Here is a 68,600-nt window from a genome sequence, read left to right as displayed (position 1 = left end):
CAGCCTGTCCACTGGCTGTAATGTGTGGCGACCCTCAGTGTGAGGGCCGAGGTTCCTGGTGGAGTCCCGCGCCACCCTGACGCACACCCCAGCATTCAGAGCAGACGTCTCTCGCCCAGAACACAGCCAACCCAGGTTATCACAGACGTCAGCGCCTCGGCTCCACATACTTGACACTCGCGGGGGCACGCGAGCTCTTCAAGTCCTTATTCAATCCCATCATTCCTCTTGGACAACACAGACTGACTGCTTAGCCATGGTTGGGAAAGTGCGTGGCCCGTCTGCGGCTCCCCCACTCCTGGAGTCTCTGTCTGCCTGGGACCCTCCCACCCCTGCTGCCGGCTGGGCACCCTCTCCCTGCCCCAGCACTGGTGGGCACTTGTAGCCCAGACCCCGAGCCAGCGGCTGCCTGGAGGACAGCTGTGGGGTTTCCAGCACTGTGACAGTGGGAGCCGGGGCAGAGGACGGGTCTGACCACCTCCAAGGGCGGCCCGGAGCCAGGCCTGCTGGAGGCCCCTCTGGGAGCCCCGCCCCCCCTTAGACGACAGCCATGCCCCCAGTCAAAGGATACGCTGTAGGCAATGTGTCTCCACTCGGGTGGCAGGAGGGGAATGAAGATGCCAAAGGTGGTGAAGACCACAGTGAGGAACACGATCCACGCCACGATCTGCAAGTAGTGGACGGGCTGCGACCAGCCACTCACCCTGGACCGCCGGGGGGGCACAGTCTTTGTGCTCCTCCTGGACGTGGTTCCTGGCAGGAGGAGCCTAGAGATCCTGGCCCAGAACGCCATCTGCAAGACAGGACGGGGCATGGCAGGCCATGGGCTCCCGCCCTCGTGGCCCGGGGACTCTGGGGGCGGGACCCACGGCCCAGCATCGCCCGGGGCCCCGGTGACATCACAGCTGTGGAAAACAGCTCTTGGGGGGGTGTGGCCCCCAGGATGAGGAACGAAGGGCACCCCCCTACCCCCCACCATGACCGCAGGGCGGGCAGCTACCAGCCCCTCATGGCCTGGGGGCCACTTGCAGCGATGAGTCCGGGGGCTGGTTTACGGATGCACACGCCCCATCAGAAGACTCATGGGATACAGGGGACCCGGTGAGGAGAAGGCCCCCGCCCCCGGGGAAACCGAGGGCTCATGGGATACGGGGGACCCGGTGAGGAGAAGGCCCCCGCCCCCGGGGAAACCGAGAGGGGAGCAGGAAAAGCCAGCTTTAGCTGGTGTGATCATGTGACACTTTCATCCACCAGAAATCCTGCAGGTTTCCTCTGTGGCAGGAGAGGCCACATTTCCAGAGTCCTGTGTTTTTCCTTCCACAGGGACAGTCCCTCCGGGGGTGGGAGGGAACCATGGCCCTTCCGGCCAGTCAGGTGGGCAGGGCCACAGGGAAAGGGAGGGGCGTGGCCAGGGTGGCTGTTGGGTGTTTGGGGGTGTTGGAAGGGGGAAGGATGTTAACAGCTGTTACAGGTGGAACTTTGAGGTCAGAAGGCCCTGTGCACAGCCTTCATTGTCTTCAGAAAGAAGTGCACAGAAATATAGCTGATATTAATGTGTGACTTTAGGAAGAGACAGAAATGTTGAAAAATATTCTAAGACCGTCTTTTCTGTGAGCTGTGACTTCCCCTTGGGGATTGTCCTAAGAGCAGGTTTCAGCTGCTGGCCACAGCTTTTGGTCATCTGCTCTGGTCTTCTGGATGTGACGCCGTGTGGACATCGGGACGCAGCAGCCCTGAGTTTGCATGGGTTTCACGAGCATCTAATAGCACATTTGTACAACACGACAAAGGCACCAGGGGTTCAGAACCCAGAAAGGCAGGCTTGGTATTGAAACATTCCCAGATGAAAGCATTCAGACGGAAGGGCCAACTAACAGAAAAGATGTTGCCAAAAATCAAACTCCAGTCACGTGGAAGGCCACATCAAGGGATTACTGCAGATCTTGAAACAGAGACGTGTGGAAGGGATAATTGTGAGAGCAAATTTAAGTGACACAGACACAATGTCTGTCTGTCAGGGTTTCCAGAAGAGGAAAAGGAAGAGGGCGTAAGAGAAGAAACAAAGAAAAAAAGTGAAGCAATGTCCGTAGTGCAAGGAGATTTAAGACTTTAGCCCTAAATTATACTCCAAGAACCAGACAGTGGAAAAAAGAATGTATCTATGGTGGTGAAAGTGAGAACTTCGAGGACACAGAGTCCTACAGGTCTCCCGGAAGAAGAAACAATGAGATTACCTACGACACGATGTAACTGGCATTTATAAAGTTCAAGTGTTGAGTCTTCTGTCCTGAGATGGACCAGCCAGCCTGTCACTGAAGGTGACACAGGGCAAGCCCCCGGGAGGCGTGGAGACTCAAGCGCACCCACTCACCTCCTCCCAGAGATCTTCTGAAAAGATTTACTCCATCAGATCTGAGAGTCACCCTGACACCCTGGGCACCTCAAGTTCAGAATGCAGGGCCGAGTGGGTGGGTCTTCAGTGAAAGCCGGGGCCACGGCGCTGGCCGCGCGGACACCCGCCAGCCCGTCAGCAGGCCTGCCATGTGGTGGTGCGAGGTGGCGCCCGGGACCCCCGACCCCGACCCAGGGCCTCCTGCATGCAGACCTGGCAACCGTGGCCAAAGTCCTTCCTCTCCGGGCCCCGCGCTGGGACGTCGGGGTCAGCTGGGTTGTTCCGACCAAGAGGACCTGGGGGAGGAGAGAGCAGACGGGGTGGAGGGGCCGCGGCCCATGCTCGTCCCGCGCCTCTCCTCGTGAGCCGCACCCTGCGGCCGAGGGGACACGCGGGGTGACGAGAGCCACGCAGGGCCGCGAGCGCTCGTCATCCGTAGAATGTTCACGTGGGGCCGAGCCCTCTGCCCCAAGACGGGACTGTCCCCGCCTTCCTGTCCAGCTCCACCTCTCACCGCGGCCGTGGCTCGTCCTGCAGGCTCCTCTCCACTCAGCACCCCGCCAGGCGCCAGGTCCCCCGCCGCCATGGCCACCGCTGCACGGCGCAACTGGAACCCCTCAGGCCCAGCAACCGGCGCGGCGACAGGCTCTCCTGCCCCGCCCGTCCTGAGACACGGCTCCACGCTGCTGCTGCACGCGGACACACACCACACGCCACACACACGCACACGCACGCACACAACACACGCGCGCACAGCACACAGCACACACGCCACACAGGCACACCGACACAGCACACAGCACTCAGCACAGCTGCACACCCTCAGGTTTCTGGGCTCGCTCCTCACTGCTCGGTGTTCTCCGGGCTATTTCCGGGCCGGGGCCCTGGGGCCATCTTCTGCCCCTGCCCACCCTGGTAACAGCCGCCGCCTCCCTCCGTGCCCTGTCCTGGCGCCACCTCCCCTGGGTCATTCTGGCTTCACTACAGGGCAGACCGCTGGTGTTGGGCTCAGGAAATTAGCCCTGTTTGGGGCATAATGGTGCCTGGGTCCACTTTTTGCCCCACTTTGGTTCCTGCGTCTTGTTTTCCATCTTCCCTGGGGCTCCAGTCTGTGTTTGGTGCTGGGATGACCCGTAAGGTCATTGTCACCTCCGGGCCCCCGACACGACCATGGCCAAGATTCACAGGCCATGGTTGCCATGGGAGCAGGGGGGTCCCAGGTCTCCTGACTCACCTGTCCGCAGTGCAGACAGAGCCCCTCCCACCCTGTCCCCAGTCTGTTCCCACCCCATCCACACTGTCCCCACCCCGTCCGCACCCCGTCCCCACCCTCCCCGGAACAGGGCATCGGGCTGGCTGCACGCTGCGTCCTGAGCCAACCACGACCTCTGTGAGCACGTTTTCTGACCGTCCCCCAGCACAGATCCTGGCAGCTTCTGGACCCGTGTCTCACCCGCGTCCCACGTGGTCCTGGACTCCCTGCAGACGGAGGGGCAGAGCAGACGGAGGGGCGAAGCACCCGCCTTCCCCGCAGCCGGACGCGCAGCCAGAACACACTCTCCTCACTCCTCTCACGGTTCGCAGGTCCTGGATGAGCGGGAACGCAAGGTGCCTCTCACTCAGCCCAAGCCCATGTGAGGGGAGCCGGGTCTCCTGGCAACACTAAATGGACACCCAAGATGTGTCGCAAAGCCGGGGCCCCGCCCCCGGTACGCATCACCAGCTCTAGGGGAGGGGCAGGGCGGCACACGGGCAGGCCCAAGAGACCCTCAGGAGGGACCCTCACCACCCGTGCCTGAGCCTGGAGAACTTCAGCCCTCGGTGAAAAGGCGGTGGGCTCGTGCCCCCGACCCACTGCTTCAGCAGCTCACGCCGGGGGAGGCCAGGGCATCCATTACAACCTCGTCCTCACACTTGACCCAGGAGCCGAGACTCCAGGCTCTGTCCAGGGTGTGGGCGCCTCTGTCTGGGCTGCGCTCCCCCAGCCTGACACCCCGGGTGCCCCCTTGAAGGCCACGGAAGGGCCACAGCAGGGGCAAGTACGGGAGCACGGGGCATGTGGACACAGTGCCGAGTGGGCAGCTCAGGCCACAAGGATGGCCAGCCCACTGGCTCAGGGCCTCTCCTCTCCCACCGCCCCTCGCCACATCATTTCGATTCCTAAGCTCCAGAAAGTCCTGGTTCCTGAGTGTGGTGTCCAAAGACTCCTATCCGAAGGCCCTGAGTGCGGCCAATCACCAATCGCGATCCTTCCTTGGTGGGGACAGGGAGGGTGGACAGGGACATGTCCCCTCTCCGTCCACAGAGGCGGCCTCTCGCAGGCTCCAGCCGCCCGCGCCCCACGCACCTTCCTGGGGAGTCATGGCGCCGGGCAGGCCGGGCGCTGGAAAGCTGACTTCCTCCAAGCAGTGTGGCGGCCCTACTGCCGGGGCCTGTGGGGACGGCTGGGTCTGGTGCAGATGGACGGAGGCACGAGTGGGGGAGCCGGCAGGTTACGAGGCCCCCTGGGTGGGGCTGGGGCCGGTTAGGAGAGGGGGGCTCCTCCGCGGGTCAGGGACCCTCTGCTGGGCCAGCAGCAGAGACGGAGGCTGACTCTGCTGTTGGTCAGCCCTGTGCCCCAGTCTGACCGGCCCCTCCCCGCTCACCTGGTGTCCATTCCCTCAAACTGCAGTGCTGCCTTTGACCCGACGGCACTGTCCTGGGAGCACCGCACCACCGGGATGAGGATGCCCATCCTGGAAATCCCGGCTGACCACAGCCGGCAGGGGCGTGGGGGGCCACAGGCCTCCCGGGATCGCCCACCTGGGGCCCCAGGGAATGAGGGGCTGCAGGCTGCTTCCAGGGCCTCTGCGCGCGGTGCCCGCCGTGAGCGGGCCCAGGCTGGCACCTCCACCCAGAACGCACTTCCCAGGGAGGCGGGCGCCAGGACGGGACCAGGCAGCCCCAGGGCAGACCATCAGGCCGCCCGAGCAGGGTGTGATCGCGAGAATCCAGCCCGCCGTGCAGTAGAGGCCGCGGGCTGTGGCGAGCGTCCGAGCCGTGAGCTCTGGTGACTGAAGGCACAGCTCGGCCCCGCAGACAGCGTGGCGCTTACTCCGTGCCCTCCCTCTCCCAAGGTCCGGGCCCTGGGAGCCCCGCGGCAGCCACAGCTCCTGCCTGCAGCAGGCATCGCCCGGGCTGCTGGTCAGCGTGTCCTCACGGCTCTTCAGAGTGCTTTCTGGTTAAGAGGAACGTCCCCACAGCCTCCTGCACAGAACACGCTTCTCCAGAAACACACGTGAGGCCGGTGACCGGTGCAGGGGAGTCCGCACCCTCGGGGTTTGGGGGGCTGATGACCTCAACACCAAGTGCCCCCCAAGTCCAGCCGGCCCCAGAGCATCGCCCGTGACTCTGAAGGAGGCCACCTGGGACTGAGGGGCAGGCGCTCACCTCCCAGGGCACCCCAAGTCTGCAGTCGTGAGGGCCTCCCGACTGGCCCAGGGCCCAGTGAACTCAGCTGCTCACACTTTGGAGAAATGACCCTCCTTCAGGGGCATCGCTGCTCCATGGAACAACTGTAAAAGCTACAAACTCGGGGCCCGCTCGCCACGTGAACATGCACAGCCACGATCCTCGGCCGGGGCAGCCAGGCCTCTCCACACCTAAACCCACCTCGGCCCGCTCCTGTCCCCAAACTGCTGCGTCGTCCCCTCCCCGACCCAGACCCCCCACCTGGTCTTCACGGAGGGATGGATCAACAGGCCTGGAGTTCGGGGCACTCACGCTCTTGTGATAAGTAGCGCTCTGTAAGCCTGCCTGTGCGCACCCGGGACAGGAAAGCGGCCCTCACTGGGAGGGTCTCCAGCCCAGGTGGGGGCCGAGGTGGGCGCGGAGGGGGAGTGGCCACGCCTGAGACGGCGGCGGGCGGAGCACGGGGCAGGTGCGGGCGCTGGCACAGTGCCCACCGGCGCACGCACGCGCCCCTCACAGGCCTTGTTCTAAGGGAAGCTTCCAGTAGAAAAGCGCTGTAGATGACGGACGCTGGCCATGCCGCACTGCCGCCCAGGCGGCCTCCAGAAGCAGCCTTTTGTTTTCTCTCTCCGGGGAGTCAACAGTCCCCCATGAGGCCTGCAGCCAGCCCCCTCCGCCCCAGCCAGCTGGGCAGTTACCCTGACCAGGAGTGCCTGCGCGTCTCGGCTGGGATCCTGCCGGCTTCCTTAGGCAGAGGGCCTGGCACGGAGGCCCCAGGTCCCCTGGCTTCATGGCCGCAACACCCCCAGGAGGGTCTGTGGCGAGGGCAGGTCACCCACAGGGCCCCACTAACACCTACTACAACATGGATGACCCTTGAAAGCTGTGCTGAGAGAAGCCAGGCCCAAAAGGCCGCAGAGTGCGTGATTCCACTTGAACACAATGTCCAGGGCAGGGACGTCCGCGGAGACCGAAAGCAGAGTGGTTTCCAAGGGTGGGAGGAGGGGGACCTGGGGGTGGCGGCCAATTGGTGGTTTCCTTTCGGGGTGATGGAACGCTCTGAAATTTGAGAGATGGCGGTTTACGAAAACACGGGGGCCTTGGTCGGAGGGCCCTCCTTCCCAGCGGGCGTGCAGCTCCGAGCGGCAAGGCGTCCGTCCGGTGAGTGCGGGTCCCTGGGACACCCTGCCGCGTGCACCAAGGCACGGGTCCCACCTCCTGTGTTCACAGCTGACACGGCCATTGTGGTGGAGACCACGCCCTCAGGGGAGTCTGGGCTCCAGGGACTCATACTGTGTCTCGGTGGCCTTGCCCTCGTGTGCTATAACCCACGCCACGCTGGCGTCTACTGGAGAACTCCGGCTGCGGGCCAAGGAGAGGCCACGCCCGCGGGGCTGCACCGTGGGGACCCCGCCTGGGATGCGCAGGGGTCCCGGCCTCCTGAGCCCTGCTGGGGGCAGAGCCCACCGCCATCCCAAGGGTGGAAATCCAGATCCTGCCCCTCCCGGCCTCCCCACAGCTGGGGCGGTGGCTGAGGTGGGGGGCTGGGGGGCCCTGCAGGGCACTGGAGGGCCAGCCACAGGGTTCGGGCCCGGCTCTGCGGCCGGGCTGCGGCCCTGTGTAGGCAGGGAGGACGGCTGCCCTCCAGCCTGCCCCGGGCGTCTGCTCCGTACCAGCCCTGCTGATAAACTCACCTGCTCACAGCAGCCACAGCTGCTCCTGACGCTTCACCTGTGAGATGCCTCGTGCTCCCCTTTCCCCGGTGCTCACGGGGATCCTCGTCTGTCCAGACAGCGAGGCAGCCAGCCCTGCTCCCTGGCCTCTCGGCCACACGCCTCTCTCCCAGGACTGACCCTGCCCCGGGAGGTAACGGAGGCTCCGGTTTTACGTTTCACGGCAAAGGAACAGAACAGGAAACTGTGCGGGGATGGGCGTGACCCCGGACGTCACTGCGGTGCCGAGAACCGGGCCAGATGTGGAGGAGACCACAGCAGACGGGGCTAGGAAGAAGGAATGCCATCCAGCTCACATGACAAGCGTTTTTACTAAGTCACGCAAAAGGGGGCACCTAGCAGTGCTGTAAATAACTATGCGTAACGACACTCTTTGTGTATCTTTTTATTAAGACCTGTATTTACATTCTGCAAATACAAACAGGCTTCCAGTAAACACATCCAGAACAAAGAGCGTTTTCGGACACTTAACCCTTCACCATGGCCAGCAGGACAGGCCAGCTGTCAGCAAGGGGCGCCCCTCTCAGCACAAGGCTCAGAGAACGGGGACGCTGCCCTCACTCCCTGCCCCCACACGGCCCCCGCCATGACCCGCCTGGGAAAGGTGGGGACGTGGGGCACGGGCGGGGCGGGAACGTGTAGGATGCCGCAGGGAACAGAGACAGACGCACCCACGTCTGCCTCCCAAGGGCTTCTCCCAGAGGACGCGGGGCAGACAGGTGCGTCCACACAGGCACAGAGGAGGACTTCACTGCCACCGAGAAGCTCAGAGACAGACCACAGCAGCTTCCCGGCATCTGGTCACACACCCTTTACGAGTGATCTCCGACTCTTCAGGACGCACAGGGCCATTCACAGAAACGCTGCATCCCAGCGCAGCTAACACGATGACAGACAAGTCACCACCTCCCGGGGCTGCTTCCCGCATGCCAAAGGGGACAAAATGAAAGTCTTAATCTCATGACAAAAACTCTGTACATGCAAATAAAAGCTTACAAAATAAGAAACCACCAAAGGCCACCTACAGGGCTAGCTCTTTGTGGAGGCTGCGGGCTCTGGGGACTGAAGAAACTCGTACGGGTCGTGGGTCCCCTCGGGCTGCTCCCCAGCACTGAGGCGAGAAGGGCTTCCTGCAGTCACGGGAGAGAAGGGACGTGTCACCCCAGGGTCTGCCACATGCGCGCAGCTCACGACCCTCCTTCAGGGGCATCCCTGCTCCACGGGACAACTTTAAAAGCGACAGATGCACGTGTGCTGAACACGAATGTCCGCGTGGCTGCAGCCAGCTGAGCCCGGGCCTCAGCCCCGAGCCGTGGCTCCCAGGGATGGGCCACCCGATGGCCCCAGGAAGGGGGCCCCGAGCCTCCACGCAGCAGGGCTGCTGCTTCTGCAGGAAGGAAGGCTCCTCGGCCGGGGGCCTCCGACAACCCCAGGTTCCAGAGGAGCCCCAGTGTCACCCTGAGTCCACCAGGACTTTGGGGCCCTCATATCTGGAGCTGCCCGAGGGTCACCTGGAAGCTCCTTCATGTGCCTTTATCACAAGGTTAACGGGACCAAAATGCTGGTCCTTCAGACAATTTTAGCCAAACCTCTACAGGTGAACACTCATCGCCCCTCCCCCGAACGCCCAGATCTGTACATTGAAAGAGTAACTCGCTGTCTGTATCTGGGAACTGAAACAGCAGCGTGAGGACTCATCTAGCGCATTCAAGCAGCCAGGAGACGCACTGTCCGGGCGGGGTCCCGACACACCCGCCCACCCTCACTGGTTCAACAGGGGACTCCCAGGCCAGGCAAGGTCCTGTGCTCTCCCCACACGAGGGTCCTGCAGGAACACACCTGTCCACACGCTGCTTCAGGAACAGCAGAAAGAAAGCAACGTTCCCAACCCCTCACTCCGGAGGCTGGCAGGTCCACGGCTGGGGGCTCCTGACACAGGACCTGCGGCGCCTTCCAGCCAAGCCCCCAGATCCCTAGACCGAGTCCCACCCAAAGCCTTCACCTCGGTGCAGCCGCCTGGCCCGGGAACCCCAGGGGCCAGGGCCCTCCCGGCCGCGGCCCACGCCACTCTGCACGAGGCGGCCTCACCCAGGTGGCGCTGGTCCCTGTCAGAGGCGTTGGACAGGGAGCTGAGGTTGGAGGACGGCCGGGAGCCTCCACGCTCTGCCTGCGCCTCCTGCAGGTCCTGAAGGAGCTTCGTGGTCTCGTCCAGGCTCAGGTGGCCGTCGTCGTGGTCCAGCTCCTTCTTCACTTTCCCTGCACACACGGGACGGTGGGATGCGGAGGCCGGCCAGCCCGTCCACCCGCAGCCACGCTCGCCCGTCACCACGCGCACCAAGGACGACGAACGCCTGGCCGAGTCTGCCCTGTGCCAGTGTGAGGGTGGCCTCTTGGGGGGTCAAGAGCCGCACACATGCTGTGGTCACCTGCGGCCCAAGCCCCCGGAAGGGCGCGGCCTAATGGTGGGACCACGTCCACCCTGCACTGACCTGGCTCTGTACCCTAAGACGGCCTAAGAAAAACCCGGACAGGGCCCCCGACGCCCCAAGCTGCCTAACGACCATCGGAACGGCGCCCGGCACGTGCAAAGGCGCCGACTAAATCCAGCGCATCCCGCCAGCCACGCCCAGGCAGGCAGAGAAACAGGGACGCGCAGCCCCACCGGGGGAGAGCCCTGCGAATGAGACGCGGGGACAGAGATTAGGAACACGCACCGCGTGTTCCAAAGGCAAAGGACACGTGACCGGAGGCAAGAGGGGGACGACGCAGGAAGAGTGGGTGGAGCTTCTGGGGGTGAAGAGAACGGCAGCTACGGCAAGCCCAGGAGACTGACAGGTCAGCAGAAGGGCGCCCAGCGCCCCCAGGACTCCGCCCGCCACGGCCCGAAACCAAGCAGAGAGAAGACCAAAGGCAGATGGGCAGAGTCGGGCTCAGGGGGGTGCCAGACTCCCCACGTTCAGCTCCAAACCCCAGGCCCAACGACGAAACGCAACCCGTGAAGAATAAACCTAAAGGAGAACAAACCAGGGCTGCTGTAACCAAACTACCAAAACCAGGTAAAATGGAGAAAGCCTCAGACTCCGCGAGAGGAAAAAGAACGGTTGCTCAGAAGCCAGACCGGCCCTTGGCTGGCTCCCACCGCCTGAGTGACCGAGGGGTCGCCGTGCCAGACCGTCTGGGCCACAGTGTGCTTTGTCCTGGGCCCCTGCCTTCCTGCTGCGAGTCTGGGGCCGGGGCTGGGCCAAGCAGAGGGTGCCGGTCGTCACAGCTCCGGCCGGGGGCTCGTGGGGAGGGCGCTGGCAGCTGGGGCCGGGTCTCCCGCAGCAACACCCCCCCGGGCCCCTCCGAGTCCTGGGGTCCTAAGGAATCACACCTGGGGGTGGTCCCGGGGACCCCTGAACCGCTGGGAAACCAGCACACAGCCGGACGGCAGGCTGGAGCACAGTCCTATCCACGACCGCGCTGAACACCAAGGGTCTGACGCGCTTCAACCAGAAGCAGGGCCTGCCAGGCTGCGTGACAGAGCGAGGCTGCCTGACGCCCTTCACGACGGGGTGACGAGGTCCACTTCCAACAGCAGGCGGGGCCCGGCCGCAGGCCCCGGCCGCAGCCCAGGCCATTCTTGCTGGGGCTCTTCCGGGGCTCCAGGGCGGTCAGCAGCACCTCTGGCCTCCGTCTACTTGAGACCAGAAGCACCAGGTCCCAAGGGTGAGGCCAAAGACGCCTCCAAAGGCTGCCACAGGCCCCCTGGGGGACTGCCCTGGGCGAGACCACCGAGGGCGCGCACAGCACGTCCAGCAGGTCTGAAGGGGGAGGGGAGGAGACGCGCCACGGAAACCACTGGCCACGAGGGGCTGGGAGGGCCTCGTCGGCACACAAGCATCTTCCCCGAGGGGGCCAGCCCGGTGGGCACACGTGGACGACGGTGGTGAGCACACCGATGCACTAACGGGGGCGGGACCCCGGCAGACGATTCCCAAGGATGGGGCCTGAGGTCAGACAGGAGAGCCGGGCAGGCCCCATCTGGAGTCACCTGGGGGGTCCTGAGGATGCGGGTCTTCATTGTGTGGCCAATGGGCAGGGACGAGCCACCCTGCCCCCCAGGAAGTACCCGGCACAACCTACCCAGACAGCCGAGCACGGAGATGTCCAGAGAGACGTCCGAATAGGACTTCATGGCCATGAAGTCCAGGGTGGAGCCACCATCCCCGAGAGGGTCCCCCACCTGCAGGAGACAAGCGATGCGAGACAGGAAAGGAGAGGCAGCTGACACGGATGTAACGGCCTGCCAGCCACGGGGAGGCCAGGCCTGTCGCATCGTGTCCACCCCGAAGAGCCCACACCGCAGCCCAGGGGTGAGTTCCCAGTGGATGCCTGTACCTGGACCGGCAATGAAGGCTGCTGGTCTCTGGGGACCTACAGGCGCTGAGGGGACCTGAGAGAGACCCAAGACCTGAAGGGCCAGGCTACCTTCCAGGAACTTAAGAGATAACGCGGCAGATTCCAGAGCAGCGCACTGTCTTTCCTTCTCTGGGCTGACCCACGGAGGCCCTGCTGCGGGCCAGAGCGGCTGGGTCCCTGCCCAAGGCAGCCTGCGGCCCATCCCAGCTCCTCGCAGACTGTGTGAGGCTGGCCCCCAATGCCACACGTGTCTGTGTAGCCCAGACAGAGACCCGAGCAGAACCCTGGCCGCCCCGCGCACCCAGGGGAGATGCCCTTGGCACCTTCTCCAGTTCTGCCCGTCCAAGGGCCCCCACCTTACAGGCACCTGACGCTCTGCCCTGGGTGGGCCCCCCGGTCACCAAGGCCAGGTGACCCCTGGAGTCCAGGCCCCCACACCCTGCCCAGAGTCCTGGCATCTCTGCCCACGTGGCCGCGTGCAAAGCTGGGGGCCACAAGTGCTCCAAGTCACCCCAGGGCAGGATGAGGAAACCACGGCCGGACCGCAGCGGAGCATTTCCTCAGACAGTGCCCGCCCTGGCGCTGGCGAGGCCCCGGGACGCCCCAGCTGACAGCACGTGTCCGCCGGCGAGCCCGCCTTCTGGGAGGACCGGAAGACCCCTGCTCACCCTGCGGGCCGCCCCTCCAGCCCGTGAATCCCTCTGTCCAATTTGGAGGAATGTGCTGTGCCCACACCCTCAGTCCAGTCATCACAGTCGGGATGGGGGGACCACCACTTAAGATTCCCCATCAGCAACGCAGCCAGTTTCTAAATAAAGCATCTCAACCATTTCAAAGGCCAAACACAGCTGTCCTCATGGGAACCCAAACCATTAGGTTTCTACTAACTTGTCCACGAGACGCACCTTTACTTCATCCAGAGGCTTCGTCGGAACGCTTCTCCTCTGCAAAGCAAGAGACAAGAACCAGTGTTCCACAACAGTTTTACACAGAACCGCTCAGCCAGCCGCCCACGCGTGAGGCGGACGCGGCTCATCCGCTGCTCCGAGCTGGCCCTCGTGGGGTCGTGTTGCACTGTGAATCACACGGCCCGCAGGGGCCCGGCTCACGAGACCACCCTGGGGTGAGGTGGACACCAAGGAGAGCACCCCAACCTGCGTCTGCAGCCCTGGGGGCAGAACACCAGAGAGGAAAGTCAGACGTTGGAAAAACAGCCAATGGTTTAACCTGGAAGACGGTTTAACCCAGGAGGTAGAGAGATCCAGAGACCAACTGGATCCCGCCTGGGATGCCACCGCCCTCGCAGGGATGGGGCCACAGGCCAGGCACCCTTCTCTCCGGCCGGCTCAGCGCCAGGGGAGGGCGTACACTTGACCACCCCTGTGACCACCACTCTGACGAAGCACAAAGGTTGCGCTGAGCTGTGTCCTGTGATCTGGCAGGAGCACGGTGTGAAACCACCCTAGCTCTGTGGGTGAACCTGGAAAGTTACTCAGCCTGCGCGCTCTCCATCTGCGATTCTGCTCAAGATCATGTTTCTGAGACTCGCTTGTGTTAAAAGCTTCACAACTCTTAAGTACAAAAATAAATACTGCCATTATTTTAACGTCTATTTCCTCACATGAACTTCTGCTGACATATATATTTCATTATTGGATATTATTTGTGCTATGGCACATCTAAAATTATGCCACTCTGAACACAGTTCATTCAGAAAATTGATCAAACTATTCTTGCCTTCTTTGTCATAAATTGGCCATAAGTGGGGGGGTTTATTTCTGGGCTCTCTATTCTGTTCCACTGATCTGTGTGTCTGTTTTTGTGCCAATACCACACTGTTTTGATTACTCTAGCTTTGTAGTACAGTCTAAAGTCTGGGAGTGTGATACCTCCAGCTATTCTGTCTCAAGATTGCTTTGGCTATTTGGGGTCTTTCGTGTTTCCGTATCAATTTTAAAATTATCTGTTCCAGTTTTGTGAAAAATGCCACTGGTATTTTGATAGGGATTGCACTGAATCTGTGGACTGCCTTGGATAGCATGGCCGTTTTAACCATATTACTTCTTCCAATGCAAGAAAGGACAGTCTGTGCAACAAGTGGTGCTGGGACAACTGGACAGCTACATGTAAAAGAATGAAATCAGAACACTACCTAACACCATATACAAAAATAAACTCAAAATGGATTAAAGACCTAAGTGTAAGACCAGAAACCATAAAACTCCTAGAAAAAAACATAAGCCGAACATTGATATAAATCGTAGCAATATTTTTGTTTTTGGATCTGTCTCCTAAAGCAAAGAAAATAAAAATAAACAAATGAGACCTAATTAAACTTAAAAGCTTTTGCACAGCAAAGGAAACTATAAACAAAACAAAAAGACAACCTACTGAATGGGAGAAAATATTTGCAAATGATATGACCAATAGGGATTAATATCCCAAATACATAAATAGCTCATACAATTCAACATCAGAAAAACAGCCCACCCAATTAAAAAATGGGCAGAGGAATTAAACAGACATTTCTCCAAAGAAGACTTGCAGATGGCAACAGGCACATGAAAAGATGCTCAACGTCGCTAATCATCAGGGAAATGCAAATCAAAACCAAAATGAGATCACCTCACACCTGTCAGAGTGGCTGTCATCAAATAACAAATGCTGGAGAGGGCGTGGAGAAAAGGGAACCCTCCTACACTGTTGGTGGCAATGTACATCGGTGCAGCCACTATGGAAAAACAGTATGGAGATTTCTCAAAAAAACTAAAAACAGAACTACCACGTGATGCAGCAATTCCACTTCTGGGTATATATCCAAAATATATACAAATTCGAAAAGATACGTGCACTCCAACGTTCACAGAAGATTATTTATGTTTGCCAAGACATGGAAGCAACCTAAGTGTCCATCAACAGATGAATGGATAAAAAAGATGTGGTGTACGTGGGTGCGTGCATATGTGTGTATATGTGTATATATATATATATATATATACACATATACATATACACACACACACACACACATACACACATATACATACAACGAAGTACGATTTAGCCATAAAATAGAACAAAATTTTGCGACTGGCAATAACATGGATGGACTTGGAGGATTTTATGCTACGTGAGATAAGTCAAAGAAACACAAATACTGTGTGTTATCACTTATATTTGTAACCTAAAAACCACAACCAACCAGTGAATACAACAAAAAAGAAGCAGACTCACAGATACAGAGAACAAACTAGTGGTAACCAGTGGGGCGAGGGAAGGGGGGAGGGGCAAGATAGGGGAGTAAGAGGTACAAACTACCCTGCACAAATAGGCTGCAAGGATGTACTGTGCAACACGGGGAATAGAGCCAATATTTCATAATAACTAGAAATGGAATATAAACTTTAAAAACTGTGAATCGCTATATTGTATACCTGAAACTTACGTAACATTGCACATCAACTATGCTTCGATAAAAAAATGATAAAGAAATAAAAGCACAATCTAGACTTCACACACAAAAAAGAAAAAAGATACCTGAAGAAATAAAGGCTGAAAATATTCCAAGTTTGATGAAAACTATACACCGAGAAGCCCAAGAAGCTCACCAAATGTTAAGCAGAATAAAGACAAGAAAAGCACACGAAAAAACACCAAAAGTAAACGGATGTAAGTCAGTTATAGAAACTATAATTTTCAAGTGTCCAGAGCAACAGGCAGCACTTTTTCTCCAAATGGCTGGAGAGCAAATATCTGAAGCTTTGCGGTCACGCACGGTCTGTAGCACGTTCTTCTTTTAAATCTTCAAAACTGTAAAAAACATTTTTAGCTTATGGGCCAAAATTTGCCAATCCTTGATCTTGACCCAAAAAAGACACATTAAAAAACGGAAAACAAAGATAAAAATGACTGCAGACACTTCCTCAGAAACAAAGCGAGTAAGCGACCATTTTAAGTAGAGGCTAAAATGTCACCCTATAATTCCACACCGGGAAGGTGACTTTCAAAAACGAAGGAAAACGAAGACACTTTTCAGATAAAAAAAAAGCTGAGTAAATTCGCAGCCAGCAAATCTGTCCTTTAAGAAACTTCAAAGGAAAGTTTTCAGGACGAAGGAAAGTGACAGCAGATGAAAGAATGGTAGGTCTAGAGACTGATGGAGAATACGTGCCAGACAGAGAGGAACTCTGTAAATTTCTCTGAAAGATAACTGACTAAAGTAAAAACAAAGAATAAATAGTAGCAGTGAGGGAGAAACAGCCCCCGACCACCTGAAAACAGCACATCCCCTAGCGCCCAGTCTGGCGGGCACAGGAGTGGCCCAGCGCACCCACCTGCCTCAGCTGGAAGAGCATCCGCGAGTGGTCCCCGCCCGTGATCTGGTCCAGGAGGTCATCCACCAGCTTCTTGCTGTAGCTCCCGGCATCCTTCACAAACTCCTGCAGGCTGGGAGGGGCCGCGAGAGAACAGGCTGGAAGCCGCCCTCCGTGCCCACGCCCCCCCGACACCCCCCCCACAGGACAGGCTCTCGCTGAGCGCTACAGCCCTCCAGGTGCAGCGGTTTGGGGAGCGGAGAACAGGCTGCATCAGAGCGGCCCGGGACCCAGAAGAGTTAAAGAGCGAAGCGAAGAACACGCATCCGCATCCCGATACAGCTCACGCCAGCTTTCACAAAAGCAGCGTACTCCGTTCTGCGCGTTTTGGATTTAGAAACACAGGGAGACTGAGGAGAGAGTGCTGCGGAGGGCTGCACGCCGGGGAGCGGGGCGGCAGGTACGCGAGCAAGACTCCCCACGTGCACCCTGAGTGTCATTTTGATCTCTGGACCGTGTGAATACTTGAAAATCCAAAACAAGACGAAACAGCAAATCTGGAAAGGAGGCCGGGAACAGAACCCACAGGCCAAGCAGCAGAGACAGGCCAAGTCCCAGCAGGGGCCCCGGACTGCAAAGGCCCTCACGTGGGGCGGGGAGGCCTGCGGGCCTGGAGGGTCTCCACCAGGAGCCTTGGGGTGGGGAGCAGGGCCGAGCAGCAGCTCTCCCGGGGGAGAAGGGGCGCTGGCACCGCGAAGGGCGCGGCCTGCTTCCCGGGCTGTTCAGGCGGCCCGGGATCCGTAGGCCTTCCAGGAGCTCGTGGAAGGTCATATATTGAGCTCGCCAGGGGCGAGCTCGTGCCGGCTGCACTTGCTGTCTGAACCACGGGGAGTGGTGCCCCCAGAGCAGAGCCGAGGAGAGGGCCACCACTCGGGACACGAGCCTCCCACCTGCAGCTTCCTCCTCGCTTCTTTACCTCCACTTCTCTTTTCGCACAAAAATCAGAGTTAGGTATTCATTTACTGTGTCAGGGGCTAACTGATTTCTTGTTGTGTACTTTTCAGAGATATTCCGTATGCTCTTTGGAATAAAACAAAGATCTGATATGGGAAGACTCTATTTCTCAGAGACTAGCAAAATCGTTACTTTCCCCATAGGAAACCCCGAAAAACCTCAAAGAATGATCCACTTTTACTTTGTTTTAGAAGACAAAAAATACGAAAACAGTCCTACAGAAATACAATACGCTATCACTAATTTTAACATCACATTTTAATCACAGCTGGGGCTGAACCGCTTTCCCAAAACTCACACGTTGAGACCCTGAGCCCCCGTACCTCAGAACGTGACTGTATTTTGAGATGCGGCCTTTAAAGGTGATTAAGTTAAAATCAGGTCTTTAGGGGGGCGCCTAACCTTGGTGTCCCCAGAGGAAGGGAGCTCAGGACACAGACGCGCAGAGGGAAGCCGGGGGAGGGTGCGGGGGACGGCTGTCTGCACACCGGCGAGAGAGGCCGCGGGAGGAGCTGCCCTGCCCGCACCTGCACCTCGGCTTCCGGCCTCCAGTCCTGGAGGCCGTGAGTGCGTGCTGTACGAGCCGCTTTGTTCTGGCGGCCGGAGCCGTCACGCAGCCACGAGACCCTCTTTAGGACAGCCGCGACCCCGGCTCTCCCTGACGGCGCACGGCCGTCCCACACACGGGCTCCCGTGGCTCCGGCCTGGACCGTCATCACCTCCAAATCCCGACCAAGCGAGTGACCCGAGCTTCAGGGCCGCCTGCGGTGGCCGCGGAGGTCTACTGGAAACAACCCGGCCCCGCTGCCGCTGCCGCGGGACGGCGAACGGCCCCTAGCCCTGCCCGCAAGGGCCGCGCCGCCGCCCACCTCAGCGCGCACTGCACACCCGTCTCGTCTCCGTAGGCCGAGTACAGCAGCTCCACCTCGTCGCACTTCAAGTCGCCGAACACTGAGTTGTTGTGCGTGGACAGGGCGGTGCTGGCACCGGACAGGAAGGTGACTGGGGGGGCGGGGCGTGGCGGCGTCAGGGCTTCGGGCACACGCGCGCCGCCGCCGCCGCCGCGCCCACGCCACGTCCTCCGAGGACGGGGAGGTCACGCAGGAGCCGCACAAGCCAGAGAGCCCAGCGTGAGCCCCACGCGTCCTCCCGCCCTTCGCGCAGGGTCCCCGCTGCAGGCAGTCTCGCGACCCCTCCAACGGATGAAGCGTGACAGCCTGTTGGAGGAAACGTAAACCGCACGCGCAGGCGGCTGCCGAGTGCAGGCCCCGCCCCCCCAGCGGCAGAGGCGGCACCTGCCCACCTGCCCGGTGGGCTCCCGATTCCCAGCACTTCCCGGGACCTGACCTGTAAGATGAGGTTCCAAACCAGGCCCGGACGCGGCGCCTACACGGTGAGCCGGGGCCCCTGGGGCGCTCACCTCTGCTCCTCCGCTCCTCCCTGAAGCCCAGCGCGGTGAAGCCGGGCAGCAGCTTGCTGGACAGCGCGCTCAGGTCCACCGGGTGCGTCTCCTCCTCTGCAAGGGCACCAGGGCCGTGAGCAGGTGACCCCGGAGCCCCCAGCCCCAGGCAGTGATGGGTGCACGCAGGAGGGCGGGCCCGGGGCTCCCTGTGCCCATCTACAGCCGATCTACCAAGCCGGCTGCCTTTCTCTCGTCTCAGCTGCACCGGGATCTCACCTTAGTGCCCCAGCTCTCATGACGACAGGCCAGCGGTCTGCCCACCACAGGGCAACATAACCTTCCCAAACCCAAGCTACCACTCACCACCTCCGAGAGACCTTGGGCCACGTGTCACAAGAGCAACAGAGCAGCCTGAGGGCAATTCCTACGCTGAATTCACCCTTCAAGTTGCTCACGTGACCTGAGCAGGACCCTTCAAATCCCCAATCTGAACCTCAATCTCATGTTCTCTTGCTAAGTGTTGACCAGCTCGCCTGTTCTCTTCTAACGAGAACGTTATGATTCACTCCAACTGAAGGTCAAAAGCAGTGGCCAACGCTTGTCCCCCTCATCCATCAGAGGACACTGAGTGACCCTGCTCATCTTGGTGGTGGCGGGGAAGCACCGAGGGGCACGCTGGGCCATGAGAGCCATCCCACATCCACGCAGGTGAGAACAAGGGGAGTGTTTCACCTGCTGTGTGTGTGTGACAAGCCTTTGAAATACTTTTCCAGAAGATGGAGAAGTGTAAAAGTACTTTAAAGACCACAGCCGTGGCCGTACAGGTTGGATGGACCCTCCCTTCAAGGAAGCTCATGCCTCCTTCGAAAGCTTCCCTGATGCAACTTGCCAAGCAGGTTGTGTGGGGCAAATGCCTGCCTCGTTCTAGCCTCGAGGGCGGGCAGAGCTCCGTGCCCCGGTTCCAACAGAGGAGCCTCAGCTGCGCTGTGAGGCAAACCCAGCCCCCAGGGCATTGCTGCAGCTTTGGGGAGCACGACCCCAAGCGCTTGGGGCTTGGGGCCCTTGGTCCGAAAGGTCTGACCAGCATCTCTGGCCCCACTGGACGGCCGCCCGCGGTCCACTGACCACATTTGCGTCCCGCTGTGTGGGAGACTGGACACGCCTTTATCTACACTTCACCACGGCGTTGTGACCAGGGAAAAGAGGCATCTCGGGCAGGCCATGAGATGCAAGGTCACCGAACGGGACAGAGGTGAGGGGAGCGCGTGTGAGCCGCCCACCGTCTGCGTCCGGCTCGGCCGTGTTGACCACGCTGTAGAGCAGGCTCCCGTCCCCGTTCTTCTTCAGGTAGCCCATCTGCAAGGAAGCACGCCTAAGCGCCTGCTCTCCGGATGGCCCCGGCCCCCTGGCCCAGGGCTCCACCGAGGCACCAACAGAACAGAGGCCTCCGAGGGCAGCCTGAATCCTAAAAGGCCACGAAGTTACTCGTTTCCCTGTGAACAGAGGCCACGTGCACACGTGTGCGATCGAAGAACTTCTGGGACGGGCTCCAAACAGGAGCTTTGAAGACAGAGAGCGAACCCTAGAAACAGCCTTCTCCAGCAGTCAGAGGCCCGAGCACAGCGAGCTGGGTCGGGGCCTGGTCAAGGAGACCAGAGATCCACCTCTGACACCCGTGGGAACTCATCTCCGTTTGAAAACCAGCCTGCGCGCAGAGCAGCCCCTGCACAGGCTGTCGGGAGGGCCCAGGAAGGGGAGGCTGCCGCGTGGGTCCGTGTGCGCGAGGGGCCCAGCGTCCGAGCAGAGTGAGTAGGGCACGGGGTAGAGGGGGACGGAGAGGCGACGTAAGTCGGGTTTCTCACGGTGGAACTGCGAAACTGTAAGGGGGAAAAGCAAAGCAGACCCACTGGTGTTGGACGGAATTGGACGTTTCCGTGTGAAAACTCGGTGTTCAGTGAACGTAAACACGGATGTCAGTACAGGCTGTACGGACGGACGGGGCCTTCCTAGCTTTGTCCACCAGGGCCCAGGTCTAGGTCTGGGATGCCGCTCTCCGCTAGGGAACCAGGGCTCCTCGGAGAAATGCTGACTCCAGGGCTGAAAGGCCACAGGAGTGCAGACAAGCGAGCTCAACAGAAAGAACTATCACGTGAGCCACACGGGCAACTTCAAACTTTCTAGAAGGCACATTGGAAAGAAAAAGAAACACGTGGCGTAAAATATAACGCATTTCATATAACCCGACACATCCAAATTGTTACCACTTCAAACTTCATGTAAAATGTAAATTCCAACGCATGTTTCGCAGACTTAGGACAAAAAAAAAAGTAAAGCTGTAATACATCTTTACCCAGACTACACGTTGAAATAAAATTTTAAACGTATCACGTCAAACTAAACACTAGGGTTAATTTCATCTGTGTCCTTGCTAATACGACTACTAGGAAGTTTAAAGCCGCACACGTGTGTGATTCACGCTATTTCTATTGGATGCATGGATGGAGGACACCTTGTGGGTGACAGAGAAGGTGCTCAGAAGAGGGCGGGCCCCCTCGTGAGGACCAGCAGCCCTCTGCACAGGCTCACACCTGGGTCACGGACACGTGAGCACACAGGGGAAAGGATTCACCTACAGCGGAGAGTCCTGGCCGGCTTGGCCTCGGCCCAGGGACAGAGGTTAGCGGCCCGCACACAACCACACCCCTCCTGTCCTTGAGGTGCCCTTGGAGTCCCTCCCTGCCCTCCGGGAGACCGGCCAGCAGGCTACCACGGCCAGTGGGGACGAGGAGCAGACCCCTCCGGTGACAACAGCGCCGCCGGGACCCCAGCGGGACTCCGACCACATGCTCGTAACGACCGGCTAACCTCTCGCTCGTGACGGCCGTGCCACTGTCCTGGCAGAAACACAGCCATCCCGTTCGGAAGTGCTACCTTGCCACCGGGGACCAGCCGGTTGATCCTGTCCCGGGCCTCGTCAGCCGCGTGCTCCACCAAGGCCAGGACGTGCTCCTCCGCAGTGCTGTCGGTCAGGCTGCAGGCGTTTCCTTCCGGCTCGAACATGCAGCTATGAGGCAGAAACAGGCAGGAGTCAACGGGCCGCACGTGGGCATGCTCACCCCTCATCCCCACAGTCCGTCCCTCACGCCACGCCAGGGCGTGGCACAGGGCAGCGCAGAGCGCACTGTAGCTCCCTTCCTTCTACTTCCGACGCTTCCGCTAAGACGACAAAGTACAAACCAAGCAGATGCTCCACGTTTCTTGTGTCTCGGCTACGCGTTTCGGTCACTTTAAGAGCAACAGGGGCCTCACGGGTTAGTGCCACTCGAGGCGCCAGTAAAAAAATGACAATCCCACGCGGGGCTGGGGCGCTGGCAGTGAGCCTGGGCTGGAGAGCCCCCCGGGACCCAGGGCGCCTAAGACCGCAGAGGCAGAGGAAGAGCGGACTGCCAGCGCCCGAGGGAGGCGCCCCCCACCCCCTCCCAGTGGAAGGCTCTAGAAGCAGAGGCGCCGAGCCCCTGCAAGGAACTGTGGGGCTGGGTGAGCCTCCTGGGGCTCTCGAGCCTGCAGAAGGCCCTCGCTCAGGCCCAGGTTCGCAGCGACCGGCGCGGGGAGCCCGCCCTCTCGCAGCTGTCTGCCCGAAGCAGCACACCCGCGCAGAGCCTGCAACGGGCAAGCCCAGGTCGCCAATGCGCGTCCTACGTGGGAGGGCATGTCCTGGGAGTGAGGGGTCAACAAATATTCACACAGAGCATGAGTGTGGGAATAGCAGCGACTGGTCAGCAGTGGACACCGCAGAGCCAAACGGCTGGGCCTGGCAAACCACACCTGGAACAGAGCATGCGTGTGGCCGGCCAGCCGGCGGGGGTCCGACAGGGGTCCTGTCTCTTCCAGGACAAGTCACTGTGCACTGGCACGCGGAGAGTGTGGGTCACAGAACAGAGAGCCGCGCCCCTCACAACTGACCCCGGGGTTCGGGGTCTTCTGACACTCCCTGCACCCACCGCGGCCACCTCATTCCCAAGGTGGGCAAGGAAGAAGGGTCGCCTCCCTCTGAACACAGGGTCCAGGGCCTCTCCCAGCTGCCTTGAAAGCCTGGGGGCTACAAACATGGCCCTCGGCTTCCAAAGAGCAAACTCTCCCACCAGCAACGCAGGCAGCCTGTCCACAGAGGCTGCACAGACCCGCGAGGCCCAGCTCGTCACCTGCTCCCCACAGAGCCCTGGCCCCCACAGTGGGCGGTCCTTTACCTGATGACTTCTCTACTCGGCCTTTTGGATTTCTTAGCAGTTTCTACTTGTACGGGCACAACTTCAGGAACAGGCTCCTCGACGGCTGTGTCTTCGTTGCCCAAAAGAGCTGCCTGCTGAGAAAAATCCATGTCCTGCATAAACGACATGCTGCGCTTCAAAGCTAACAGCCGCTCCTAGAATCAGAAAGGACAGAGCAGCAGGGACTTTACCTCTCCCTCCGGCCAAGGCACCATGACGATGGGATGGGATGGGTGGCCACAGCCTCACCTGGCCTAACAGCTAAGCTGCCATGGGGTGCGGCACCAAAGGACGTGCCAATTGGCCGGGAGTGGTCAGAGCCGGTGGGGATGCACCTCACCTATGGGCTGGTCAGGCCCAAGGCACTGGTCCTAGATGCGTGATACATGCAGCCTGGCTCACGGGAGAGGTCGGGGAAGCCACCTGGGATGCCCGGGATGGCTGTCTGGATTCAGAGAGGCAACCAGGTAAAACAAGCCCGCAACGCAGGCTGCGACCCAGCGACACCAACAGATCTGGAACTCTGCACCAACCCTACGCGAGACCCTGCAGCTGGGGCAGGAGCAGAGAGCAGAGAGCGCCTGCAGGAGAGGGGCGTGGGGAGGGCGGCTGGCTGGGGGGCTACCCTAGAGCAGAGGGTCCACGCCGTGGCCAGGGGCGGATGGATGGAAGCATGTCAGTCACTGTGAGCTTCTGTTTAGGCACAAGGATCGTGGAGGAGGATGCTCACAGCCGAGGCTCCTCGCTCGCTGTTAGAGGGTCCCTTACTTTGCTCATCATCTTAAAGCCCGCGTGGAGGATCTTCTTAGCTAACTTGTAGTACACGGTCTCTGGTCTGTTGTACGTCATTGCATTATCACACATCAGTTTGAAATCTGCCTGAAAAGAAAAAAGAATGCATCAAGTTTGAAACACCACAGATAACAACAGAGAGTCGAGGTTTCTATCAAGAGGCCGGAAGTGGCTGAAACAGAGTGGAAAACAATTTGGCTCTCTAATTCAAGGAGTAACCTTTGTTAATTTATATGAACTTTCACAGGTTATTTTCCACTACAGACTACTATTAAGATATTGAGCATATAGTTCCCTGTTCTATGTAGTAAATCCTTGTTGCCTATCTGTTTTTTATATATAATAGTCTGTAACTGTTAGTCCCAAAGTCCGAATTTATGCTCCCCCCCATGCCTGTCCCCTTTGGTAGCTGTAAGTTTGTTTTCTATGCCTGTGAGTCTGTCGCTGTCTGGTACATAGATTGTTACATTTTTTACACTCCACAAGTGATGTCGTGTAACATTCGTCTCTATCTGACTCACTTCACTAAATATGATCGTCTCTAGGTTTATCCATGTTGCTGCCAATGGTAATATTTCATTCTTTTTTTATGGCTGAGTAATTAAAGAGTACTTTTTAAAAACTCTGAGAAATTTTCATAATTGTTCATCGGTCTTTACTTGTATGAAAAATATTCCAGTGAGAAGCTTGCCAAAGTGTGTAACTTCTTTCTGAACGTGATACACACATTTCACAGGAGTAAAATGCTGGTTCCCTCTGCTTCCTTCCCGACCCACCCTATTCCCTCTCTTTGGAAGGAACTCAGACATTAATAGGAACAAAAACCAACAACCAGTTCTTTTAAGCAAAAGCAGAGGGATTAACTGAGAGGTGGGCATGTCCTCTACCTCTGGGATTTTTCCATAGGATTTAAAATTCTGTCTACAGACAGTGACTCTAGTACCATTAGAAAAACATTTTCCTCTAAAATAAAGAAGAGCCTTAGTGAAAAACTTACAATAAAAGTAAATGCTCGGAAATACCAGCATTTTACCACCTAGCCAAATTCCTTAGAATACACCTGTCACAGGTGAGTCAGACCTCAGGATGGATGACCGCTAACGCAGCGTGTGCCACCTGGAGTCCTTACCAAGTCACGGTGCCGGTGTCCCCAGGGCTGGGACTGAGGCCATAAAGTCCCTCTGTCACAAGGCCCAACTGTGACAGGTTCAGAACACTCTGGAGGACACGTCTTGGCTTTGTCACTGGGTGAGTGACCAAATTAGGGGCCTGCAGGTAGACAGGTCGCCTCTAGGACGTGGATTATTATTGCCCACAGGAGTAGTGCCTGACCTTCCTATGAAAACTTTCCTTTTCTCCCACCCTCCCTTTAGTCTGTTGTGCTGTTTCTGCAGGTCAGCAAACCCTTTCAGTAAGTAAGGTCTCCAGTAAATACAAACAGAAGAGCCAAGCTTTTCCGAAGTTAACAGAACTAAGAAACCTAATGCCTTTTTCTAAGTGACATTATTGTCAATGTTGTCAAGCATTTGTTTTGATCTTCCCCCGAATCTGAAAGCCAATAAGCAATTGTTCCCTCTCACAGCCAGTGCTGAGAAACAGGGAGTTAGGAACAGAGTAGCCAGGAGACATGAAGATTTGTTATCCTAAAAAATTTAAACTCCCGGTTCTTAAGATAAGGAAAATTATGTTTCTAAAAATACCCATTCTGGGGCCAGGCCAAAACGAACACATCCTCGCTTGACCCAACATGTCCATTTATGCCAAAACAGTAACTTAAAAAGAAACACGTCTACTAGCACTTAACATACAGGCCAGCTTCTAGACCGAAATACTGAGAAAAGTACAACCAACCCCTATGCTGGCGAAACGTCAACCCAACGTAGAAACACCCACGAAAACTTGGAACTGGAAACAACCTAAGATGTACGAAGTGTCTACTGGACACGAAGACACATGGAGCCTCCTAACAATTACTTCAGGAGCTGAAATGAATTTACCTTAAATTCCGTGACTGACTTGTATTCATTAGCTACAATTTTGTCTCTCATTGTGCCAAAATCCATCGGGTGTTTTATTATCATCGAGTATCCAGGAGCAATTGCATCCGTGACAGGAAAAGCAAAAAATCCATGAGGATCTTTTCTGAAAACACAAACATCTTCATTTAAACTGGAAAAACCCTGAAATCTAAATTTCTAAACAAAACCCCTCACAGTTAAAAATTTGACACAATTAACCAGATCTTAAGATTTGTTTCTTAAAGATAACAAATAAAATTTATGCTCTTTAAAATTGTGGTATTTTGGATACACTGAAAAGTCCAAAACTACCATCCCGGTTCCCGCCATGACTCTGCATCAGGGTGTCTGACAACCGGTGCAGACTCAGAGGAGATGAAGGAGGTGTTCTCGAGCCCTCCCAGCTCTGCTCCCACATGGCAGTGCCCCACCGCCCCGACTGAGCGTTACCCAGTGAAGGTGAAGTGCTTGCTTCACAGGTGACAGGGGTGAGGCAAGAACACCAGAGAGAGAAGACACCTCAGATGTCCCTTGGCACAAACCCTTTAGAAAAGCTCTTTACCTCTGGAGCTGGCGGAGGAAATGCTCTAGTAGTTGCTGAATAGGCGTGCTCTCATTTTCAGCTGACGATTTCAAAAGTGAAAAAATAAAATTGAACAAAAGGATTTTGGTATCACTTCACCAGAAAACAAACTCCAATTTCTTAATACTTATTTATCTATTTCTCGTTCTACAATGTTGTGGGTTCAAATGGGAACTGGATATAAAGATAAGCAGGGGGCCTCCCTGGTGGCGCAGTGGTTGAGAGTCCACCTGCCGACGCAGGGGACACGGGTTCGTGCCCCGGTCCGGGAAGATCCCACGTGCCGCGGAGCGGCTGGGCCCGTGAGCCATAGCCGCTGAGCCAGCGCTCCACAACGGGAGAGGCCACAACAGTGAGAGGCCCGCATGTGGCAAAAAAAAAAAAAAAAAAAAAAAAAAGCAGATCCCACAAAGCTCAGCAGGGTGAAAAAGGGCACCCACAGCATTGGTCCCCTAAACCCCTCAGACTGCCAACACCCCTCTCAAACAGTGATGTAGAGCCATCACTCATCACCCTGTCTCCAGCCCCCATCACTCCTGGGCCTGGGACATTCCACACAAGGTATGCAGCAGCAGACGAAGGCTCTGGACATAGAAGCTGACCCTGGATGCACCGATATCGTTGTACTTGATATCGTTTACGGGCCTAAACTTCTGGGCACGCCTCTGTTTATCTGTAAAATGGGGATAAAAATGAGAGTTCCTGTGAGGACTCCAATTGTTAACCACGTCTCTGGGCCCACAGCGTGAAAAACACGGTTTTCAAGGAACGTGAACGCAGATGTCGGTACAGGTTTCCTTCCGCAAGAGTATGTATTAAATGGGCCTCCCTAGCTTTGTCCCCCAAGGCCCACACCCAGCGCCCAGATCTGGCATTCTGAATGCTGTTTTCCACCAAGCAACCAGAGCTCCTTGGGGAAATGGCTCACTTCTGGGCTGAAGGGCAACACGAGTGCAGACCTGCGGGTCCCAAGAGTGACGCTCTTGAGTGATCAGGACAGGTCCAAGAGAGCATCGTCTGAGCGTGAGTTTTTCAGGTACGCTGGGGCAGGGGCTGAACGCATGACCTCCAACAGGCCGCTAGGCAGATTAAGCTAGCACTAGTAACCGTAGTAACTTCAGGCACGCTCATCTGAGGCACTGAGGCTCTGTGCCTGACCTCCTCTGTCCACAGCAGGCCCAAGGGCCCTGAGTCCCACCTGTTCCCTACAGCAATGACTCCTGCAGGAGAGGGTGTTGCCAGGAAGCAGCAACCCCACACTGCGATATAGTCCCTCCCCCCCCACCCCGGCAACTCAAAGGTGGCCAGACCCCAAGCCAAGGAAGAAACCCCTGCAGAACAAACCTGCCTCCAGTTCAGCACCTCCCGACTACCTGACGGCCTCTGAGGGAAGCGACCACACACAGATCAGAGCGTCCCGAGCACGCCAGAAGCCTTCCTCTGCTGGAGCCAGCATAGCTCCCAGGGGGGGATGATGTCCTGAGTGACTGATGCCAACACTAGCCTCCTCCCGTCCACAATGAGCTTCTCAATAGCTCCTGGGCTTTAAAAAAAAAAGGCCAGCAGTGGTGGGCCAAGCCCTGCTCTAGAAGTTCAGAGAGGACGGCAAGAACCTTAGGTCCATCCAGCTACTCTGTGTGAGGCCCTGGGAGAGAAAGTGCTGTTCCTTCCTTCCTATGCTTCTCCCAAGAGTTGAAGGGCGGATGCCAACCACTAGTTCACAGCGACAAGCTCCAAAGCTCCAGGACGTCTCTGAAAACGCCGCCACTTGCCTGGCTGTGTCCGGCACGCTCGGACAGGCCGGTCGGGGGGCGGCTCCACCTCCACCTTCTTCCCCGGATCAAAGTCGTCCGCCTCTCCCTCTGTGTCACAGTGTTCCTTTTCCCGTTTCCGCTTCTTCTCTTCCTGTGAGGCAGGGTCAAGGCAGCGAGAGCAATGAAGCACTTGTTAACAGACCTCGCATTCCTCAGGGAAAGCTAAGAGAGAAAAGCCCTCTTCCAGACCCCCTTCTTACTCCAGGCCACCACCCTTCAAAGACCCGCCCCCCAGGGGCCAGACAAGAAACGATGCGCAAAGAGCCAAAACCGAAGCAACCGACCTCCGCACGGCGCACCCTCCGAGAAACAGAACACTCGCTTCCGCTTCCGCAGGCCAGGAAGCCCTTGCTCCACCTGCCCCCCAGGGGTTTCGGCCGCCCTCGCTCACCTTTCGCTTCCTTCTTTCTTCATCGTCAAGGTGCTTCTCCTTCTCCGACTTTTTCTTTTTTTTCTTCTTCTTCTCCTTGTGCCTCTCTCGCTCGTGGTCTGACCTGTCATCGTAGTAACTGGAGTCGTGGCCGGACCCTGAGAGCTCTGTCACTTCACTTCCTCCAACCTTGAGCACCAGCTTCAGGGGTTTCTCCAAAGGCTTGTCTGCATAGTCTGTGGACACGCAGGCGACCCTCACCGTGTGCTCAGGGCGCTCAGAGACGCATACTGCTGCCCTGTCGGCAGCATGGCGGGCCCGGGGGGGGGGGGTGTCACGGGGAGGACACAGAGGCCCAGGAAGGTGGGGGGATCGGCTGAGCTCAGGTGGACAGCAGGGGAATGCCAAAACCAACAGCGAAAGATGCTGCTGGGGGCAAAGACAGGTGGGGTGCTCCCTCCCTCTCGCCCACAGACATTCTCAGGGGGGCCGCAGGGAGATCTCTGGGTCACTGTCGGGGGGAGGAGCCAGACCACGCCTGGGGCCCAGGCGCACCATCCTCTACCCCCAGGTCCCGGCCCGTGGTCACCCCCTTCCTGTCCTGCAGCAGTCCCCGTGCGGCGTCCCTGACACCGGGACCAGGGGCTGCCGGACCAGGGCACAGGCGGGAAAGGCGGGAGAAGACCTCGGGAAACACGGACGAAGAACCACAGAGGTGCTCAGCGCTTCTCTCCAGGATGCGGCCAGAGCTAGACGGACGCTTGAGAGGCGCGGCCCCGAGACCCCCGCCGGCGGGCCCCGGACCCCCGCTCTCGTCCCCGGGATCCCCGCCGCCTCGAACGCCCGCCCGTCCGCCCTCCCGGCGTCACAAAGCGCGTCCGCCGCCTCACCCTCGTACGACGAGCGCCACTCGGCCTTATGCTTCTTGTGCTTCTTGCCCATGGCGACGGCGCCGAGGGCAGCAGCGAGCCCTGCCGCACCGTGGCCGCCGAGCCCTGGCCCCGGTTCTCCGCCCGCCTTGCCGCGGAGCTTGAGGGATCGCGCCGGAAGCGGGCGCCGAGACAGGAAGTGACCCGCCCGCCGGCGCCGGCGCTTCCGGGTCAGGGGGCGGGACGCTGCGCGCGGCAAGTTCGAAGCGCGGGCGCGGCGGAGGGCTGAGGCTGCGGCGGTGGCGGCGGCGCGGGGCGAGGGGCGGCGGCGGCCGCGGTCCGGTCCAGTCCTCTCGGCTCTCGGCGGCGGCGCCATGGACGAGGCCGTGGGCGACCTGAAGCAGGCGCTGCCCTGCGTGGCCGAGGCGCCGACCGTCCATGTGGAGGTCCACCAGCGGAGCGGCAGGTGAGCCGGGCCCCGAGCCGACCGCGGCGCAACCCAGACCTGACAACACCCGACCTCGACCCGCCCCCCCCGAGCCTGACCCCGACCAGATCCCGCCTTGACAGGAGCCGACTCCGATCCCGAGGCGGACTCCGGCCCGGCCCCGGCCGAGCCAGGGAACGCCGGGCTCTGGAACTGCCGGTCGCAGGAGCTCCGAGTCTGGGGAAACGGCCCTGACCCCGCACCCTCGCCCGCAGTCCCGATCCCCGGCGAACCCTGTCTGGCCTAGGTGGGCGGGGAGGGGCCGGGGGTGCCGGTGGCGGGTGACGGGCCCCGGCGGGCGGCGGCGAGGGGGGAGGCTCTAGGGGCAGCCGAAGGGCCTGCGAGGTCTGGGAAGCAGCGGGCAGGGGGCTGAAGGGGGACCGCAGCTCACGGCCTCGTCGCCTGCCGCCGTAGCTGTGGGGCTTCCAGTCTCCGCTAATCACAGACGTGTCACTGCGGCTGCGCTTTGCGGGCTTCACGTTGGGCCTCGCATTATCCAGCACAGCTCCAGCGTAGTGACTGACCTCCAGGAGCCCAGGGTGGCACCGACTCTTGCCGTCGCCCCTTCTTCGGATGGGGACCTGGGGCACAGAGCCCTTGGGCGGCTTCCCCAGGTCACGAGGAGTCCGCGCAGGTCTGCTCCCCAGGCAGGCCCTCCCGCCTGCCCTCTTCACTGCTTTTTTTTTTTTTTTTTAAATCACTTACTGTTAAAATGTTGGTTTTTAACTCAGACCTGATTTACATGTTTTGTTTGTTTCCCTAGCACTGCAAAAAGAGAAGATCTAAAGCTGAGTGTTAGGAAGCTCCTCACCAGACACAACATTGTGTTTGGCGATTACACGTGGACTGAGTTTGACGAGCCTTTTCTGGCCAGAAACGTGCAGTCTGTGTCCATTGTTGACACGGAATTAAAGGCTAAAGGTCCACAGGTAACTCGCTAATTCTCAGCGGCCCCGTGAACGTGCACTTGCTGTTCTGAGAGTGTGTTGTGTAGATTTATTTGATGTTTCCTTCTCGTCGCAGCCCATAGATTTGAGCGTGTGCACTATTGCACTTCACATCTTCCAGCTGAATGAAGATGGCCCCAGCAGTGAAAATTTGGAGGAAGAGACAGAAAACATAATTGCGGCAAACCATTGGGTGCTGCCTGCAGGTACCCGTGACGGTAACAGTAGGCAGAGCGTGCCAAGAATGGGAGGTCGGAGGATGGCACACGCCTTGGGCTTATCAAGGAGATTTTGTCCGCTGTGTAGAATTTTAGAATGTTGTATCTGTTATGAAATAGAAAGTATATCACGACAGAGAAAGGTAGAGACTTCCAGTATGAACCTATTTGGATGGGTCCGTCAAAGACAGTGCTAACTGAGAATTACACTGGTGCTCTGCTTTCCTGCCCAGTTGGTCAGTCTTGCTGGACCACTGCTTTCTCCTGCCTTCTCGATGCTCCCCCGTGAACTTTGCCGATGGGGTCTAGCAGGCAGAATCCTGCTGCTAATCCGGGTTAGGCTTGATGTCCTAACGACTGGAATAGACCCGCCGCTCAGCCCTGCTGGAATGTCGGCTTGTGGGGAGAGTGGTGGGTTCAGGGTCTGTGCTTGTATCCGAGCATAGGTCCACAAAGACAGGTGTGCAGAATAATACGACAAAGAGGTTAATTATTTATCCAAAGCCACGTGCGACTGCCACTTATTCAGCATCTTTAATTTTAAGAACAATTTTAAAAGTTTAGCTTCCCTGTCACCAGGATTTTAGCTTACCGCTTGTGGAGCAGCGGAGGGCATCAGTGGCTCAGGGCAGACCTAACCAGTAGGTGCAAGGCTTCCTTTCCTAAAATTAGGTTTTTGTTTTATTCTCTCAGCTGAATTCCATGGGCTTTGGGACAGCCTGGTGTATGATGTGGAAATCAAATCTCACGTGAGTTGTGCGTTTTTCCCAAAAGACCCCATTATTTGAAGTAGAATCGTTACTGTGTCGCTCTCTAGCACTCCTTAGCTCAGATGGGCTTTGTGAACACTGCCTACCAGCAGCCCATGTCCTAGATTTCTGTCCTGTGGGATTGCTCCTGAGTGGAGCTGCCCTCTGGGGAGTTCCCCTTGGGAGGAGGGGGAGCGCTGGGAGGGTGAAGACCACTTGCACTGGGTCACACGCTCGGTGTGACCAAGCACGTGCACATGGTCACTCCCGTGGGCTGAGGAGGCAGTGCTGAGGGGCAGACCGAGCAGGTGGGCAGGTCTGAACCGCCTTCAAGGGGAAGAGTCCTGCACACTGGGGGGACACTAGGGGTCTGTCCCCACCGCCCCTCATCGCCCCAGGCTCCTCCAGGCAGCCACAGTGGACCGCAGAGCCCTGGCTGTTCTTTCAGTGAATGTGCCGTGTGCTGGTCCACTGCTGTGTCCCAGAGGAAGGAGCTCACTCTTACTTGGCGTGTCCCTCAGTAGTTTTGCGTGTCGTTGGCATTTTCAATAAAAGTGATCTTCGTGTTCACCGTTTATCCTTAAAACGGTAACCGCCAGCGCTTGTCCTCTCATGTCTCAAGTTACCGTCCGAGTTGAAAGCCTGTAGGTGTGTGGCAGGTGTCTGGCCGTGGCGGTCTCTGAAGACTCCCGTCGCTCTACTCGCTTAGGGCACGTTCAGCGGAACCTTTGCCTTGCTGGGGACTTCACCTGTACTTTCCCTTTCTCCACGCAGCTCCTTGACTACGTGATGACAACTTTACTGTTTTCAGACAAGAATGTCGACAGCACCCTCATCACCTGGAACCGGGTGGTCCTGCTTCACGGTAGAGCATCACAGCTCTTGTTTGTGTGACGAGATCAACTGTGCGAAATCAGGCTTTTGCTTGTGGCTTTGTCCTTCTGCGAGGAGTTGCAGCTCCTCTTTTCTTGGGGGGCAGAGTTGTCCTAGAACATCCTCCTCTGTGAAGCCAGTCGGGCTCACACTGTCTGGGCTTTGGTCACTTGACCCTTCATTTGGCAGCCACCTGATTACGCCTTGTGACTTTTTATACTATTATTAAACTTTGCACGTAACTGCCTTATTTTCCGATTGATCGTGGACTCCTTAGGATAGCAGTTGCCTCGTATTTCTTCATAGTGTCCTTGGAGCGTCCCTTGATGGCTAGTAAACTGCAAAAGCCACACTCTACAGGACTCTGCCTAGTTCTTGGAGGAGAGTACTGGGTTTCCTTTCTTAATGTCCCTGGAGAGAAAAACATCGAGAGAAAACCCCAGTTATAGTGAAGTAGGAGCTATAATTAAAAGGCTGGTTAGTCTCTTTATACAGTAAAGATTGTAGGCTCGTATACGACTTTAAGAAAACAAAGTTCCTTAAACAGCATATATTCTGGCAGATTGGCTTAATGCCAGGCTCAGTGTAGGCGATCCAGAGGCGTTTTAATTAGTGCAGTACGTTACTTGCATTTAGAATTGCTTGTGTGTTTACTCTTAGACTATGGAAAATGCAGAAAATCAGAGTTGAACGTGTCAGCATTTTCTGTTGGATGGGTTCATGCTTCCACATCAGTTACCTCAGAGTTCCTGCAAAACGCTGTGCTAAGTGACACACACTCAGGGCACCAGCCCTCGCCTTACGGCTCTCCCTGTGTAGCGTGGGGTTCGGGCCCACGTCCAGGTACCTGGAGTGGAAGATGGTGGTTCCGTGGGCTTCAGAAAGAGCAAACGTCAGTGCCTTCAGAAGGGTCCTGACGGCTACCAGGAAAGGTGTGTTTGACTTTTGAAAGGTGGATTTCGTAGAGGATGTGTGGGGATGAGGAGGATGTCAGTGAAGATGTGGACAAAGGAACGTGGAGCGGACTGTGGGCCAGGAGGCATACTTGGTGATGTCTTGTAGCATTTACACCGCTAGGAGATTTCTTTGTAAGTTCATAAGCAGTACTTGGGGTAATAACGTTCGTAGCATTGAAGCCTGTTCGTTATCTTATATCCTGTGGATAATGCAACTACTGTCGTTTAAGAAATTTCTTACAGCACTAACTTAAAAACATATTTGCTTGCATTTTGTTACAGGTCCTCCAGGAACTGGAAAAACATCCCTATGTAAAGCTTTAGCACAGAAATTGACCATCAGACTCTCAAGCAGGTAACTTCGGTAATTTGAGGGAGGAGAGCCACAGAAGTGGGTTTGCTGGGTTTTCAGTTATAACAACGGAAAACTGTTTTTATTTTTAAATCATTTGCATGAAGAGTAGGTCTCTGTCTTTCAATGTAAATTAATGACTTCCTCTGTACTCAGCGTTGTCTTGAGTTATGATTCCAGGCTTTTTAAACGTGTTGAGACTTGCTTTATGACCAGCACGTGGTCTCTCCTAGTGACCGCCCCCCCACGTGCACGCAGAACGTGTTTCTGTTCTTGTTGGGTCGACTGTTGCATGTATGTTAGCTCAGGACGCTTGGTGTCCGTGCTGATCGTCTGTCTGCTGTTCTGTCGCTTGCTGGGAGGACTGTCCAAGCCTAGCGCTGGGTGTGTCTTCCTTGAGTTTTGTCAGTTTTGGGGTTTATAGTTGTATCACATTTAGGGAATATCTGGCTGTTATCTTTTCAACCAATTGCCTGCTCTCTGCATTTGTTTACACGTTACACTGCCTGATACTGTCCCACAGGCCACTGATGTGCTCTTATGTGTTTTTCAGGCTTTAAAAATTTTCTGTCTGTGTTTCATTTTAGGTAGTTTTCTGCAGTGTACGATCTGTCAGTGGAATTTTCATTTCTGATGGTGTATTTTTCTTTGGAGATTCTGTTTGGTTCCTTTTATACTTGTATTTCTCGTCCCATTGTGTTCTCGGTAAATCCTTGGGTAAGTGTATGATAGCTGTCTTATGCTCTGTCTACCAAGTCCATTGTCATTATCATCTGGCTCTGGTTGCAGGACGCATGTTTCTGCTTCTTGGCGTGTCAGGTAATTTTTGATTGAATGCGGACGTTATGATTTCAAGCATCTGGATTCTGTGCTCTGTCTTTAACGACTGCTGGGTTTTGTTCTGGCAGGCGTTTGTGTACTTGTCTTTGGTGTGATCCTTTTGAGGTCTCTTTTTAAGCTGTGTTCGAGAGGGGTCTTGATGTGATCTAGGCTTAACCCTCAGGTGGGGCCCTTCTCGGGTCTCCGTTGAGCCCCTGAATGAGCAGCGAGTACTCTGCACCTTGGCTGTTGGGGCCTTGAACGCTCCCGGCCTATGAGCGCCGAGGTTTCCCTACTCAGACACACCACCTACCCAGGAAAGACTCCAGGGCCCCGTGATGGTTTCTGGAGCTTTATTCCTGTGTATCCCCCTCCTCTCTGGAACCCTGCTCTGTAGCCTCCAGACACCTCAGGCTCCCTGAACTCTGGCCTCTGTCTCTTCGACTCAGCCTGATGGCCACTCTTCTTGGGTCCCCCCCACGGTCACTGTTGGAAGGTGCGCCAGGCGGGAAGTCAGGGCGGTCGCGCTCGCCCCGTTGCCGTCCTCTCAGGTCACAGTCCTCCGGAGCTGTTGTCCAGTGCCTGTCACAGGCATTGTTTCATTTGTTCTGCCTGGTTTTCCAGTTGGTTAAGGCAGGAGGTAAATATGACCCCTGTTGATCCAGTATGACTAGAAGAGGAAACCCTGTGAGATTTACTTTGAAATCTGTTTTGCTTTCAAAAATGTCTTATAAGTAGGGAAATTGCTTTATTTCAACCCTTTTTTTTACGTTTAGTAACTTGGCCTTGGGCTTTATACAGTGAAATGCATCTGTGTTTTGAAGACCTCTTAAGGGCGGTTTCCTAAGCCACCAGAGGGGGAGGTGTTATTACAAGAAATGGGACTTTTCCAATACAAAGATCTGGAAATCTGTACTAATTTTCTGGCAGAAAGAAACCTTAGCAAGTCTTTTTCGCCCACTTCACTTAATAATCAAAATGCTTTATAATTAATTTTGTTTAATAGTCAACTGGATCATTAGGTTGTCTGTCTCCCCCTTCTCCTATTTTGTTAAACAGAATTAGTAAATGGTCTTTTTCAACTGGAAAATTAATGATACTTTTTAAAAGTAATTCTTTTTCTTCTGTGGACTTTTGACCTGAAAGAAACTGTGAAGAGGACCTGGGAGTTAGCTTTTCTCGGGCCTGTTTCCTGTTCGATTTTAGTCAGAACCAAGTGCATCCAGTCTCTTGCCACCTCCTTGGTGGACGGGTGTTAGTGCTGGACTTCAGTCAGTGTGTGTTCAGTTTCCCTTTTGAGCTTTCCAGGGCTCTAGCTTTGCAGGAAGTGATTTTGTGCCGGAAAACAAATTGTCACATTCTTTACGGTTTTGTGGAAGGAGGACAAAATGTTCCGCTCTGGCCAAAACATTTGTCATGCCCGTGTTTTGATTTCTTTGCTGTGTTACTGCAGGTAATGCTTTTCCAATATGGAAGCGTAAATTATAAGTAGATTTAAAATGAGAGGGATTTTATCTTGCTTTAATTCAAATGAAGGTACTGTTCAGTTCGAGAAACTTAATTTGCTCCATCTAGAACTATTGACGTTGATGCGCCTTGTTAGATTTTTCATGATTTTTGGTATTTAGCTTGCGAGGTAGCCCAATCCCGTGTCAGTGGCTGTAATGATTTAACAAAGTAGCCATTCTCAACCTGCTGGGCGTTTGAGAGATGGTGCATTAACGAGGTGGAGGTGGCTGCTGCAGAGGAGGCTGCCGGACTGGTCTGTAACAACGCTGTGACTCTTTTTTTCCTGTCTTAGGTACCGGTATGGCCAGTTAATTGAGATAAACAGCCACAGCCTCTTCTCTAAGTGGTTTTCAGAAGTAAGTGTCAGTACTAACTCCAGTTCCCTGGATTGTCAGCCATGCAGTTGAGAAGCTGTCCGGTAGGTTAGGCAAACTTTCTCCTCCAAAAGCTTTAGGAGAGAAAGAGGTGAAATGGGAAAGTGAACAAGGGGCTGACTTTGTGGTCAGAGAAGACTTCCAGAGCTCAGCGGTAACTTGGAAATAGTGTGAGGCCTGAGAGGACCCTCTGCCCGTCACATCCAGACCTCTGACTGGGTGGGACAGGAAGTTCAGTGTAACCTTAGGAGGGAGGGGTCTGCCTTCTAACGGGCGGCACCCCTCAGCTGAGCGTGTTCTGGGGGCTTGAGCCTCGTTCACCACCTGTGAACTGAGGGACTCCAACCAGGGGATGTCACAGGTGCCCCTCACCTCTGAAAGGCTCTGCCTCAGGCACCTGTCAGGAGGTCCCCCTGGTGGGTGGTGAGTGGGGACAGGGAGTGCCCATAAGGGGTGCACCGGGCCGGTTTGCACGCGAGACCCAGGCTGTCCTGGTCATGAGGACAACCAGGAAGGGAAAGGAGGAAAGACAGGTGGGCCAAGGTGCGAGTCCCCTGAGCCATGCATCCCTGGCCCGCGAAGCCAGGAGGGAGGACATCTGGGTTCTCTGCAGACTGGCTCCTCTGGTTCAGGGAGTTTTCCGAGGGGCCGTCAGGAGACGGTGGGCTTGTGCGGCCACCTGGGGTCAGAGCGAAGCCAGGTGGGGACAGTGGACACGTGCGCACCAGGCAGCTTGATGAGTGCAAGTGGATAATAAAGAGTGTTTTGCTTCCAGAGTGGCAAGCTGGTAACTAGGATGTTCCAGAAGATTCAGGACTTAATTGATGACAAAGATGCTCTGGTGTTTGTGCTGATTGACGAGGTACGTGTGTTCAGACTTTAAACCTGTGACCGCACGAGGCTCAAGACTAGCGGCCTCGTAAATCGCTGGGGCGCCGCCAGCCCCGCACGGGTCCAGCCTCCGCGGGCTCCGTGTCCCGCAGTCCTCGCCCCTTGGGCACCCCTCTCATCAGGCTCACGGTGCACGTGCGCATGCCCACACCTGCGTCTGCTCGGCTGACAGCACCCCGTTGCTCCGTCCCTACAGGTGGAGAGCCTAACGGCTTCCCGCAACGCCTGCAGGGCGGGTGCCGAGCCTTCGGATGCCATCCGCGTGGTCAACGCCGTGTTGACCCAGATCGATCAGATCAAAAGGTAACGCTGTGCCCAGCGGGCTTGCCTGAGAAGCACGGACACCGCTCAGCCTTACTCCCAGCTTTTCTAGCTAAGAACGCATCTGACATTGAGCGTGGGCTCTGTCTTCTCCACATTTGAGGCAGCTTGTGCTAAATGCACGTTTTAGAAATTAAGTATTTTTTGCTTTATTAAAGTATTAAAAATACAAAACAAACCTCGGCATGGGGAGGATGTGTGCCCTGCAGAGAAGCATAAATGTGGTGTCTGAGTCAGTGCCAGCAGGACCCGGTGTCGGTGGCCGTTGAAGGGCCGGCACTGGGCAGGTGGGGCGCCAGCTGCTCGCCCTTCGCCGGGGGTTCGTGTGTCCGCAGCCCAGTCCTGCGGCTCAGGCCTGTGGCCAGTGTGCCCAAAGCCGGTCCAGCTCTGGGGGGCGGCTCCTGACTCACGAGAAGCCCCGTCTGCCCTGTGCGGGCTCCCGCCAGCCCCTTGGGGTTCCCCCGTTGCCCTCCATGTGCCGCGCTCAGGAGGGGGTTCTGCTGGGTGGGGTTGCCGTGAGCCGCACTGCGCTGTGTCGGACTTTACCCTGCCGTCTCAGTGTTCTTCACGGCGGAGAACATCCTCATTGTCTCCTGGGGTCAGCGGCAGACGTCCCTTGCTTGTCCTGCAGGCGAACTTCGTGTGAGGTGTAGACCCTCTTGTCTCTGCCCCCTCACCCCACCGCCCCACTCTTCGGTCTGGTTTCTCCCCCTGCCACTGCCCCCCGCGTCCACCCCAGCGCTCAGTGTGGAACCATCCGCGGCATTCAGCCCCCGGGGCCCCTACCTCTCTCCGCTCTCCCGACCTCTCCGTTTCTGCTGCCGGTGTCTCCCCGGCATCTCTGGGCGGGGGAGGGCCTGCACTCCCACCCTGCTCGCGGATCTGGTGGGTGAGTCTCCATCGAAGACCTGTACGTCCACACGGTCCCCGCCCTCGTTCGGCCCCAGAAACCCCAACTCCCCGCGGTTCCCATTGCACTGATGGCCTTGCTGCGCACCCACTGCTCAAGGCAGAAGATGGGGCCCCCGGACCACCCGCGTCACTCCGGGAGGAGTGGAGACTGGGGCTCTGGTTTGTCTCTCACGCCACTCACCTCACGCTGCCTCTGTGCGGGTCTGACCATTTGTGAAAAGCCCGAGCCCCGGACGAGGGTCCCAGCGGCGTGTGTGTGCCCTCCGTGCAGCCTGGGCTCACCAGCCTCCTGGCCCGTGTGCCCGCCCCGCCTCGGGCTCACCCTGCTCACCCTGCAGAGGGCTGTGTACCTTTGTATGGCCGTGCCCAGGCACGCAGGAGTGTGGGTGCTGGGGGCTCAGGCGCACGCAGAGGTGAGGGGTTCGCCGTGGGTGAAAGGCAGGGGGATGTCAAGCAGGGGCCCGGGACAGCTTTCCGGGAGGGAGGGGAGCGACCGGGGCACACGGCCCGGGGAGGGTCTGCTGTGTTGCAGCCAGGAGAACCTGGCAGGAGTTGGGGGTCAGGCAGGAGCTCAAGGCGCAGGGCTTCGGAAGGCCTCGCGGGCAGGTGTGCGGAGGGGGAGTGTAGCCGGCTGAAGGGCGCTGGCTGAATGCCCGGGACCTTGGTGACTGTCTGTCCTGATGCTCCTCGTGTCGGGGTCAGGTGTGGTCGAGTCCCTACAGTATGGGGTGACCGGTCCTCACCTCTCTGTCCGCAGGCACTCCAACGTGGTGATCCTGACCACGTCCAACATCACGGAGAGGATTGACGTGGCCTTTGTGGACAGAGCTGACATCAGGCAGTACATTGGGCCGCCCTCCGCAGCAGCCATCTTCAGAATCTACCTCTCCTGCCTCGAAGAGCTGATGAGGGTGCCTTGGTTTTTCTCTCTCTCTTCTACCCAGTAGATTTCTTACGTTTTCTTAACCCGCTGAGGTAGCTGAATGTATCTGGTTCCAGTATAGAATGAGGTCTCTCAACCTGACATCAGTCATCTCCTGAGATTGAAAGTTTCAGTTGTTGGGGACTTCCTGGTGGTCCAGTGGTTAAGGGTCCGTGTTTCCACTGCATGGGGTGAGGGTTCGATCCCCGGTCGGGGAGCTAAAATCCCACGGGCCACGTGGTGAGGCCAAAAAAAAAAGAAAGCAAGCTACAGTTGTATCTGCAGGCTGAGCGAGTAGTCGGAACCGCAGCCACTGATCGAGTGTTCTGCTGGTCATCACGGTGGCTTGATCTGCTCGTCTGCAGGTGCCGAGTGAGTAGGGGTGTGGGGCCCGTCCCGCACCTCACGGCCTTTGCAAGTGACCTGCTCTCGGGGCCTCGATTTCCTCCCCTGAAAGAGGAAGAGCGGTAGTGGTCGTGGTTCACAGGGAGGTCACCGGACTGGGGGTCGTAGTTCACAGGGAGGTCGTCGGCTGCAGTGTCCACGGCCCCAGGTTCTACCGTCAGCGCGAGCACAGCGGCAGCGAGCGTGTTCACGTTCACTGTCTGTCTCTCGCGAGTCAATCTAAGGGCCCGCGTGTGCCCGTGGGCGGTAAACCAAGCCAGCCAACAAATAGGGATTTCTACAGCGATCGCCAGGCTGGCATCCTTGTAACTGGCAGGGGGATGGGACCACTGCCTGCACCACGGAGTGGGGGCCCCAGCATCCTCACAAGGGTGACCCGGCCTCTGTGACGGGAACGGGAGCTGGTCTCCGCCCCGGGTGCACTGTCCCGGGCCCTCCTGCTTTCCCGCGCCATGGGGGGGGGCGTGGGGGGGGCGTGGAGCTTCGACGTGGTGCCGCCGTTTAGGGGCCTGCGTGGTGGCGGGTCCTGCTGGAGGCCCCCGGGGGCCTTTCCAGGGTGCCGCGTCGCGCCGTGCTGCGAGTCCAGGGGCCGCCCTGAGTTTTCGCCAGGCGTTCGGAACGTTTTCTGGGAGCCGAGTGCCTGGAGCAGGTGTCGTTGTCCTAGACGGTTTATGGGAAATGAAGACATTCCGACGTGGCGGCGGTTTGGCCGGCCCTGAAGGCTGTCGGCGCGCGACTGTGGCCCTGCGCTGTTGGGAGCCTGCTGGACGGCTCAGGTCCCTGGGGGGTCCGCGGAAGCCGCGGGAGCCTGAGGGAGTATCACGCAGTCAGGTGGGAAGGTCAGAACACACCCAGCACAGACCCTGTTGCTTAGTTTTACCTACGACCCCCACCCGCCCTCCCAAACGTGCAGCCAGACCTCTCCTTTCTCCTCTCGTGGCTTCTGAATCAGCCAGCGTGGCAGCAGCAGCGTGCAGCCTGACAGTTTAGCGCGGGTGCTTGGGAAGGAGCGTCCCACGTGCAGACACGTGGTCTGGGAGGTGAGCTCTAGGACCCGGGTCCATGGTCAGTTAGAGGCTGTCTGACATTCCACCAAATGAGAGTCTTGGTTTTAAAACAGTGAACAGAGACCCTCCTTGAAAGGCCGGCCAAGTCCGGCTCCAGGGCCCAACTCTGTCCATTGTGGGATGTGACGCGTGGTTAAAACTGAATATCGGGCTGGACTCAACACCTCTGAGTTCCTCCCCACCTGACACGTGCTGAGGACATGTTTTGCCCACAGGAGCAGAAGAGGCTGAGCGCTGTGGTTTCCGAGACATGTTTTGCTGTCTGTATTCTTGCCTTTGTTAGAAGAAGAGGGGCTGTGTGAGAGAGCTGCTTCCTGGGGCCCGTGCAGGCCTTTCTGAGATGTGGCGTGGAGTGTGCCTGCCGCCTGAGTGCTGTCCCTGTTGCTGACCCTGCCTGTGTCCCCACAGTGTCAGATCGTATACCCTCGCCAGCAGCTGCTGACCCTCCGCGAGCTGGAGATGATTGGCTTCATCGAGAACAACGTGTCCAAGTTGAGCCTTCTCCTGAGTGAGATTTCGCGGTGAGCGCTGACCTCGCCTTCGTAACCAAGAGAAGCCTGTTTGCTTTGGGATTGGTGGGGAGGTCGTCGTAATCGCCTGTGGCGGCCGTGGTTGTAGTTTGGGGTCAGACGGCACGGGCTTGATCCCGAGGCATCGCACGCGCGCCCGAAGCCCCCCGGCCTCCCTGACCCTGGGCTCCTGGACAGGAGAGTGGAAGGCAGCTGCCCTCCTACCTCCTAGACGTGACAGCGGACCATGAGCAAAGTTCTGCCCTCGTGTCTGGAAAGACACTCAGGTTAAGGCTCTCTGACGCATTACTGATTTCTTAAGCAACGTCTGGGAAACTTTTACAAATTGGCAAGAAAATAAAATGGAGGCTTTTGCTTTGACAAGCAAACAGTTAAACAGGTAAACAATTAAGGCGCTAGGCTTGGTGCTTTGGGAAATAAAGGAAAGTGGTCCAGCTACCTGGGCACCAAGGGAAACGTAACACGTGAGCATCGAGAATCGTGGGCAACGCCTGCTCAAGGGCCCAGGGCTGGTAGCGCTTTCAAGTTCTCAGATGGCCTTGGTGATCAAGGGAAGCTGGGAAATGGAGCAGAGCCCTGAAGGACAGTTAGAATTTGCCATAAACTGGAGAGAAATCAGGGAGGCTGCGGGCGCCCTTAGGTGGGTTGCACTGCAGACACAGCTGGTGGCGCTGGCGGGGCCTGGGGGTGGCGTCCACTACCTGTTGGAGAGATTTAGTTAAAGTGGCTGAGGTGGGGCAGAGGAGAGCAGTTCAGAGACTTGGGCAAAAATGCACCAAGACGTGAACCAGCCCGGTTCCTGGGGGAGCCCTTGTTGCCAGCCGTGTGCCCACCTCACTGTGCTCCTTGTGAGGCCGTGGGTGGCGTCAGGACCCTGTCCTGGCCCCCCTCGAGGGGCTCTGGGGGAGGGACGTGCAGGGTCTAGTCCTGAAACATGCAGCGGTCCGTGTGGAGTTGACGCCCCGAGTGTGGTTATGTTCACAGGAAGAGTGAGGGCCTCAGCGGCCGTGTCCTGAGAAAACTCCCTTTTCTGGCTCACGCTCTGTATGTCCAGGTGAGTCCCCGGCCGAGCTCCGCCTCCGGGCCCTGTTCCACCGCCGCCCGCTCTGTCCAGCAGGGTGTGGCCTCGCTGAGAGTCCCACTTGCCACCATTGGGGTGTCTGCCTCATTTCACGTTTCTAAAAGCGACGGGCTCCTGGGGCGTGGGAGGGAGGTGGCCGGTGTGTCTGCTCACCCCTCGCTGGCACGTCGAGAGCTCACGTGCAGGCCCCCCCTGCCACCTAGGAGGTGCTTGTGCCCTGGGGGTGGGGGGCGCGGGTGCTGCCGGTGGCCCCTCCGAGGACGAGAACACTCACAATGCTGTCTGTCTTTCCAGGCCCCCACCATCACCGTCGAGGGCTTCCTCCAGGCCCTGTCTCTGGCCGTGGACAAGCAGTTTGAGGACAGAAAAGAGCTCTCGTCGTGCGTGTGACCTGACATCCCCGTCCGCGTTCTCGGGGAGCACACAGCAAGGAGGCGACAGGCTTCTCTCACAGCAGCGGCCGCCCCGGGAATCTCCGAGCCCGTGGCTGAGCCTTGCCGGCCAGAAACCCACAGCCGGTGTTGTTCAAGAAGCGTGTTATATCTACGTACTTTTAAACGCTTGTTAGAAGACAAACAGCCTGTCGTTTTCTCTGTTTTAAAAGACGATCATCTGAGCTCTGTGTCTCTTTGTAAAGAACCGTCTAGATGTCCTTGCTCTAGCCTGGCTCCGTTGACTGGGCCCAAATGCTGACAAAATTTGTTTAGGAAAGATGATTAAGTAAGCTTTATAGAAGCGAAGCAGAAACCACATTGCCTTAAATAAGAATGTAATCATAGCATTAAAAGAAAAGTGCACGTCACTCGAGGCAAGGCAGCGTTTCCTCCTGCCGTGAGTTTTTTCTGTTCAGTGCGGACATTTGGAGGCTGATGAATAAGAAAAACCTGTTCCTCTGTTAACAGAAATCGAGAAGAAAATTCCAGGGCAGGTGCTCTTCTCAGTGAGCAGCCAGGCTCCACTTGCGGGGAGGAGAAGCTGACGCGGGGCGAGCCTCCCTGGTGCCCAGTGCAGGCCGGCGTTACGGGGACGTTTCACGGTCAGTCACGGCCCAAATGCGGATTGATGTTAACACGTGTAAAATAAATTGGCCAATAATTGACGTATCCCACAGAATATCGTGTTTGTTGCTTTCACCTCATGCTAGAATAAATTTCATATTAGTGTTTCGTATACACTTTTAAAAGAAACACGTTACCTTTTGTCACAGAACTTCTTAAGTGTTAAAATTGTTTTTCCAAAATTTTCTCATTTTGATTCTCTTTTCACTGTCAAATGCTTTGAGTTTTATTTTAAAATCGCTCACACGATCACTTGACTTTCAGCCTGTTTTACGCCTTGAGGTGAAGGTGCATGGTCTGCACGGGGCTGCCCCGGGGAGGCCCAGGGTCAGGGCTGGGCTGGGGGTGGGAGGACCCGAGTTTCCGCCCCTGGGCCGTCGGCTGTGCTTGGCTCCGGTCAGATCCAGGACTAGAGCGACTGCGGCCCTGGGGCCGGGGCCTGGCTCTGTGGTCTCCTCGAGACCCCTGAAATCGGGTGAAAGTGGTGTCTGTGGGCCCTGGGGTCAGAAGAGGGGAGGGGGTGCTCCACGCTCCAGGGTTGCTACTGAAGTGCCCAGCGTCCAGGTGGTCCAGCTGGGAGCGCGGGGGCAGCGGGGGAGGGAAGCCCCGAGAGGGGGCGGCGGCGGGGCCTCTCCCAGAACGCGGGTATGTCTGACGCCACCGCCTCTGGGCACCAGGGGTCAGCGCTGCTCCTCGGGACGGACAGCGGGGGCTCCGGGTTCAGCCAGGGCCCCGGGGCGGGGCGAGAGCGGTCAGCAGAGATGGCCAGGCTTGCCCCGCGCTCCTGTTCAGGCTCTCTGGCCTCCTCCCCCGGGCGCCTCACCGGGCGCAGGATGTCGTGGGGCACGTTCCGGGCCGCGGCAAGAAGCCCGAGACACGAGTGGCCGGGCCCTGGGGCCAGGGTGGGTTCCGCGCGGCCACCCCCTAGGGGCAGGTTCCTGTGCCGGGGGGGGGGGGGGGGGGGGGGGGGGGGGGGGGGGGGGGGGGGGGGGGGGGGGGGGGGGGGGGGGGGGGGGGGGGGGGGGGTGGGGGGGGGGGGGGCCGGTGAGCCCACCGAACACGGCGCCCGCTGGCCAGGCCTCTCCTGAGCCCCCGGCCTGGCGCAAAGGGCTCCGGCCCGACCCCTCAGCCGGGAGGGGCGCCCCGCAGGAGAGGCCGCGGACACGGGGTGGACGGAGCAGAACTCCCCGGCAGGATGACCTGGAGGACGAGGCGACGGGGATCAAGGATGGCGAGGGCGATTCTCAAGGTCACGCCACCGAGGAGCCAGGCGCTGAGCTGAGGGCGCTGTGGCCGCAGCCCCTCCACCCGGCTTGGAGGTGACACCTCGCATAAAGGCCCAGGCAAGCTGACATGGCGGCTCCGCCTGCCCGCTCTGGAGGCCCTTCTGTGGAGGCCGCGGTTCCCGCCCTCAGCGGTGCCCCAGGGCGGCGGCTCCTGTCACCATGGCAACGTGGTGGCAGCCCGCCTCCTCGGGCTGAAGTGTCCGTTGTGATGGGGAGGTGGGTTTTCCATCCCCTGAGTTCTGATTTCCGACTCAAACTTCCTCCCTCGACCATCTGGTTACTGTTCAGGACGGGAAATATTTTGTTCTCTGTCACCTTAGATCGTTCAGAACTGGAACCTTCTTTCTCTCTCACCTGAGCTGTCACGGATGGAAGCCTTTACTCTCTATCATCTCCAGATTTATCTGTTCTGACTGGAAACCTTCTTCTCTAATGTGAGTTATCCTTTGTTCCTGAAAGCTTCTTTGTCTATAATCTGGGTTCGCATTTGTTTATTGGAAACCTTCCTCCTCTATCAGTCACCTCAGTTAGAATTTATGACAAGACAGTTTCTTCCCCTGTCACCCGAGTTATTATTGCTGACTGGAAACCTTCTTCATTATCACTTGCGTCATCCTCTGTGACTGGAAACCTTCCTCTATCCCCCGACGTCATCACAACGCGAAGGTTCTTTTCTCTTTCAGAGAATCATCACTTCTGAGGGGAATCCTTTCTTTCTGTATCACTTGGGTTGTCTGTGTCTGCAAACTACCTTCTCAGTCGCTCGATGTGCCTCTGTGGCGAGCGGTCTTCTGTCTGGACCACCTGAGTTACGATTTATGATCAGGAAACTTCTTTCTGCATCACCCCACTTGGGATTTATGACTGGAAAGGTTTTCCGTTGCCTGAGTGACCATTTATGACTAGAAACTTCTCCCTGTGTCACAGTAGTTAGCACTTAGGGCTGGAGACCGTATTTATCTGTCTCCTGATTTAGCATTTGTGACTGGAGGTCATCTCTTTCTACCCCCGGTGTTGTCACTTATGACTGGAAACCGTCTTTCACCATGACCTGAGCTATCATTCCCTTTTGGAAACTTTTCTTTTTTACCAGTTTAGAGCAACAACCTTCAGTTTTGCCACCTGAGTTGTCATTTGTGACTGTTATCCTTCTTCCTCTGGCACCCGAACCCTCGTTTACGACAGGACGTCTTCTGTCCTATCACCTGAGTCATCACATGAGGCTGGAACATTTCCTTCTCTTGACCCTGTTACCTCCGTGACGGACGGTCTTCTTTTTTTTTTTTCCAAGCGTGCACTGGTTTATTGACCATGGACGGTCTTCTTTTTCTGTGATCCGAGTTATCATTTGTGATGGAAACCTTTTTTTTTATATAATGTTGGTTACCATTTATGACTGGAAACCTTCTTTCTCTATCGCCTAGTTATCATTCATGACTGAAGTTTTTTTCTCTCCTGATTGATCATTTATGACTGAAAAGTCTTCTTTCTCCATAACTGATGACTGGTACCTTGTCTCTTTATCACCTGACATCATTCAGGCCTGGCAACCTTCCTTGTCTCTCACCTGAGTTCATTTATGAGTGAAACCTTTTTCCTCTGTCACCTGAACTATCACTAATTATTGGAAACCTTTCTTTTTCTGTTTTATTTATGACTAGAAACCTTTGCTCTATCACCTTAGTTCTCTATTTTGACTAGGAACCTTCTTTCTGTATCACCTGAATGATTATTTATGACTGGAAACCTTTCTTTCTCTATAATATAAGTCTTCATTTGTGACTCAAAACCTTCTTCTCTAGCTTATGAATTGTTATCTATAACTGGAAGTTTTCTTTCCTATTACCTGAGTTACAATTTTTGACTGAAAACATTTCATTTTCTCTCACCTGAGTTACTATTTACAACTGGAAACACTCTTCTCTATCATATGGTTTATCTTTTATGACTTGAGAAAGACAAATGTTATCACTTATGTGGACTCTAAAAATTAAAGCAAACAAGTATAACAGTGGAAATAGACTCACAGACACAGAGAACAAACTAGTGGTGACCAGCGACGAGAGGAGTAGGGGAGGGGCAAGGTAGGTGAAGGGGATTTAGAGGTACAAACCACTAGGAATGAAACAATAAAGTTACAGGGATATAATGTACAGCACAGGGAATATAGCCAATATTTTATCATAGCTTCGGAGTATAATCTATAAAAGTACTGAACTACTATGTTGTACAGCTGAAACTAATATAATATTGTAAGTCAACTATATAAAAATGTGAAATGAGGATTTAAACCACTTCATAATTAAATTACCTTAGAATTTAATTTAAAAAAATTTTTTAATGACTTTAAGAAAATAAAATAAAAACAGGAAACGCCAGTGGGAAGACTTAATCACAGAGGCACTGCCGAGTGGCCTAACATTTCCCAGTAAACGGGGCTGGTGCCGCCCCGGGGCTGCTTCATCCCTGCGAGGGCCCAAGATCCCCACGGGCAGAGGGCTCCCCTGGCGGGGCTGGGGTCCCCATGGTGCAGGCCCCACGTCGCGAGTTTCGGGAGCCCAGCAGCTGGGCGGTGGTGATTAAGTCCAAGTGCCGCCCAGCTCTGGACACAGAACAGGCTGATATTAAACACCTGATAGACACTGATGGATGTCGGAGGCCGAGAGTCTCCCGCTGTGTCTGTGAAGCAGCACGTGCGTGGTGACCCCCGTGTCCTCTGAGGGCCTCATGGGAGCCCTAGGGCCACGCTCCCTCCTGAGGCCACAGAGAGGGTCCTTGCCACCTCTTCCGGCTCCCGGGGCTCAAGGTTCCCTGGGCTTGTGGCCACGTCATCACATGGGTCTCCTCTGTGGCTGTGTCTCTCTTCCCCTGTCCCTTGTAAGGACCCTGTCTTCGGGTTTACAGCCCGGCGGATAAGCTAGCATTCTCTCATCCTACGACACTCGACATAATCACATTTGAAAGAATCTTTTCCTAACAAGCCAATAAGTTCATAGATCCTGGGGTGAGGCGGTGGACATCTTTTGAGGGCCACCCTCAGCCCACACGGGGCTCTGGGATCAGCCCTTCCACCCTCCCTACTGAAAGCGGCGCATCTGTCCCGGGCAACTTCCTTCCGGGCCGGCCAGCCTTCCAGATGCAGCGTTGCTTCCAGAGTTTGGCCGTGTCCCAGAGGTCCTTCAGAATTTGTTCCAGAAGTAGAGCAGCAAGAGAGGAAACCCCAGGCCCTGCACACGGATAGGGGGTCCCACACAAGGCCATCCTGCCCTCGTGGGCATCAGCGGGGCTCACCCGTGGCCTCCCGGCCTGTGGGTGCCCCCGTCACACCTGTGCACCAAGGACATGCCGGTGTCCCAAGGAACTCGTGGGGTGTGGGGTGCCTCCTCACCCCCTCTCCCGTGGCCCTGGGGCCCTTCGCCACTTCTGGTCCCTACAGGCGACAGGCCGGAGTGCCACACCTGGGCGCAAAAGAAACAACAGCTCTTGTCCAGGCCTCTGGGTTGTCCGGCCTCTCGAGACAGGCTGACTGTTCTGTGGTGGGAGGGGCTCCAGGATGCCCCGCCCCCTGCTCTGTCCGCCATCCCGGGACCACCCTCCTTGTCCACCTGACAGTTGCGTTAGTGACTGGGGCCCAGAGAGCACCCCCAATCCCGCATGCTCGGGAGCAAGGGTCTTCCTCTCCCCGCTCCCCCACTTCTCCGATGCTCTGGTTCTGTTGAATCCCACTGCCCCTCAACCCCGGCCTGGCCTCTGCATCCCCCCACCCCACCTGGTGGACATGAACCTGGTCCTCACTTGGGTCGCCCCCCCAGTGCCCTGCTATTAGCCCCCCTGCATTCCGGGTCCCTGGAGGGAAGCACTGCGTGCTGATCAAACGTGCAAATGACAGGAAGCTGGGAGGGAGAGCTAATGTACTGCAGGATGAAGTGAAGGTCCAAGAGGCCCTCACCACCCTGGAGAAAGGGCCCAAGTTACAAGATGGAAGGTGGTGGGAGAAGTCCGCCGTCACGCTCTCGGGCCCACTCCCTGCACACAAGGAGCAGAAAGACCCAGCCTGACAGCTTGTGAAGAAGATCTGAGAGTGTCAGTGGACCACAAGCTCATCAGGAGACAGCTGTGTGACTCGGCTGCTTGAAAGCCCTGATGTAGCCTTGAGCAGCCCGGAGAGAAGAGGACCCTCAGGCCAACAAAGGAAGTAGCCCCCGCCTTGCCATGGTCTCCACTGGTCAGTGCCCACCAGTCAGACACAGAGTAACAGCAGCCCACGCTGACGGGGCAGTCCTGTGGTCCTGTGTGGACGTTTCACGGGTTAATAAGGGTGTGGCCCTCACATCGTGCAGTGGGTCTTTCCACTGAAGGGGACAGGAGGTGGGCCCAGGCAGTGGGAGGCGAAGCTCCGCCCTCGGGTGCCTCTCAGGGGTCCTGCAGGGCCTCCGGCCCGGCCTCAGGGTTTCCAGAGGGGCAGTGACAGACTCATGAGGTTGCAGCAGAAGGGCAGGGTGGCCGGAGTCACGTATTGTGGACTTGGACGTCGGCGGTGGGATAGTAGACACTCAGCCCCTAGAGGAGCCTTCACTGAAAAGGGAAGAGAAATTGTCTTTTCTGCGGCCACGAGGTGAGTTTTCAGAGCCGTGGGGATAAACCAGCTGGGCAGGGGCAAAGGAAGGCTGACTGAGGGCCCAATGAGCCATGCAAGCGGCCCTGGCCACAGGCTCGTGGTCTGTTCTGTTCTGGTTCGGTTTTAGAATTATGAGATAAGCGAGGTGACAGGACAGCGTACAAAAGCGCGTGTGCACAGCTTAAGGGACTCGCCCTGATCACCGCCTCTCTCCTCCTCAAAACTAATCACCACCTGGAGGGTGTGTTTCTACCAACAACCCCGGAGAAGACGCTGCTCGGTCCTGCCCGGCGTTGGCCTCTGTGAATGGGGCCACACTCCACTCTGCGACCTGCTGCCTTCACTCACTTTGCACTGGAGCCTCCCCTGTATTTTCACAGACGTTCGTTGGCGACCACAGGCCGCATCGGTTTGTCCATTCTGCCGCCGTCGAAGCCCCCTGGTCCGGACCACCCACCGCAGCAGTGACGCACGGCACACAGGCACTGCGGGCCGCCCGGTGGTGAGCCTGCTGGGACGCACGTCTGCGGGCCTGACTTGACCACGCGGCAGTAGCTGTTCTCTGCAGGACTTCGTGATCTCCTCCTCGCCTGCTGTCGATGAGAAAGCGGGCTCCTCTCGGTGTCCGTTCTCGCCAACTCTTGGTGTTGCCTGACCTGTAAATTCTGCCAAACGGTTGGTGTGAAATGATGTCAATTATACTTTTAATTTCCACTCACCTGATCACTAATAAGGTTGAACATCTTACAATTATTGGGTCGTTTGTGGTTTCCTTATCGAACATTGGGGGTCTTCACGTATCCTGAGTATTAACACTTGGTGAAGGGCAGAAGGGATACCTCCTTCCTGCTTCACGGCCTCTTTACTTTCTGGGATGAGAAGATGTCCTTCATCTGAACGTGGTTGAATACATCAGAATTTTCTTTGCTGTCTGTGCCTTTTCTGAGTTGTTTAAGGAATCCCTCCGTACCTTCAGGGCTTACGGATAACCTCCTGCCCCATCTTCTAATTTGTTGTTAACAGTCAGGGCTACGGGGGCACTAGGATCTCTCTACGTGTGGGGTGAGGGAGGAGTGCAGCCTTTTTTTCTTGCAATGACTAACTTCCCTACGATATTCACATGGGAGTCCAGCCACATGGTCCCCAGCGTGGGCTGGTCTATCCCTGCACCAAAGCCACCCGGCCCCTCAGCAACAGCTCTCAATATCGGTGGGGAAGGTCCCCGCCGTGGTCTTCTGCTTCTGGTTCATCTCTGCAACTCGTATTCCTCTGCCCATCCACGTGAATTTTAAAATCATCTCACCAGGGTCCACAGCAAACCCGCTGGAAGCTGACTGGAATTGCGCTGGATTCACAGACCCGGTGGGAGACCCCCGCTTCCTCACAGCACGAGTCCTGCCCTCCGTCTGCGTGGCAACCTCTCCTGGAGTTAGGTCTTTATTAATGCCTCGGTAAAGTGTATGATTCTCTCCTCAATTGCCTGGTTCACGTTTTGTTAGATTTTTACATTTTTAAAATGTTTTATCTGAGATATAGAAATGCAGGTGATTTTGTGTGTTGGGTTCACATCCAACACACTTGCTGCATCTTGATATGTCTAAAGTATGTGCAAATTCTTTTGGATTTTCTATCTTTATCCTCTTTTATTTCTTATCTTTATTATTCTTTTCTTTTTGTTCATTTTTCCTAATTTCTGTAATATAATAATACCATTTGTGAATAATCTATTTTTTCTTCTTTCCTTTCCAATCCTTAGCCATTGTCTTTTTCTCCATCTTCCTCTGTCTCTCTTTGTCTCTGTCTCTTCCTGTGTGTGTGTGTGTCTCTCTTCCACAGATGATATGACTGCCTACCTCTCTCTGAATGTAGCAAGAAGTGCAGTTGGAGGCATACTTACCAATCCTGTTCTTAAGGGGAATACTTTCTGTTTCACCCTTTAGTGTTATATTTGCTGAAGGCTTTCTGAAGAGACCCTTCATCCCGTTAAGGAAATGCCTTTCTAAGTCTGATAAAAAGTTTTTCGTGGATGACTGTGAGTGTTCTCAGATGTTTTTCTATAAGCTGATCACATGATTAAATTGGAATTTTGTCTGCTCGCTGCTGGACGCCCACTGCTTAGAAGGGCTGCGGGGACAAAGCATCTTGACTCCTCCATCTGGAAAATGGGTCCATCTCGGTGACCCGGGCCTGGAAATCTGGCTCCTGGGGGCTGTCTGTGGCCAGGTCAGGGTGGCCCCGGCTGGGCCCAGGGCTTGGGCCAGTGGTCAGCGTGAGCCGTTAGGCCACCAGGAGGGACGGTCTTCCATCTCTGCCTGCTCTCCTGGCTCAGGAGATGTCCCAGAAAGTGGGGGCCCATCGTTGCCGCTCCTCTGGGGTCTCAAACCCGAGAGGTGGCCTTCAGAGGACTGCTCCGGCACGAGGGACCCACGGGGTCTTCGGACTCGCCCGTGAAGCCCCCGACCCCTGGGGGCAACTCCAGCGCCTATCCCAGGGCAGCTGGGCGTGGAGGAGAGGCCGCGGGGCGCCGGACACTCCAGGAAGGGTTCCGCAGGCTGGGTCTGGGTGTGAAGAGCACACGCAGCCCGAGTTCACCCCTCCATCCCCCGGGCGCCCTGCCCCCCCCCCCACCCCGGGCTCAGCCTCCACCGGGCAGGCGGCTCCCGTCGGCCTCCCCTCCCCTCCCCGCCCAGGCCGGCGGCCAGCGCACGTCTCCAGGGTGACTGCACGTTCCTTCACCTCCGAGAAGCCGAGAGCAAGCGAGGTGCCGATGCTCCAGTTCCTGGAACGGTTTCCGGTTGTTTGGGCCGAGCTGAGACCCCAGACTGTGGGGCTCCAACAGAAACGCTCTTTTGTGGCATTTCATCAAACTACTGGAAAAGAAAATGAAAGGCCCTTGATGACCAGACAGTGGGGACCTCCCGGCCCCACGGCTCTGGCTCAGTGGACGCCGGCTCTGTCCCCGGACACCCAGCCCGGCTACTCCTGCCCCAGGGCTTCCTGTTCTTGACCTTAATCTGCGGCGGCCACGCTGCAGGGAGGGGCGGGGCCTCTTCATGTTTCAAGACCAGAAACACCTGTGTGGGTCCTGCCTCAAAGGGGGCTGTCGGGAGGAGAAGGGCGAGCCCACCGGGAGAAGCCACGTGGTCAGCTGGGCCCGCTACTCACCTCCTGCAAGAGCCGGCGTTTGGGAGAGACGGACGGACTCCAGCTGCTCTGTGCGCTCGCCAAGTATCTTAAGCGGTCATTTGATGAAACCCCATGTGGGTTTGGCCAAGTCCATTTCCCAGAACTGTAAACACGCATCACAGAGGGGGAAAGAAGCGGCACAGATGTTTCTGATTCCTTCGCACTTGAGGGACCGTTTCCTGCTGTGCGGAGACTCCAGGCCCCTCCCGGGGTCCCTCCCCGCTGGGCCAAGAAGGGGAGGTGGGTGACCTGGGCGGGAGGCTGGGGAGCCGTGCTGGGGGCTTTGTGAGGCGGACGGGTCTTCCCACGCTGGAATTTCAGGGTTTGTAAAATCTGCAACTGCCCACCTCTCAGGGCAGAACCGGTGCCCCAGGAGGGGCCTGCCTCTCTCTGCCTTTGCTTCCCAGGACCCCAAACCCCTCTCCTCCCCAAACCCACGTTCTCCTCCAAGTCACCCCTGAGCACGAAAAGGGGGCTCTGTGCCTACGATCTTATCTCAAAACTGAGTGACGTGTTCTCCCCCAGCTGTTATTGCCGCTGCTCTGGGAATGGCCTTTATGGGGGAGTTGCCCTTCCTTCCTCTCTTCCTCTTACCGGTCCCTCCCTGTTGATGATTTACAGATTCTGTGCTGAAACTGAGGAGGAGAAAATGCATGACAGAGTCGACAAAACCTGACCAGAAATCTTAGCCAGCCCCCAGTGGCCAAGCGCGCAAGCCTGGTGACACACGGGGACGAGGCTCAGCAACGCTGCGTGCCGGGGACCCTGGTTGGGACAGCCAGCCACCAGCACCTGCACGGTGGCCAGGATCGGAAGCCGCTCCCAGCAGATTCCTACCTCCGTCATTTTCTCTGAGGAAAGCACGTTGGGTCCAGGCGAGGACGAAAACCAAACGGAACACGGACACGGTTTGGGAAAGTCCATCACGTCACAAACGCCAGCGCCTTGTGGTTCTGTGTGATCACCACCAGCTGGTAGATCATCGAAAATGTGTCAGTTCACAGTTACAGTCACAGGCTGGCTCCAAACAAGGGGAGAAGGGGGCTTTCATGTTTCCAGGAGTGAGGATACAACAGGAGTTTAAGGGACACAGAAACATCGTGACTGAGTCAAACTTGGGTCCCCTCGCCCGCGTGCAGGAAAGCCAGACTACTGACCCCGGGTTGTGGTGAAGGAAAGGGGAGCGTTTATTGCAGGTGCCAGGCAAGGAGTCCGGACGGCTAGTTCGCAAAGGGCTGGAACTCCCCGAAGGCTTCTGGGTGGGGGTGGTTTAAGGGCGACATCAGGGCTGAGGATTGTAGGGTGCCTGGTCGGCTCATGGGTATTCTTCGGACTGGCTGGTGGGGAGGTCGTCGGGAGTCGGCACCATCACCCTCTGGTTCCAGCTGGTCTGGGGTCTACATGCTTGCGGGCAGCAGACAGTTAACTTCTTCCTCCTGGTGCGGTTTCAGTATCTGCAAAGCAGCGCAAAGATGTGGCTCAGAACAGTAACTATAGCCCTTGACGAGGAAGCAAAGGTCATTAATTTCGCGCCGGTTTTCCTTTGTTTCACATTCTCTCACTTCTCTGATTAAATTTTCTCTTTGGAACTCAGGGAAGTCCTAGGAGGCTAAAGCTTTTCTACGGACAAGAGGCAGGAGGAGGACATGGCAGGGTCCTGCTTGCTCTCAGCATGAGGTTACAGAACACCTATAGACTCTCTTCGATTCCTCTTCTAAGGGGCTGACCCAAAAGTCAAGCTGGCTCTACGACAATGGGAAGTAGCAGTGTCGCAGGGAGGGGGAGTTAATTTGCGGTGATATCATTTTATTGTGGATGCCACAGCAGAGCCACTTCTCATCTCCACGTTCACATTCAGTGTTCTCTCTTCACAAACAAGAACCACAGATTAACACAGAGAATGTATCTTTAGTAACCAACAGTCTCTGAGAGCTTTCTGTGTACAAACCATCTTCCAATCAGTTCACGCATGTCAATACACCCAGTTCTCTCCTCGACACTGTGAGGGAGGTGCCTTCCACCCCATTTTACAGATGTGGAAACAGAGGCTCCAGACGAGAAGCAGCGCCCTCGAGGGCGCCAGCTGGAAGGGCACATCCAGGACGCCGCATCTCTGAGAAGCGGCTCCCTGTGTTTGGGACTTCTAATTTGGGGAGCAGACGGGGAGGAGAAATGCCCCAGGCGTCAGGGAGCCGATGCCACATCTACTGGTGCCGATCCAGGCCTGGAGGACAAGGGTGTCCACGGGACTTCTTCCTTCCAGGAGCACCAAAATTCAGAAGCTATTAACAGCAGTTTCCTCGGGGAAACTGAGTGATGCCGAGGACTGTTACTTTTCGGCTTTTATGTGCATTTTTTAATCCGTGGACACTATTCTTTTATACTTTTCATTTTGAGATAATTTTAGACTTAGAGAAAAGTTGAGAAAGAGTCCAGAGCTCCGGTGTACCTTGTGCCCAGCTCCCCGTGCCGGCGTCCTGCACAGGCAAACCGCAGCGCTCCAGAGCAGGGATTAACACGGGGAGAGTACGGTCAGCTACACTGCTGGCTGGGGTCAGATTTCACCAGTTTCCTCACAAGTCCATCCCCTGCTCCAGGTCCTACAAAGGACCCCACTGCACTTTGTCTCCTCGTGACCTTCACACTTCTGAAGGTCAGGGGTCTGTCAAGTGTCTCTCAGTTGGAGTGTCTGTTATTTTATCACGACTCGGTTGAGGTTACATATCTTTGGCAAGAAAACTGCAGAAGTGCCGTGCGTTTTCTGGCATGTCTTGTGGGGCGCAGGAAGCCAGAGTGTTTTGACTTGATTCCCCTGGGAAAGGTGGTGTCTGCCAGGTTCCCCACTGAAAAGTTACTATTTCCTTTGTAAGTAATAAACATCTTGGAGAGATTCTTAAAACTATGCAAATATCCTATTTCTCCTCAAACTTTCGCCCACTAACTTTAGCATCCATTGGTGGACTTTGCTGCGACGATTGTCCCCGTGGTGTTCTAATGGTGACTGTATGTTTACCTCATTCCTTCTACATTTAGGAACTGGAATTTCTGCGTAAGGAAGAACTGTCTCCCTTTCCCTCATTTTCTGCTTATTCCATTATTTATTTACATCAGTATGGATAGTAGCTACTCACCTTGCACTGAGGTTATACCCCCGTACTGCTGTTACTTGTTTGACTGCTCAAGTGGTTCCGGTTCTGGCCATGGGGCTCTCCCAGGTTGGCTCCTGTGCCCTTTGACACACACCTCCCTCCTCACCATCCTCTTCTGAGTGCTCCCTTGCTTCCCGGCACAGCCTGATTTTACGTTTCCACATCTGCTTCCTCCATCAGACTGTGGTGAGGGCAGGGTCCGAGCGCTAGAGGCCCAGCGAAGCGAGGGCCTTGGCATCGTCCTGTGTGCAAGCTGCTGCGACACATCAAAAAGCAAGAGACACCCCACTGCGTGCAGACAGAAATGCTGAAGAGAACACAGCAAAAGCAAAATAAGGATGGGAGAGGAGTAGCTGAGCTTATAAGAAAGAAACAATACCTTCAGAAAAATACCTGCCTCCTGATAAAATGAGATGGATTCATTAAGATAACTGAGCCCACATTTACGTTACTTCTGTGATCCAGGAACCACCAAGGTAAAACGACAAACAAACATGTCTCCAAGCTGGTGATAAGCCAAGGTTCCTGCCGAAAGTAAAGGCCAGGATGTGCTGAAGGGGCACCCCAGCTAGACTGCTCGGATCCCCCTGAACAGCAGCCCGTAATCCTAAGGACAAAGGCGCAGGGAGACGGGGGAGCACTACAGAGTGGGCAGAGGCCACAAAGCGAAGGGTTCAAACCCTGGAATCTGCCCCAAGTCACTATGTTTAAAATCATTAATTATAAAGGAGGGACTTGAAGCCAAAATAAAATATAAAAATGAAGAACAAACATGAAACGGGAAAAGTAAACAGGAATAATTTTTAAAAGGACAAAATAAAACTTTGTCTTATCAGTTCAGCTGCTATGACAAAAACACCACAGACCAGAGGCTTACGTGACGATGTGTATTCCTCATAGCTCTGGAGGCTGCAGGTCTGGGACCAGCAGGATCGGGTTCTGGTGAGGACACTTCCTGTTCATAGACTGCCGTTTTCTCACTGTGTGCCCAAAACACAGGAAGTATGAGCGAGCTCTGTAGGGTCTCTGTCTTCAGGGCACTGATCCCATCATGGGGGCTGCACCCTCATGACCTCATCAGCTCCCAAAGCTCCCACCTCCTAACACCATCGCATCAGGGGTGAGGGTTTCAGCATATTAATTTGGGGGGACACAAACATTCAGTTCATAATAAACTCCTAAGGATGAAGTATATTGTTCATTGAAATTAAAAATACAAAGAATGGGATAAGCAACAGATGAAACATCACTGAAAGTTATGCTTTGAAGAAATAAGCCACAGTGTTCATTCATAGAGAAAAAGAGATGGAGAAACATGAAAGAGGAATTAACATACATGGAAGAGAGAATGAAAATGTTCAGCTAGTTTTCATGGGAGTCACAGAAGAACAGAAAAGGAAAACCTTAACGGCTGGCAGTAAATAGCAAAAGAAATAGAATAAACCCAACCTAGATCCATTGTATTGTAGTGAGATTGCAAGATACGAACAATAAAAACAGCTTGAAAGCATGTTGGAAAAAAGGCAGTTTGCCCGCCAAGGAGCATTTAGACAGACGTAGGCTTCTCAAGATCAGCAGCAGTGGCCAGGAGACAGGACAGTGACACCCAGATGTGAAGGAGAAGGACGTCGGCCTGAGGTCCACGGGAGTCACAGGGGTGAGACGTGCTCAGCCTTGACAGTGGTGATGGGTTCACAGGTGTGTATCTATGTGATGAGACTCACCAAACTGCACACTCTAAATACAATCACTTCCTGTATTTTTGTATATCAACTATTCCTCCATTAAGTTATAAAAAGAACGTTTAAGACAACTCTTCATAGGCAGGTTTAACAGCAGATTAGACACAGGAGAAGAGGGGGTTGGAAAGCTGGACTGTAAGACGTAGGAAGTACCTGGGCTGAAGAAGAAAGACAAAAGAATTAAAATAGAAAATAAACATAGTTTAAAAGGTGGAGACGTGATGAAAACACCTAACCCCACGTACAGATTTGGAGCCCTAGAGAGAGAGTCGGGAAGCAAGACCAATTCCAACGCCAGGATCAGTGCTGAGGAAACCGTGTATTGATGTGTTGACAAATCACAGGAGAATTGCCGAGGGCCAAGGGCCGTATTTTATTCTGTTTTTTTATTAGTTATCTATTTTATACATATTAGGGTATATATGTCAATCCCAATCTCCCAATTAAGGGACAGATTTTAAAAGCCAGAGGAAGAACACAAATATCACTTCGTAAGGGGCAATAAAGTGATGCAAGCCAGAAAAGAACAGACTGGCATCTCTGTGGTGCTAAGAGAAAGTGAGTACATCCAGACTCCTGTACCCATGTGAGTAGCCCTCAACAACGAAGACGGAACAGACATTCCAGGCTGAACACCAGAGATAAGACGTTGCCAGGGGCCGGCACCGAAGGAGACGCCAGGTGAGTTACTCGGGTGGAGGAAGCGCATCCCAGGGGGAGGCACCAGAATGCAGGTGGAGTGGAGGCCACGGAAGGGCCGCCCGCCGCCACATCCGACAGCCAGGGTGTCGCGTGGGACCCGGGATGCGGCGGGCTCACGCGGTGCCTCACGTGGGAGGGGCGGGGCAGGGGGGCACCGGGCCGGCGCTGCGAACACCTGCTGGACCCTAAGGTCAAGGTCGGGGCAGACTGTGGGGCTGGAGTGTTCACGGGGGTGAAAAGGCCATCCAGCGGGCGGTGCGGTGATTCTGATCTGTGCACGAGACACAGCCTAAGTGGTGACGGATGTCAGGTCCACAGAACCGAAGGATAAAGTGGGTGAGTCCACAGTCATCGCGGGAGATTTTAGCACACGAAGCTTAGCAACTGGGAACAAACTGCGTAAAGACATAGGTTTGTAAAACACATTTACATAATTGACAAATGTAGACCAGCGCGTTCAGTGCATAGAACACGAGCCTTTCAAAGGTACGCAGGACGTTGAACTGACAGGTGGGTCACGAGGCAAGATTCCGCAGAACCGAAGGACTGGATCGCTGGAGCGTGTTTTCTCTAACTGCAGCGGGACAGCAGAAACACGACTTAAGAAATCCTCGAATGTTTGCAAATTAAGCAATAACCTTTTGGATAACCCGTGGGTCAAAAATAAATCACCATGGAAATTAGAACGTATTTGGACTGAGCGATGAACATGACAAATGTAAACTTGGGGGATGCGGTGGTTTTATAGCCTTAAATGAATGTTTAGGGAAAAAAAGAATTTAAAAACAATGACCTAATTTCCATCTTCAGAAATTAAAGAAAAGCAAACTAAAGCCAATGAAAGTGGCAGGAAGGAAATAATAAAGATAAGGACAGAAGCTAATAACATAAAAACCCCACAGGGTAAAGCATTGTTTTTAAAAAGATGGCTCTTTGAAAAGATCAAAAACACTGATAAAACCCTGACAAAAGTGAACGAAAAGGGGAAAAGGCCTAAATTACTAACATCGAAAATAAAAAGTGATGTTGTTGTGTGTTCTGCGGACGTGAAAGGCTGTGAGAGCGCACTCTGAAACACTTTGCGCTGTTACATTTGAAAATACAAAGGAAATGGATGAGATCCTCAATAAGCACAATTTTCCAAAACTGACACAAGGGAAAAAGGAGAGGCTGAATCCCTTAGCGAAATGAACGTGTAATCAAACCTCTCCCACGGAGAACATGCTACGCCGCACCCGCTTTTCCCGTGAATTTTCGGGCGAACCCGGGCACCGGAAGTGCTGCCTTCCCTCCCCCCAGGCGCTCGGGGCCCGGGTCGCAGGCGCCCGGAGAGCACAGGCAGGCCACGTGGGTGGCGCCGCCGCCGCCCCTCAGCCCCGGCCCAGGGCTGTCCGAGAACCGAGGGCACCCGCGGTGCCGCCGGCTCTGTGCTCGGCTGGTTTCGGCCGAGCGACCCGAGGCCTGGGGCCCAACCCTCCGCGGACCCAGCCCTGAGGGTGTCTGCACTGAGAGAGCGTCGGGCCAGCCCTGCCCTGAGCTGCCCCTCCCTCCAGCCCGAGGGCCTGCTTCTCCGGGAGAAAAGGCCCCGCCCCGTGGCCATCAGGCGGTCACGTGGGCCCCATGGTCGCGCCGGGCCAGGTTGGCTGTTTGTGTTCCCATGCGCATGCGCACCCCTCCCCCCCACCCCACGGGAACTTCCGGCTGCCGCCTTCCGCGCAGCTGTCGCCGTCCCGCAGGGGGGCGCCGCGCGAGTCCTCTTTCGGCGGCTGCGTGGTAAAGGTGCCGGACGCTTGGCAGACAGACCAGGACCAGAGTCTCACGCGTGTCACGGAACTCACACCTCACCCTCCAATTTGTACAAAGGGAACCCGATGGACCACGAACAGCCCACGGAGGGGGCGGGTGTCTCTGGGTGTGGCATGTCGTGCCCCCTCTTCTCCACGGGAGCCCAGCTGGGTGACGGGACGTGCCCACAGGCCCCTGGCGTTCCCTCTGCTTCGCTCTGAGTGCTCGCCTGGGGAGGGCTTGCATGTGCTAAACCTGCATCGAATCCTGTCTTCATGACTTGCAGTGTCGGTCCTGCCCAGAGGGCCGAGAGCCGGGCCGCAGCCACTCCGCCCCAGAGCACCCGGAGAGGCCCCCGGAGCGGAGGGAGGACCTGGGGACGATGAGAACCCTGACCTCGCACCACACCCAGCGGGGACGCGTGGGAGAGGCAGGGGTGCCCAGGTCTCAGCAGGGGCCGGGGGCGCTGGGCGTGTGTCCCCTTCCTCCCGAGGGGCCGCCCCCAGCAGAGGGACCCGCCCTCCTCTCCTCTTCGGTGCTTTACTTCCCTCCCTCTCGGCTTCCAGGTCTCTCATAGCAGGAACTGTATCCCCGATGTCCCTGTGCCCACCGAGCGCCCTACACACACTAGGGACCGACACACGCCGGCGGGGTGAGTGGTGAGCCGTCAGGGCAGGGGACGCAGGAGGTCCGAGCCTCGTACAAACTGCGGGCACGGCAGGCTTGGGGGAGCAGGCTCGCCGGTCTGCCGGCCTTTCTGCAGGAGCCGGAGCCTAGGAGGGCTGGCCTGCCTCACCTGGGCAGGTGACGTCGCCCACCGGTGGGCCACGTGAGGCAGGAGTGCGCCCCGTCTCCTCGGAGACACAGGGACGCCACACTGGGACTCTGGGTGGGTGAGGGGGCTCCTGAGCAAACTGTTCACCTCCTGAGCTCTAATGAACCGGGGGAGAAACGGGGGCCCAAAGGAGACCAAAGGTTGAGACAGATGGTCTGGGCAGCGGCTACATCAAACAGCCTGTCAGCTTTGTCCACTGTTCAGCCCACGTGGGCCAGGGACTCGAGTTTTGCCTTAATTGACTTAACATGGTGTCATGGAGATGCTGACAAAGAGTGAGTTCCTGGCCAGAGCTTAAACTTAAGAGCGGATTTCCAAGGAGGCCTGTGTTCTCCCCTCCGGGGACTCTGGGCAGAGGAAAACAGGAAGGGAGGCCGAGGGCCTTTAACGCGGTTGGTTTCTGCCCTCCTGGACCACCAGAGTCACGAGATGAGATGCAACACCGACAGGTCCATTTTAAAGGATCTTGTGTGCTTTCCGGAGTGACGGGGGTCTCATCCGGAACCAACGACTAATTCTCAAGTAGGTCGGTGTGATGAACACTTACAACTAAGCTTTTATGCATTTTAACACGTAGCTCGTCTTTTAAACAGACTTTTAGTGAATACTCATGCACGGGAGGCCCTGAACTGAAGATTCTAGAAGAGGCCCAACGGGGAGAAGAGCTTGTACTAGGAAGTAGCATAGCCTAGAGCGGACCTTTAGACAACATCTCACTGGGCGTTGGGCAGACTCTTCTCAGAGCAAAGGGAACTTCTTCCCTTAGAACAGTGAGGACAGACGTCCTCCTGTCCTTCTGGGCACGAAGCTGTGTCATGACTGCAGAGGCGGGGAGGGCATGGTGGCCTCCTTCCAAAGTGTTTCGCAAGCCTCCTCTCAAGATTAGACCCTGGGCCGCTGGTCGGGTTTCAAATCCTAACTGGAAACAGATTTGCTTTCTCTGCTTTGATGAAGTTCTGCTGTTTTGTGGGGCTTTGAAGCTTATTTTTTTGTCCTTAAATTGCATTAATTATTTTTGAAGTTTATACTTTTGTTCACGAAGTCTCTGTGAAGGGCATAACATGCGTGTAGATTCAAATAATTCAAAGGGATGTGTCTAATAGTTACTTTTAATTGGTAGCAGGGGACGGCATCCAACTTACTACAAACCTACATGCTATGGTTGAGAGCTAATTAAACTTCCCCTTGAAGCTGGAATTCAAAGCCTCACTCGTGGCCTGACGTGGTATTATCGGGGGAGAATGTTTGTTTCATAATTTGAAACAAGAACCAGGATGTTGTATGAGGCCCAGTATTACTTCCATATGAGGGGGCTGGACGGAAGGACAGAGCTGGACCCCTGAGTAGTGCCTCTGCCCTGGGGGCACTGGCCCCCGCACTGGGGGCTGCCCTGCCCTGGGCCCAGGGTGCAGCCGCCTGGTGAGGCTGGGAAGCCATGAACATGTCTGTGTGCCATGTCCACGCAGCGACCGTGAAAGCAGGGGCCCAGGGGATGGGGTGCGTCCATGGTGCAGCCTCTGAGCAGAAACCGAAGGCCTGTGGGACCCGGCCCAGAGAACTCCTATCCTGGGGGCAGGACGAGTGGGTTGGGCTGGAGGAAGCTGGGGAGGGTGGGCAATGACCTGGGGCTGCAGGCGTTTTGGGGACTCTAGCTCCTACCGGGAGGGAGGAGAGTGGGCACGGGGGGCTTCTTAGGGGGTGGCTGGGCCTGGCTCCCCATGGAGCATATGGGGGGCATAAGAGCAAGACCTGCCAGGAGACTGTGGCCAGTGCCCAGGGCGGCTGGATGGGGACAGGGGTGCGAGTGCCTGGGTCCTGGGTGGGTTGGCAGGAGAGCTGGGAGCGTCTGCTCATGGCTGGGTGGAGTGTGAGGGGGCTGCCAGGAGAATCCTGGGGTTTCATCTGGAGCCCCTAGAGGAGGGGCTACCGCTTCCTGAGAGCAGGGGAGATATGGGGGACACGTAATGAACGTGCTGGAGGGGCACCCAGAGTGGATGTCATGGAAAGGCACATCTGGGGTCTCAGGGGAAGGAGCCAAGGGCATCACGTGACCACCAGAAGGACACACCCATGCGTCCCAGTACAGAGACCTAGGCGCTTGAACTCTGAGGCTGGGGACCAGGAGGAAAGGTCAGTGAGGTGAAGGGAACTGAGAAGAGGTGTCCAGCAAACCCAGGAGGCCTGGCACAGCCCTGTCAGCCCACCCAGGTTTTCAGATCAGTGATGTATTTGGACGTTTCCTATCACCTCTTAAAGTTCAATTTGCTCTACGTTTTCTCATTCACTTTTCTTGTTTCTGCCTTTATTCAGATTGATAGCAAATGCTCACTCGACCAGAGGAGGGTTTAGTGGCTCTCAGAACCCCTGGTCTCCACGTCCTGGTCCCTCATCTGTTGAAACTACCGGGAGTTCTTGTTCTGGGTTCGTACATACGTGTGTCCATGTTTCTTTTCTTTGGTCTTAGTTTTTTCTTAAGACAACAACAAACTTTATAAAGTTATAGTTTTAATCTTTCTTTTTTTCTTCTCACATCTCTTGCAGCTTTTCTGGGTTTGTTTCTTTATTTTTTGAGGTTTCCTCCAAAAATGTTTTCATTGTGGGTTTTATTGGCAAATCTTTTGAGACCTTGTAAGAATAGCTTTATTATGCCCTCAAAATAGTTTGTTCTTTCAACTGTTGTGTACCTACTATTTCTACTTTCTTCTTTTTTCAGGGTATTTTTTTCTTTTTCCTATTGCTAATGTCTTCCTTTATTTTTAAAGCATATTTGCCATACTTATTTGAGATAATCTGTCCTAACACTTCTGCTTCAGATGTTATAAGCTCCCTGGTTTGTGGCTCTTTCTTTGTGATTTTTAAACTTCTTGGGTGTTTAGATTTCTTGACTCAGAGCTCACTTCCCCCTAGAAGTGAATTAACTGATCTTTGGAGGAAAATACGTCATCCAAGACCTCTGTTTCCATGCGTGGTATCCACAACACCCTCAAACTTTCCAACCATACCAAGGACCAAGTGGCCAAAAACCTTGGGACAAAAAGACAATGTAAACAGTATCGAATGTGAACAGATGCTGGACTTACCAGATGTGGATTTTAAATTAACTGTTTTTAACCCTTCCCTGCCAGTTTTAAACAATTAAATTAACTATTAATATATAAACAGAAATATGACAGGATGACCAATTTCACAGAACTGAAATCGTTTTTTTAATCAATGGAAATACTAGAGCTAAATCTACATTAATTGAAATTAAGTACTTGAAAGGTGGATTTAGTGATGGGTTAGAGCACAGAATAGAGGTCAGTGAACTGGCAGAGAGGTTGGCAGAAAATATCGAAAGGAGCATTAAAACACCTGAGATTTAGTGAAAAGCTATAACATGCATGGATGGGAATCCCAGAAGGAGAAGAGAGAGAACGAGGGGCAGGAAATATTTGAAGAAATGCTGGTCAAGAAATTCCCAAGGCAATGGGAGACATCAAACCACATATTTGTGAAAATCTACAAACATGAAGCAAAATGGACACAAGGAAAGCACACCTGGGCACATCATAGTCCAACTGTCAACAATGTAAATAAAGGGAAAATTGTAAACAGGGTTACAGACAGCTGACTTGTTCACAAAATGATGGAAGCTGGGAGACAATTGAAGGGTATATTTAAAATCCTGGGGAAATAACAGCTCACCTAGAATTCTCTATCCAGTTAAAATGCTTTTTGAGAGTAAATCTGAAGTTAAGATATACTAAAATGAACAAAAATTGAGAGAATTTGCCAATAGCAATTTTCACTAAAATACATGTTAAAGGAAAATTTTCAGGCAGAAGGGAAATCTTGTTTTTTTAAAGAAAGATAATAGAGAAAATTGTGGAAAACAATAGAAAGGGTACATATGTGGGGAAACCCAGATATTGTATTGTTGCTGACTGACTGCAGCAATACAGTATCTCATAGAATTTAAATAAATGTAAAATTAGGATACAGAAAGAAAAAAAAAAAAAGCTAGGATAGGTAAATGGGATTCAAGAGTTGAAGTGTGGTTGCTTTGTCCAGGAGGCTGAGTGCTGACTCTAATATATCAAGGACGCGTGGGGGAAATCATTAAAAGAAAAATAGAAATCGTATTTAGGGGAAATAATAGGAAATATTTAGGTATTAGTCAAAATGTGTCAGAGAAAGATTTAAAAGGGACAGAGGCGACCACTTCAAAGCAAACTGTAATATGGTAACTTTGACACAAATGTACCATTAATTACACCAAAAATTATTATTTCGTTAAATCATTAAAATACATTAATCCTCTAACTGAAGACAAAGATTGTCAGGCTGGATTACAAAAAACAAAACAAAACAAACAATTGTTCCTCCAAGTAACACATGTAAATGTGAGTACCTCAGCATGAAAGGATGGGGAAAGGTACACCACACAAACAGACAAAAATCAGCGGAAATATTGAAGATTTGAAAACCATGATAAACAAATCTGACCTGGTTGACATGCACAGAGCCCTGCATCTAATCGATGACTGCAGTATATACTTCTTTTTCCAAGTGCACAAGGAACATTTACCAAAACTGATGACCTTTTGCATCCCTCAACAACTTTTGAAGTGTTCAAAGCATACAATACTCTATGACCACATTGAAATTAACCTAGAAATCAGTAACCAAAAGGTACAAAGTGAGGAAATCCCAAATGTTTGAAAATAACATGATAAAAGTTCTAAACGATCCATTAGTCAAAGAGAAGTCCCGATGGAAATTAGGGGATATTTTGAATTGGATGATGATAAAACTATGAAGTATAAAAACTTGTGTGGGGCTTCCCTGGTGGCGCAGTGGTTGGGAGTCCGCCTGCCGATGCAGGGGACACACGGGTTCGTGCCCCGGTCCAGGAAGATCCCACATGCTGCGGAGCAGCTGGGCCCGTGAGCCATGGCCGCTGAGCCTGCGCGTCCGGAGCCTGTGCTCCGCAACGGGAGAGGCCACAGCAGTGAGAGGCCCGCGTACCGCAAAAAAAAAAAAACCAAAACAACCAAAAAACTTGTGTGGCATAGTTAAAGCTATACTGAAAGGAAAATGTACAACTTTGGGGAATTTCCTGGCCGTCCAGTAGTTAGGACTCAGTGCTTTCATTGCCGTGGTCCCAGGTTTGATCCCTAGTCTGGGAACTAAGATCCCACTGCAGCCAAAAAAGAAAAAAAGAAATGTATAACTTTCAATTGCATATATTAGGCAAAATACTGAATATCAAAGAAATAAGTACTTTACTCAAGAATTCGAGAAAGTATTGCCAAAATCTCGGCTTCCCTGTGCACCGAGGCCGAACAGAAATACGGAGACAGGGATTTTGGAGGAAGAGAGAGATGGCTTTACTTTTCTGCTAGGCAGAAGGGAAGACACAGCAGGCAAGCGCCTCAAAAACTGTGCGCCCCCTTGAGAATCAGGGAAGATTTTATATGTGGAGCTCGCAATCCGGGGTATAGGATGAGGATCAAAGTAGTGAAGGTCTTGCATTTCTCCTTTCCTTTGTATTATTTCAAAACAGTCATAGCTGGCATCAGGCTGCCCGGTAATTGGGGTCCGGCAGTCTGGTAATTGCGTCCGTTTGCCTCTGGTTTATCGGCCGGTGACCTTGTTTCTGAAATGCAAAAACTATAGGGGGTGATTTGTTATGAGGGGCGTACAGAATGTAAGTGCTGGACATAATAAGGTTAGGGAGTGAGAGGCACAGGATGTAACTCATACAGAGTTAGGGGTGATGGGTGCCGAATGTAAATTACATAGTGTCAGGGAGTGAGGTTAGCTTGGTAAAGTACAAATCTAGTTATTACAAGTCAGTGACAGTTAAAGTAAAACAAGGAGTGATTAACTCAGGCCAGGTTGTGTTTCTTCTCTAGCTGGTTTGCCGTTCCCTTTGTTTTCCTTGCTGTCAGGGAAGAAGAAAGAAAACTCTCACTTCTATTTACATTGCAACAAAAAATTAAACAATAACACTCAATTAGAAAGAATACAGCAATGATAAAATCAGTAATTAATGAACATAAATCATACAGGAGAAAAGAAATCAGTAGCCAAAGATTGTTTGCTTGAAATAGAATAATTAAAATGATAAAACTCCTAGAAAGTTTAATCAAGAGGAAGATAGGGAGGCACAATTAACAGTGTCAAAGATGAGAATGGAGACATCACTAAGGATCCCACAGATATTGACTCACGAAAGGACATGCTGAACAATTTATGCCAATAATCTTGACAATGTAGATAAATTGAACAAATTCTGAAAAATGCAACTTGCCGAAACTAATACAAGAAAAAATTTCAGTCTAAATAGTCCTACTGGGGCTTCCCTGGTGGTGCAGTGGTTAAGAATCCGCCTGCCAATGCAGGCGACATGGGTACAAGCCCCGGTCCGGGAAGATCCCACATGCCGCAGAGCAATGAACCCCGTGAGCCACAACAACTGAGCCTGAGTGCCACACTACTGAGCCCATGCACCACAACTACTGAAGCCCACATGCCTGGAGCCCGTGCTCCACAACAAGAGAAGCCACCACAATGAGAAGCCTGCGCACTGCGGCCAAGAGTAGCCCCCGCTCGCCACAGCTAGAGAAAGCCCACACGCAGTTATGAAGACCCAACGCAGCCAAAAATAAATTAATTTTTAAAAAAACACCATAAATAGTCCTACTAAAAACATTCTCACAAAAACTCCAGATCCAGTTGGCTTCACCAGTAAATTCTTCCAAATGCTGTGGAAGAAATGACATCAGTCTTACACAAACTCTTCTAGGGAAGAGAAAAAAAAGAGGTGATACTTCACAACTTGATTTAAGAGAACAGAATGACCTCGTTATTCATATCTGACCACAAGGTCATTGCAAGAAAGAAACATTACAGCAGTCTCTGTGGAATGCAGAATCTTAGTTCCCCGACCAGGGATGGAACCCACGTCCCCTCTGCAGTGGCAGTGCGGAGCCTTAACCACTGGACCGCCAGGGAAGTCCCAACTTTTTTTTAATTGGAAAAAGTAATAAGGGGAAATAGCTATGGAAAGAGAGTAAATTTTTAAAAATCAGAATTGATTATTGTTAAAATCAAATCAATTTAACCTCTGTCAGATGGAAACTTTATAGAAAAATATACTCTACCAAACGGAACTTGAAGACATACAAACTTTAAATAGACCACTTTCCATGGAAAAAAATAGTGGAATTTGTCAAAGACCTACCTCTGAAAAAAGCACCAGACCTGCCCTTTAAGCTGTTTTAGAGCATAGAATAGGAATAGACAATTCTAGATTCTTTTTACAAATTGCATATAACATCAAAGTCTGGAATGCATCAAAAATAAAACAGGCCAATCTTGCATCATGAATATTGATGCAAAAGCCTTTTTAACATCTTA

At 55.0% G+C, this 68,600-nt stretch overlaps 2 protein-coding genes and 2 long non-coding RNA genes across 13 annotated transcripts; 1 reads left to right on the top strand and 3 right to left on the bottom strand.

The window, feature by feature from the left end:
- Positions 1-7,950: 7,950 nt before the first annotated feature.
- BRD9 (bromodomain containing 9) lies at positions 7,951-29,603 on the bottom strand. Of its 8 annotated transcripts, none has more exons than XM_032626630.1 (17): positions 29,441-29,603; positions 28,572-28,786; positions 28,139-28,271; positions 26,346-26,406; positions 25,763-25,907; positions 23,742-23,852; positions 22,953-23,128; positions 21,637-21,769; positions 19,986-20,061; positions 18,724-18,819; positions 18,173-18,305; positions 16,311-16,422; positions 12,882-12,920; positions 11,701-11,800; positions 9,664-9,831; positions 8,601-8,705; positions 7,951-8,490 (listed from the first exon to the last, which is right to left on the bottom strand). In XM_032626630.1, the coding sequence occupies exons 1-16, from the start codon at positions 29,490-29,492 to the stop codon at positions 8,605-8,607; spliced, it is 1,851 nt and encodes a 616-aa protein (XP_032482521.1). In that variant the 5' UTR covers positions 29,493-29,603; the 3' UTR covers positions 7,951-8,490; positions 8,601-8,604. The 8 variants fall into 8 exon arrangements, with proteins under 8 accessions (XP_032482521.1, XP_032482523.1, XP_032482524.1 ...); XM_032626632.1 differs by having other exon boundaries at positions 22,953-23,068; XM_032626633.1 differs by having other exon boundaries at positions 22,953-23,065.
- A 58-nt stretch (positions 29,604-29,661) lies between these two features.
- On the top strand, positions 29,662-44,015 carry TRIP13 (thyroid hormone receptor interactor 13). Of its 3 annotated transcripts, none has more exons than XM_032629108.1 (13): positions 29,662-29,885; positions 30,670-30,835; positions 30,930-31,059; positions 31,765-31,820; positions 32,595-32,685; positions 33,932-34,004; positions 36,622-36,685; positions 37,479-37,565; positions 37,791-37,897; positions 39,585-39,738; positions 41,630-41,742; positions 42,736-42,805; positions 43,127-44,015. In XM_032629108.1, exons 1-13 carry the CDS (start codon positions 29,794-29,796, stop codon positions 43,220-43,222), a joined length of 1,299 nt encoding a protein of 432 aa, XP_032484999.1. In that variant the 5' UTR covers positions 29,662-29,793; the 3' UTR covers positions 43,223-44,015. The 3 variants fall into 3 exon arrangements, 2 of the variants coding, with proteins under 2 accessions (XP_032484999.1, XP_032484998.1); XR_004349435.1 differs by having other exon boundaries at positions 29,692-29,885; positions 30,930-31,071; positions 40,035-41,742; XM_032629107.1 differs by having other exon boundaries at positions 29,692-29,885; positions 30,930-31,071.
- An 8,477-nt stretch (positions 44,016-52,492) lies between these two features.
- Positions 52,493-54,006, bottom strand: LOC116751601. Its single transcript, XR_004349303.1, has 3 exons — positions 53,818-54,006; positions 52,960-53,083; positions 52,493-52,664 (listed from the first exon to the last, which is right to left on the bottom strand). It is a non-coding gene; the product is annotated as an uncharacterized LOC116751601 (long non-coding RNA).
- A 5-nt stretch (positions 54,007-54,011) lies between these two features.
- LOC116751600 lies at positions 54,012-60,001 on the bottom strand. Its single transcript, XR_004349302.1, has 4 exons — positions 59,809-60,001; positions 57,007-57,109; positions 56,112-56,436; positions 54,012-54,434 (listed from the first exon to the last, which is right to left on the bottom strand). It is a non-coding gene; the product is annotated as an uncharacterized LOC116751600 (long non-coding RNA).
- Positions 60,002-68,600: the final 8,599 nt, after the last annotated feature.

This window comes from Phocoena sinus, chromosome 3 (genome assembly GCF_008692025.1).
Source record: "Phocoena sinus isolate mPhoSin1 chromosome 3, mPhoSin1.pri, whole genome shotgun sequence".
NCBI classification, from domain to species: domain Eukaryota; kingdom Metazoa; phylum Chordata; class Mammalia; order Artiodactyla; family Phocoenidae; genus Phocoena; species Phocoena sinus.
Note: the sequence above shows the minus strand (reverse complement) of the source record. Positions and strands in the feature narration are given on the sequence as shown.

What these genes read in the sequence shown, in the direction of transcription:
- BRD9 (XM_032626626.1), bottom strand. Translation starts at nt 29,492, where the DNA reads ATGGGCAAGAAGCACAAGAAGCATAAGGCCGAGTGGCGCTCGTCGTAC. An exon ending in AAGAAAGAAGGAAGCGAAAG is followed by an intron (nt 28,272 to 28,571) that starts GTGAGCGAGGGC and finishes CCTGCCTCACAG; the next exon opens with GAAGAGAAGAAGCGGAAACG. An exon ending in AGTCAGTCACGGAATTTAAG is followed by an intron (nt 23,853 to 25,762) that starts GTAAATTCATTT and finishes TTTTCTTTTCAG; the next exon opens with GCAGATTTCAAACTGATGTG.
- TRIP13 (XM_032629107.1), top strand. Translation starts at nt 29,794, where the DNA reads ATGGACGAGGCCGTGGGCGACCTGAAGCAGGCGCTGCCCTGCGTGGCC. An exon ending in CCGGGTGGTCCTGCTTCACG is followed by an intron (nt 32,686 to 33,931) that starts GTAGAGCATCAC and finishes ATTTTGTTACAG; the next exon opens with GTCCTCCAGGAACTGGAAAA. An exon ending in CAGATCGATCAGATCAAAAG is followed by an intron (nt 37,898 to 39,584) that starts GTAACGCTGTGC and finishes CTCTGTCCGCAG; the next exon opens with GCACTCCAACGTGGTGATCC.